The sequence below is a fragment of the Vidua macroura genome, chromosome 13 (assembly GCF_024509145.1).
Source record: "Vidua macroura isolate BioBank_ID:100142 chromosome 13, ASM2450914v1, whole genome shotgun sequence".
Lineage (NCBI taxonomy): Eukaryota > Metazoa > Chordata > Aves > Passeriformes > Viduidae > Vidua > Vidua macroura.
The window spans coordinates 20,551,689-20,617,280 of NC_071583.1; the positions used below are offsets into that span (position 1 = coordinate 20,551,689).

Genomic DNA, 65,592 nt, shown 5'->3' on the forward strand with positions numbered 1-65,592 from the left:
ATTTCTCCACCATAACTATGCTACAACACACCAATATGCTATATAAAAGAGGATACCAAACACTACATGCCACTTTCTCTAACCATCATATCTAACTCCTCACAACTCGTGACCCTGTTCTCCAGAGCCCAGACACAGGTGGATCCAATTGGCTGTCAGGCCCAAACAATCCACCATGATCCAACCAAGCGCTCACTCTGGGTAAACAATTCTCCAAACACATTCCACAAGAGAAAAACAAGGAGCAGAAATAGAAATTGTTTTCTCTTTCATTTCTCTCTGTGCATCTCAATAAAAAATCCTGAGAGAGAGAGAAATGTGCTTGCCACATATCACCGTTTTAGTATAAATTTAAAAATAATAAAATAAAAACTGTCTCTGCAATTCTTCTGCAGGGTCCTGCAAAAGAGAACAAACACATCTCAAGAAGTCCCCTCATCAATTTGCTAGTTATCAATCAAAAGCCAAATCAAATGCTGATGTGGAATGTTCAACGAGATCCTTTACCTGCAAACCATCTATCAAATCTCTAAAACAAAACTTACAACATAAAAACCCAAACAACAATTAAAAGAATGCTCAAATTTCAAGTCCAAACAACTGATTCTCGGGAGAAGGTGTCCATTGATTGGAAACGTTGATCTTGACATCCTCAAAAGTCCTTCTCAATGCTGAAACAGAGAACTGCTGAATCCTGAAACAAAACAACTGAAGGAAGTTCAAACAACAATTAAAAACCCATAAACAAAAACCAAATGTGACATCATATAATTATCTAATACCAAAACACTGAATGTCATCCCAGAGACTGCAACAACTGATAAAACCAACTCTGGGCTGATTGTCAACCATGCAAACATACCTTTCTTGTGCAAAAACCATCACCAAATTAAAAAAAACCTGAAAAAATCTCTGAAATGCCATGGCCAAAACTCTTAAATCAACCACTTTTTTTCTTGTTTTTTTGTCTTTGCAACCACCTCGATCTAATTAATCTTAAATCTAATTTTTTTTTTTTGTTTTTTGGGTTTTTTTTTTTTTTTTTTTTTTTAATCTCGGAATCAGAATGCCCAGCAAGTAGCAGGCTTTAAGACCCTGCGCAGCTGGCGGCCCCGGTCCATGCGGACGGAGCCAAGATCCCAAACCCGGCCGTGGGGCGCACGGGGCCCTCCGGCCGGGGGGCTGGACCAATCGGTCCCAGCCCGACCGGCGGGGCGGGATCTTCATCTTTACAGCCCGCCCCCACCACGCGGCCAGTGTCACGGCAAGTCTTCCGGCATTGTGTTCATCCCGCACCGCGCCTGGCCGTGGCCGCAGCCACAGCCTCTCAGGACGCGGTTGGCCCCGCTCCTCAAACGAGGGCATGGCACAAGAACTGCCCCAGGGCTCAGCAGAGAAGGTGTTTTTCCCAGAGAAATGTTGATTCTCAGGACCTGCGGCACGGTTGGGCCGGCACGCAGCTCTCTGACCCCTGGCCGCAGCACCCCCACGCTCTCCGGGCACAAGACCAGCGGCAGCATTCCCAGAACTCATCCCCCCCGCCCCCCAAACGTGAGCGGGAGGGGCGAGGGGCCTCGAGCTCCGGCGAGAAGCCCCCACCCAAGCAAGAATTGGACCAAGAAAAACACTGTTCCCCAGAAAGGCACTAAACTTCATAACTTTCACTTTCGCGGCAGCTGCTAGGAGCTGCCGAGGAGCGCCAGCAGCAGAGAACAGGCTGGGAGGGGACCCCGGGCTGATTGAAGACGGCGGGGTCCGCTCCAACGCGGCCCCAGGCTGCTGCTGCTCGCTGCTGTTGCTGTTGGCAGCGCCTGGCGACCCGGCGAAAGCCGCGGGAGGCGGCGGGGCAGCCGGGACCGGCGGGGCCGGCGCGGGGGCCGCTGCGGGCGGCGAGGCGCGCATCACAGCCGATGTCGGCGGCGGAGCCGGCGCGGGGAGGTCCTCGGCCGGCGCCGCAGGCTGGGGGTCTTCTATATCATCACAGCTCGCATCGGGAACAGGCTCCGAGCCGGCGAGCGGAACCACCGGCGCGGCGGAACCGACCGCTGTGGAGGGATCGGCCGCTGGCGCAGGGGGCGCAGCCGCCGCCGCGGGAGCGATGACGGGCAGTGCCGGAGGCGGGGCTGACAACTCCGAGGCAGGGGCCGGCGCGGGAGCCGGCGCAGGCGGCGTCTCCGCCCCTGCCGAGGTGGCTTCAGGCTGGCTCTCAGCGGCGGCTGTGTCTCCCAGCTCCGAATGGGCAGGAGGAGGAGGAGGAGGAGGAGGAGGCACGGCTGCAGGCGGGGAAACCGGCGGGCGCAGCGGCGTCTCCGCCTCCGCCGGGAGCGGCCCCGCACCCTCCGAAGGGACGTGGAGGCGGGGCTCACACGCTGCAGGAGGAGGAGGTGGAGGAGGCTCCCTCTGCGCAAAAGCAGAAGAAAACTTCTGAGCCACGGACAAAGGCACTGCCCCCCCCTTTTCGCGGGGGGGCACCTGCAGCAAAGACTGGATTATCGGAAAAGGGGTCCATTTCTGGACTATCGGAAGAAGCTCTAAATAAACTTTCATGTATCGAAACGCCCAGAGATCTCGCATGATGCTTTGCCTGATGAGGAAATACAGGGATCTCCAAGCCTCTGTATTCAGGGAAAAAGCCAGATCCCCGAAAAAAGCCACGACTGTCTGCATATTCAAGAAACTCCAAAAAATCATCATCAGGGATAGAAATTCCATTGACCCGAGCCAAATCTCTCCAGAGGGCAAGTATAGGGCCATGTACACAAGACAAACCAATGTCGAAATCTGCAGACATCTCTTCCCAAGGTTAAAGTCCACCCCAGATCAGGGTAGTACTATTATCAGAAAATCAGTACCTTTCAAAGGAAGGCAGAGGCGTCCAGTTACGGCAAACTGCTCGGGGCTGCATCTGGTCCTATAGAAAGGGTTCCCACGGCGTCTTACCTCCCCTATCCCTCCCAGGGACGTCGGACATGCCTTTTCAAGAGGTTTCACCTCCTTTCCTGTGTTAAATCACGGCTGTGGACCGATCCAGGTCCTGGTTCTTCATCCAACGTTCGGGGTCACCACTTGTTGTAGATGTCGGCGAACCCAATGGGAAGAACGATGATGTCCAACTCCACCTCAGAAGGCCGAACGATTTCTCCACCATAACTATGCTACAACACACCAATATGCTATATAAAAGAGGATACCAAACACTACATGCCACTTTCTCTAACCATCATATCTAACTCCTCACAACTCGTGACCCTGTTCTCCAGAGCCCAGACACAGGTGGATCCAATTGGCTGTCAGGCCCAAACAATCCACCATGATCCAACCAAGCGCTCACTCTGGGTAAACAATTCTCCAAACACATTCCACAAGAGAAAAACAAGGAGCAGAAATAGAAATTGTTTTCTCTTTCATTTCTCTCTGTGCACCTCAATAAAAAATCCTGAGAGAGAGAGAAATGTGCTTGCCACAGTTTACCAGTTCTCAAACACCCGAGAACATACCCTCCCTCATCAATCTGCCCGTGATCGAACCCCTGAACTCCCTGAGTTGCACGCTTTACGCGTAAAATGAGATTTCCCCATTCCGTTTGCTTCCCCCGCAACCGACCACTTTCCTCGTGGAAGAGTGGAACTGCGATCGTCTTGGGGCCTCTCTCACCCCGTGACAATGTCACATCTCACACACACGCTCGATCACCCCTCACTCAACCATGCGATACTTACGGTCCTTTTTCCCGCGTGGATTCTTCATGCACGTAGATTTTTATGAGTGAAAAAAATTAACCGTGGCCTCGGAGATTCTGCTCTGAGTTCCCAAGAGCTCTGGGCCCGTTTTATCCCCCTTTTTTGATAGTGGCTCTGGCTCCGAATTCAAAATCTGTTTGGTTCTACGGGACTCCCCAGTGCCCTCCGGCCGTCAAAATTGGCAGGGTGCCGCCCAGAAAAAAAAGGGTTTCCCCAGACCCCCAAATCAGATCACATCAAGGCTCACCAAGATTGTTATAAATGAATGCTCCAATTTATTAATTTTAAAAAATGTATTTATTGGACCAAATAAAAATTTAAAGAATAACAATGAAAAGCCACTATCCAAAAAAAGGCAGTGCTGAACCCGGGTATCAGCACTTCGGTGAGACACAGGTTTGACCGCTACAGCAGAGGGTCCCCTATGCTTCACGCCGACTGTCCTGCCTGAGCAATTTTTATACGGTTTTTCTTGCCCGAGGCAGAGTCCCTTTTCTTCCTTTTTGGACTGCACATATTCAGGTGGAGTTCTTTCTCTGTGGCAAGTTGAACAAAACACGTCCGGAGAGTGATGAGCACCCATGATCGCGTTCCCGGAATTCGGCATTGAGATGTATCTCCGCGATGGCTCCAGCTATCTCAATCTCAGATATTTATCGCGTATTCTTCGTCCCAGGTGTTCCTCAGACCGCCTTGATGGACGATCCATCTCTGGGCTGGCCAAGTTCATTTGATTGTAAATTAAGTTCTCCCTCCCTTGTCCAGGTGGTTTTGACATTGTGTTGCAATCTCTGTCACTGGCATGTGCGTTTTAAAACTTCTTATAAGAGTATATCTTAACAGTACATGACAATAAAATATATAACAATCTTCTTTGCACGGATTATCATATACATCTAGAACATCCTCATCTTTCCAAAATTCCTGTGCCTATTTAAGTCCAGCCTGGGATGGTGCCCCCATTTTTAGTTCAGTTCTGTAGCGATTTATCCCCAGCAATCCTGCTGACCACATCCATTTCAATGCTGCAAAAACCTAACTCTGGGCTGCAGTATGTGAATCATGCTCTGGTGTGTGAGGTGGCAGAGCACCAGAGGAGGCATTCTTCAGAAGGGACATTCGGTAGATTAGTGAAGTGACTGTCAGAACCCGGGCTCGTTCTTAGAACGCCTGCGCCACACCAGGAGTGCGGAACTGCCTCGGCAGGGGGATTTACCAGAGGCAGAACCTTTAGAGCCACTTGCTGGAAGGTGCCAGAAACAAGCCACAACAGGGACCAGGCAGAGGAGAGAGGAGGCAGCTCTCCGTCTTGAGGTTCCACAAGAAAGGGTTTATTTCAGGTGAAAAGAACAGAAACAAAGAGCCCCGGGCACTCCTGTGCAAGATACAAGTCAGGGGGCGCATACAAACAGCTAACCAACAGGGAATCCTCAAAGGAGGAGTGGGGGGATTACACCAAGTGTCTGGAGCCAGTTGGGGTAGGAGGGTGGAGAGGATGGGCCACATGGGCCAGTGGGGCTTCGAGGAATAGGGGAATTCCAAAGGGGTGTTGCAATCAGGGATTGGCCCCATGTGAAAGTGGCAGGGAAGGTTCGGGGACCAAGGGACTGGGTTGCTATGACAGGCAGGGAAAGAGCTGAACAAGAGGCGGGGAATGGCATGAGGGTCAGCTTTGAGGGAGGGTAAAACCCGGGGGTAAGCAAACTCAGGGTGAAAATTGGGGTACAACAGAACAAACCACCTAACAAGGAAACAATAAAATAAATTTGTACCGTAACAATCAAGAGTGTCTCCAGGCACACAGTCTGACCAGCAATGTCAGCAGGCAAAATAAAGGTTTTGCTGAGCAATGGCCCTTGGATGAAGCAAAACATTTACAATCAGAGCAGTCCATTTGTACAGATGGGGGTACACTCTGGGGGTACAGCCAATGCCATGAGGTCACAGCAGGCTCTGGGGTCACAGCAGGCTGAGGTCACAGCAGTCTCTGAGGTCACAGAGGTGCCAGAGCCCCGTGGCTGCACAGCACCACAAGGACCGAGCAGTCAGCCCTTGAGCACAACTGTTGCAGCAGCAGCGGCGGTGGCAGCAGTGGTGCTGACATTGGGACAGCGGTGTCAGGACAGCGGTGGCAGCAAGAGCTGCGGGACTGGCAGAGGGCGAGGCACCATGGCCCTTGCTCTACGCCTCTTCCTCCTGCTTCTCCTGGCCGTGGCCCTGCCTGCCAGGGCTGCCCAGGCTGCTCCGTTGCAAGCGCGGGGAGCAGGTGAGCCGGCAGCCTGGCTCCCCTTTCCCGGGAGAGCGCTCCCTGCTTGCCGGGAAGCGCTGGGGGATGGTTTTCCCCTGGGCTTTAGGGAGGGTTTCCGCTGTGGGAGGGAGAGAGTCCCAATGGGCCCTGGGCTGCTCCACCCTCCCTGCCAGGGATGTTGCACAGGGCCTGCAAGGAGGATGGAGAGTGACCAGGAGCCAGCACAGAGCTCCCCAGGCCCCTGTGCAGCTTTGGCCGTGTCCTTTCACATCTGGCTGCCACGGCCTTACCCAACTGCCTTGCAGTGCCCCGCTCCCAAAGACAGAAGGGGATCCCAGTACACCATGGAAATGGTTCTGATCTGTGCTCCCTTCTAGACTGGGATCATGACTTGGATTATTTGGAAGTCCTGATGAATGACGGCTTGAAGTTCTTGGAGGATGTTGGAGGCAAGTTTTCAGTGTGCCTTTCCTGAGAGAATAACCAGTGTCAATGTGACAAGAGCTCACTCATGAGCCATTTCCCTTAACATCATCTTAAGTTTGAAGGAAACTGGAAGCCTTGCCCTGCTCCGTTCTGGAGCCCAGAGCGATCCCACACGATCGCTGTCAGTGGGAGGAAGGAGCATTTGGCTGTCCATCTTCCTCCCATGTGCAATGCCAGTGTGTCCTTCCGTGTGCTCTGTGCAGCCACGGAGGAGAGCAGAGAGGGAAGGGGCCGGGCTCAGGGCTGCACCCCCGGGCTGAGCCTTGGGTGCAGCCTGAGGATCTCCTACAGCGCCACGGGAGCTGTTCTGTCCTGCCTTTCTTTGCAGCTGAACCTGTTGCTGAAGGTGATGCAGCTTCCCAACCCATACCCAGTACTGACCCTCTGGGAGATGCTGAGGGTAGGTCAAGGCCTTTCCCCCTGGGAGAGCTGCCAGCTCAGAGCCCAAAGCTCGGCCAGGGGGGCATTGCTGCAGGTGCCAGGACAGAACCATGCACGTGTGTGCCCTCGCCCTGCACCATCCCCTCAGCGCTTCTGCGGCTCAGTGCTGCTCGTGCAGATCTGCAGAGATGACAGAAGCTCCTGTGGCTGTTGAGTTACAGGTGTGTCGGCAGAGAGGACTTTCCCAGGACCTTTGGTGGAAGTTGCACACAAGCCCAGCTCCCATCACAAGGGTGAGTGGTGTGTCCCTGCTGACCCCACAGGCTGTGCACTGGTTTTGTGGCATCCAGTCCTGGGAAATGGAACTACTTTCTGTTAAGGTCCTCCGAGAGGGAAGAACAAACCTAGAGGAGAGAAGGAATCGCTTGAGTCAAACAACATCCTGAAACAAATAGTGGAGAAACTGCACAAAGAGCATGGTGAGAGCATTTCCCTCAGCCTTCCCCTGGGACTCAGCAGCTGGGGGCGTTCCTTCCACATCTGGACACGCCGTGCCTGGCACAACGGGAAGGGATCCATGGCAGCCTGGCTGCCCCGCTGCTGCTTTCACGGCCTGCAGGGCTGTTTCCCAGCCTGGCCTGGCTGCAGCTTCTCCCCAGCCGCTGCAGGAAGGCATTTGGCAGCAGCTGACAGGGAGCCCAAACTGCACCGTGGGCCGTGCACACCCTGAGATCCCCTGCAATTTCCCAGTCTTTGGGTAGATCAGGTTTAGGGGCTGTTTGGAGAAGGGACCAGCATCCGACTGTCCCAAAATCCTGAGTGTTTTCCGATCCTTACCCATGCCTTTCACAAGTATCGCCTCCTGAAGCTGTCACTTTCCCCATTCCCAAAAGGGAATGTTTCCATCTGATCCAGCTGTCTCTTTTCCATTCTCCAGAGATGGAAGGAGAGGCTGTGCAGAAGGAAGCATTTCCCAGAGGAAGCAGTGATTCTGTGCCAGCCTCTGCTGCAGGAAGGGAGGCGATGCCAGGCACAGTCACTGGAGGTAATTGCTGTGCCTCTGGGCCTGAGCCCTGCTGAGGCTTGAGCTGCCCTCTCTGCTGCTTGGCAGTGCGGGCACAGCCCAGACAAGATCGGCACAGCCAAGAGGAATTATCCTGAGCAGGCTCAGGGCACTCGGGTACTGAGCAGTCCTGCTGGGGTCCCTCTGTGGGAGACACATCCCGAAACCTGGGAGAGACTGCACAGGGTGACCATGGTGGGGAAAGGGCAGAGGGCGAGAGCAAGGCTCCAGTGTGTCCTGAGAGGGACTGGCTATGGGCCCTCGGGCTGGGGGAGGTGTCCTAGCAGAAGGAGGGCAGGAGGGACAGAGGGAGGGAGGGAGGGAGGGAGGGAGGGAGGGAGGGAGGGAGGGAGGGAGGGAGGGAGGGAGGGAGGGAGGGAGGGAGGGAGGGAGGGAGGGAGGGAGGGAGGGAGGGAGGGAGGGACAGTTGTGGCACTGCCTGCTGCAGTCTTCCCCTGGCCTTTAGGGAGGATTTCCTCTGCATGAGAGTGAGAGACTCCCATTGGGCCGTGGGCTGCTCCAGCTGCCCTTCCAGGGATGTTGCACAGGGCAGGGAAAGAGTGTGGAGAGTGACCAGGAGCCAGCCCAGAGTTCCCCAGGCCCCTGTGCAGCTTTGGCCATGTCCATTGACATCTGGCTGCCACGGCCTTACCCAACTGCCTTGCAGTGCCCATTTCTCAGAGGCAGAAGGGGATGCCAGCACACCCTGAAAAATGTTCTCATCTGTGCTCCGTTCTAGATGAGGTTGATGGGAAGGCTCCTCCATTAGCATGGCTGAATGAAGTTCTGAAGCCCTTGGAGCCTCCTGCAGGTATGTTCCCACTGTCCCACCAAGGAATAATTGCTGACAGCCTGCCAGGACAGGTGACAGAAGCTTCTCTGGCTGTTCAATTACAGCTGTGTCTGCAGGGAGGAATTTTCCTGCCCCTTTGCTGATTGCTCCACGCAAGCCTGGCTCCCTTCGCAGGGGTGAGTAGTGTGTCCCTGCTGACCCCACAAGCTGTGCACTGGTTTTGTGGCATCCAGTCCTGAGAAATGGAACTACTTTCTGTTAAGGTCCTCTGAGAGGGAAGAACAAACCTAGAGGAGAGAAGGAATCACTTGAGTCAAACAACATCCTGAAACAAATAGTGGAGAAACTGCACAAAGAGCATGGTGAGAGCATTTCCCTCAGCCTTCCCCTGGGACTCAGCAGCCGGGGGCTTTCCCTGCACATCTGAACACGCTGTGCGCGGAACAGTGGGAAGGAACCCATGGCAGCCTTGCGGCCCCACTGTTGCTTTCACACCTTTCAGGGCTGTTTCCCAGTCCCCAGCCTCTGCATTTGGCACCAGCTGACAGGGTGGCCAAACTGCATCACGGGCCATGCACATTTTGGGATCCCCTGCAATTTCCCAGTGTCTGAGCAGATCAGGAGGCGCAGCTGATTGCAAGGGTGTGCTACTGACAAGGGAGTGCTCTGGCCCAGTGACAAGAGCTTGGGACATTTCCTGATCCATATCAATGTCTTTGACAAGCCTTGCCTCCTGAAGATGCCCCCTCCCCAGTGAGGAACAGCCCCCCTGATCCAGCTGTGCCTCTTCCTTTCTCCAGAGATGGAAGGAGAGGCTGTGCTAAAGGCTGAGTTTCCCGGAGGAACCAGTAGCTCATTGGCAGCCTCTGCTGCAGGAAGGGAGGCGATGCCAGGCACAGTCACTGGAGGTAACTGCTGTGTCTCTGGGCCTGAGCCCTGCTGAGGATTGAGCTGCCCTCTCTGCTGCTTGGCAGTGCAGGCACAGCCCAGACAAGAGCGGCACAGCCCAGGGGAATTATCCTGAGCAGGCTCAGGGCACTCGGGTACTGAGCAGTCCTGTTGGGGTCCCTCTGTGGGAGACACATCCCGAAACCTGGGAGAGACTGCACAGGGTGACCATGGTGGGGAAAGGGCAGAGGGCAGGAGCAAGGCTCCAGTGTGTCCTGTGAGGACCTGGCTATGTCCCCGGGGCTCTGGGAAGTGTCCCAGCAGAAGGAGAGCAGGAGGGACAGAGGGAGGGAGGGACAGTTGTTGCACTGCCTGCCGCAGTCTACCCTTGGCCTTTAGGGAGGATTTCCTCTGTGGGAGGAAGAACGCCCCCAGCACCCTGGGCTGCTCCCGCTCCCCCTCCAGGGATGTTGCCAGGGCAGGGAAAGAGTGTGGAGAGGACCAGGAGCCAGCCCAGAGCTCCCCAGGCCCCTGTGCAGCTTTGGCCATATCCATTTGCATCTGGTTCCCACAGCCGTACACAACCCCCTTGCAGTACCCAGTTCCCTGAGGCAGAGGGGGACTCCAGCACACCATAGAAATGGTTCTGGTCTGTGCTCCCTTCTAGACTGGGATCATGACTTGGATTATTTGGAAGTCCTGATGAATGATGGTTTGAAGATCTTGGAGGATGTTGGAGGCAAGTTTTCAGTGTGCCTTTCCTGAGAGAATAACCTGAGTCAATGTGACAAGAGCTCACTCATGAGCCATTTCCCTTAACATCATCTTAAGTTTGAAGGAAACTGGAAGCCTTGCCCTGCTCCCTTCTGGAGCCCGGAGCGATCCCACAGGATCGCTATCAGTGGGAGGAAGGAGCATTTGGCTGTCCATCTTCCTCCCATGTGCAATGCCAGTGTGTCCTTCCGTGTGCTCTGTGCAGCCACAGAGGAGAGCAGAGAGGGAAGGGGCCGGGCTCAGGGCTGCGCCCCCGGGCTGAGCCTTGGGTGCAGCCTGAGGATCTCCTACAGCGCCACGGGAGCTGTTCTGTCCGGCCTTTCTTTGCAGCTGAACCTGTTGCTGAAGGTGGTGCAGCTTCCCAACCCATACCCAGTACTGACCCTCTGGGAGATGCTGAGGGTAGGTCAAGGCCTTTCCCCCTGGGAGAGCTGCCAGCTCAGAGCCCAAAGCTCGTCCAGGGGGGCATTGCTGCAGGTGCCAGGACAGAACCACGCATGTGTGTGCCCTCGCCCTGCACCATCCCCTCAGCGCTCCTGCGGCTCAGTGCTGCTCGTGCAGATCTGCAGAGATGACAGAAGCTCCTGTGGCTTTTGGGTTACAGGTTTGTCTGCAGGGAGGACTTCTCCAGCTCCTGGGCTGGATGCTGCGCACCAACAGACCTCCCGTCGCAGGGGTGAGTAGTGTGCCCCTGCTGACCCCACAGGCTGTGCACTGGTTTTGTGGGATCCATTCCTGGGAAATGGAACAACTCTCCCTCTTTCTCTTAAGGTCCTCCAAAAGGAAAGACCCAAGATACTGCAGCCACAAAGTCTCATGAGTCAAACGAATTCCTGAGACAATCACAGAAGGAAGCACAGGGAGGACAAGGTGGGTACATTCCCCTCAGCCTTCTCTGGGACTCAGCAGCTGGGGGATTTCCTTGCACATCTGGACACGCCGTGCCCGGCACAGCGGGAAGAGATCCATGGCAGCCTGGCTGTCCCGCTACTGCTTTCACGGCCTGCAGGGCTGTTTCCCAGCCTGGCCTGGCTGCAGCTTCTCCCCAGCCTCTGCAAGAAGGCATTTGGCAGCAGCTGACAGGGAGCCCAAACTGCACCACGAGTTATGCACACCCTGAGATCCCCTGCAATTTCCCAGTCTCTGAGCAGATGAGGAGATGCAGCTGTTTGCACAAGGGAGTTCTCTGGCCCCCACAGCCTGGGCATTCTCCTGATCTTTACCTGTGACTTTGACAAGCATTGCCTCCAGAAGATGCCACCTCTCCAATGGGGAATGTTTCCATCTGATCCAGCTGTGCCTCTTCCTTTTTCAAGTGATGGACCAAACATCCCTGCAGAAGGACGCACATCCCGGAGGAAGCAGTGGCTCAGTGGCAAGCTCTGCTGCAGGGAGGAAGGCGATGCCAGGCGCAGGCACAGGCACAGGAGGTAATTGCTGTGCCGGGCTCAGCCGGGCTCAGCCCTCAGCGGGGCTGTGTGGCAGCAGCTCTTCCCCCAGGCCCTGCCCTTGCACGGCCCGGCAGCAGCCAAAGCTGGAGGCGCCTCGGCTTCCAGGCCTCTGGAGCTCGTTCACAGCCCCGGGGAATCGGGACTCGCGCACCAACGCCCTTCCCGCTGCAGCTGCTTCCGGAGCTGGCCCTGAGTGCCCAGAGGCCCAAGGCACGGGAGCAGCCCCGAGAGGGAGCCCTGCTGCGAGCCCAGGGCCAGAGCCAGCCCTGGCTCCTGACTGGGCAGGGGCTGCACTGGCTCCTGACAGGGCCTGACTCTGTCCCCTGGGGCTGGGGGAGCTGTCCCAGGGCAGGGAGGGCCAGGGCTGGCAGGGGCTGCTCAGAGAAGGGTTTGGCCGTATGCACCGTGCTGCCAGCTCAGCAGTGCAGCACAGCGCGGGCTCACGCTCCCCGTTGCTCCCACAGATGCAGCCAGCACCACAGCACCTCTTCCAGATTCCCAGAAGGGCATCGGAAGGGGTTTCTGTCATGGAACAGGCTACTCGCTAGAGTTAATGGCAGGCATGCTTCTTTTGAAGCTTGTCTTCATGTTGTGCTGCTTTAGAATCTGGTATTCCTGGAAGAGAAAATGGTGAGTGCTTTGTTGCTTTTTCCCTCAAACAGCTTATTTTGAAGTCTCTTATAGACAGGAAAGGTTCCCAGAGAGTCTGCAGTGGAGTTGTGGCCAGTCTGTGGTTGTCCAAAAAACTCTGCTGAGGGTTCTGCTGCTGCTCAGTGCTTTCATTGGCCTCTTAATTGCTGGGCCTTGTCCTGGGGGGCCCGCTGGGGCTGCAGCCACTGCTGGCTCCCACTGAGGCTGCCTGGCCAAGAGCAGCCCCAGGGGCACAGGGCAGAGGTGAGGCAAGGTGGGGAGGAGAAAGAGCAGGGATGAGATTGCCCTTGCAAGGCAGTCGCGCTCTGGGGCCCGCTCCTGGCCAGGGAGCCTGCCCAGAGCCGTGCCCTGCTCGCCGGGGCCTTGGGGGGCAGCTGTCCAGCTGGGCCAAGGTGTGCCAGCAGCTCCAGCTGGGCTGGGGAGCCTTGCCAGCTCTGGGCCCTGCTGTGTAGGAGGGTCCCAGTGTGCCACTGGCAGGTGGTGGCCTCAGGCTCTCCTCTCTTTCCATAGTCGCAGCTCTGGACAGGAGATGAAAGCAGTGGCTTCCCCTCACACCCAGACTGCTTGTGGAGCACCTCCAGCAGTAATAAGGGCCTGGTCAGCCCTTTCTGGAGTTCTGAGAAGAGGACACCAGTAGATCTGTCTACGAGGAAATCTCCAAAGACCCTGTAGATCCCACTGCCACTTCCTCTCCCCATGGGTATCCCCAAGCTGCCTTCACCCGTTTTTGATCTCCCTCTGTCCCGTCCCAGCCCATTCCCCAGTTCTTCTAAAGACCCCGGTACCAGCCCAGCACCCTCCAGCCCCAACTGAGACCAACATGGTCCCTCCTCTGCCCCTAAGCTCCCTGGCCCTGCCCCCTAAACGCTATTGAAGGTAACCCCCCGCCCCTGCCAGGGTAGGTGATGGCCCCCACTTCGGTTGCAATAAAGAGATGGAGCTGTCACCCCCGTGTCCGGGTGGTACCACCAGCAAAGCCCAGCCAGCACCAGCACTGGCTGAGCTCCATGCCCAGGAGCAGCTGTGGATGCCCACGGTGAGGGCAGGCAGGAGCCAGGCAGGGGCTGCTGTGAGCAGCGGCGGGGCCCCGAGGGGCTGGGGGAGCCCATGCTGAGCGTCCCTGGGCTGAGGGCACATTTCCTTCTGTGGGATCATCTGGGCCTGGAGCTCCTCCAGTGGCATGCCCAGGAAAAGAGGGAAGCCATCAAAAACATCTCCAGGGACACAGCCTGACCTGCAATGCCAGCAGGCAAAACAAAGCTCCTCCCTAATTAACACACACTTGATAGGACCTAATTGATGGGCCATCAGCAATCCAGGGTGCTGCACAGGGTCTGCTCCTCTGGGCGGGGGCCAGAAGGGAAGGGAAGGGCTGTGTGGCCTCGGGGCCTGATGGGGCTGATGAACAGCCCCAGAGGCACAGCAAGCCAGCTGCAATCACACTTGATTTCCAGGTCAAAACACTTGGCCTAGCTGGCCTGGGCTTCCCCATAAGGCACGTGGGGGCTTTGGAGTCCCCCAAAGGGTGCACGAGGGACTAGGGTCCCTTGTGAGACACACAGGGATATTTTAGGTTCTCTCTGAGGCATGGAGGACTCTGGGGGTCCACTGTAAGTCATGCAAGGGATTTGGAATCCTGTGTGAGGCACGCAGGGGGCTTGGGATGTCTCCCACGGTGTGCAGGGTGCTGGGGGTCTCTGCTGAGGCCCGTGACGGGGTTTTGGGGTCTCATTTCAGATGTGGAGAGGGCTGCGGACTCTCATAAGCGTGCCGGTGCTTTGCGTCCCTCCTGCTGCAGGCAGTGGGGCTGGAGTCTCTTTTGAGGCACGCAGGGGCCGGAGCCCTCCCGGCTTCCCTGCTTGGCCCTCCCGGGCCCGTCCGGCTCGGGGCTGCCGCGGCCCAGGGGCAGCCGCCCTGCCGGGACGGCTGTGGCGAGGGGGCGAGGCGGAGCTGCCCCGCCGGGTCGCGCTGCACGGGCACGGCACGGGCGGTGCTGAGCTCCGGGCAGGCGGCACCCCGAGCCCAGGGGCCGCAGCCCCGGCCCTGCCTCCAGCGGAGCCGGGCACAGGCAGCCCCGCAGGCAGAGCGGCGGGACCGGGCACCGCTCAGCGCCCGAGGGGACGGAACCGATGCCACAGGAGCCTGGGGAGCCCTGAGCAGGGCCCTGGCGCTGCCCGCCCGGCTCTCCCGGGCCTGTGGCCATCCCGGGCACCAAGGGCTCGCTCTGTCTTGCGCTCTTCCCGCCCAGCGGGGCTCCGGCTGAGCGCCCGGCTCCTGCCACTGCCTTGGGAACGCTGAGGGGCATTCGGGGACGGAACTGAACTGGCCACGGAGAGAATTCATAGGAGACTTGTTTAGGCCTCTTGCAGACTTGTTTAGGCCCTCTTTAAGTTGACAAACAACTTAAAATCCCAGGCTGAATCGTGTGCTTTAACGTGTGGGTGTAATAAAAAGGTCTTTGTTCATCAAAACGAACATTGAAAGAAGATAAGAATTTAAACTGAATAGAGAATTTCAGACTGTGAGAAGAGAAAGAGGAGGAAAAAGGGGGGGGGCTTGATAAACAACAAGTATTCTGCTTAAGAATTGTGCAAATGCAGCTAGCACAGAAGACTGTGTAACTAACTATATACAAGCTAACTTTTAGGCCAAGGACAACCGGCAAAGAAGATAAGGAGCCTTCATCCCCATGACCACCAAGGGCAGAGAGAAAAAGGACCCCCTAGCAACCAATTGCACCGGCGCAGAGTACATCGAGAGAAAATACGTCAACCGAAAAAAAGGGGGGACTATAAAAACAAAAAGGTCAAAGGGGGAAGGTGCGCCGTGGCAGAGTGGAAACTCCCCGGCCGCCCAGCACTGTTTTTTGCTTAATACCGCTTGCTTAATAAATTCTTGTTAATTGATTTATCTATAATTAGCCTCCCCAATTGAATTTGTCCATAACATGGGGATTCCTTGAAGACGCTTTGTAACTCCCCGTGGTGCCGGGCCGGGCCGTGTCCCAGCGAGCACCAACAGCCAGGAGCTCCGATGCATGCAGCATGGCTGGCACCAGGGAAACGAGTCAACATCCCTACAGCTGCCCGCTCTGCCTGCAGGGCTGTCACGCAACAGCAATGTTCCAGCAAGAACAGGCATTTTTACATCCTCAGGACGATGTGCTCTTGTGGTCCTGGTGGTGGGTCAGAGAGAAAAGCCAAATGTGACAGACTGAACTTGACTGTAGGAGAGGGATGGCTCAGCAGAGGACCTGGGGACCTGCGGTGCCAGCCAGTGACCGGGCACTCGGACACAGCAGGAAGACCCCGACTATCCCACTTCAGCTGGGAGGGTATAAAAGCCCAGAGGTTCTTTGTTCAGGGTCCCCCAGAGGCACCAGCTCAAGCTGCCACTGTTCCAGCACGATAAAATTGTTCTAGGGATCCAGAGGTCTGACACTCTGCTATGGAGGACATTCCACATTTCCAATCTTTTGGGCATTTAGGAGCTTTTGATTTTGCTCTGCACCCAAGAAAAACAAACCCCCAAATGTGCACAAATAACTCCTTTAGCATTTCCTCCTTTTATTTTCAGCCGATTTTTACATTGCTCTCTGCTATCTTGTCCTTGCGATAAATTAATGCTCCAATTTCTTAATTAAAGAAAAAGTATTAATTGGTCCAAATAAAAATTTAGAGAATAACAATGAAAAGCCACTATCCAAAAAAAGGTCAGGGCCGAGCCCGGGTATCGGCGCTGGGTGAGACACAGGCTTGACCGCTCCAGCAGAGGGTCCCCTATGCTTCACGCCGACTGTCCTGCCCGAGCAATTTTTATACGGTTTTTCTTGCCCGAGGCAGAGTCCCTTTTCTTCCTTTTTGGACTGCACATATTCAGGTGGAGTTCTTTCACTGTGGCAAGTTGAACAAAACACGTCCGGAGAGTGATGAGCACCCATGATCGCGTTCCCGGAATTCGGCATTGAGACGTATCTCCGCGATGGCTCCGGCTATCTCAATCTCAGATATTTATCGCGTATTCTTCGTCCCAGGTGTTCCTCAGACCGCCTTGATGGACGATCCATCTCCGGGCTGGCCACGTTCATTTGATTGTAAATTAAGTTCTCCCTCCCTTGTCCAGGTGGTTTTGACATTGTGTTGCAATCCCTGTCACTGGCATGTGCGTTTTAAAACTTCTTATAAGAGTATATCTTAACAGTACATGGCAATAAAATATACAACAATTTTATTTGCACGAATTATCATATACACATAGAACAATCCCTCCCCTTCTATATAAACATATTAATACGTGCTTTCTCTACCTTCTACACAACTACGTTTACTGGTGCTTTATATTATCATCTTATTTCTCAAATCTTAGTTACCTCAAGGTTCATTATGCCAGTCTTCCCTCGGAATTCCCTGATACAGTCTGTAGACCTCCCCTTCCCCTTTTATCTGTTCTTCAAATCTGGCCAAAGCATCTGCTGCTCTACGGTGTACGTTTTCCTCTCCCAGTTTCATTATTTTTGATACTTGATTTGTTTTTCCCATCGCACATTCTGGGTCTGTGGGCATGGCTGCTGCTTGCGTGCCCTGTACTACGGAATGTATCAACCTAATAAAGCATGGTATCAGGCAGGGTAGGAGTATGATCCCGGCTATTGAACATAATATAAAGAGTATTACCTTCTTCCACCATGCTCCATCAAACAGATAATCCCACCAGGATGCTTGGAGTATGGAGTTCCATTTTTGTACTGGAACATGTGCTCCCCTTTTAATTTCTGTTGCCAGGCCTCTGATGCTTTCCCCATAGTCATCAATCTCTACACAACATTCCGATTCATTAAATTTTCCACAGACCCCTCCCTCTTCTGCTAATAAATAGTCGAGGGCTTATGCTGTTTTGATATACAAAGGCCCTCATCTGGGAGTGTTGTTTAGATAGCAGCTCAAGGGCGTCTGAGGTGTGGTTACAAACGACCTCCACCACTGCCTGCAGTCTTATCAGCCGGTTTAACAGATAAATCTGGGGCAAGCACATTTCTCTCTCTCTCTCAGGATTTTTCATGGGGGTACACTGAGAGAAAGAAAGAGAAAATAATTTCTGTTTCTGCTCCTTGTTTTTCTGATGTGGAATGTGCTTGGAGAATTGTTTACCTGGGGTGATTGCTTGATTGGATGCTGGTGAGGATTGTTTGGACCTGGTGGCCAATCGGATCCACCTGTGTCTGGACTCTGGCGAACAGGGTCACGAGTTGTTAGTTAGTTCGATATGGTAGTTAGAGAAAGTAGCGTGTAGTTTTTAGTAGCCTCCTTTATATAGTATATTAATGTATTATAGCATAAAGAATAAATAAAGAAATCATTCAGCCTTCTGAACTGAGTCGGACATCATCATTCTTCCCATTGGGTTCGCCTGCATTTTACAACAAAATCGGGCTCCTATACCCCCAGCTTCCATCCTGAGCCCATGTTGCAGGACCATAATATTCGATTATCCTTTCTGCGGGCCACTCCTCCTCACCCTAAGTCTGACCCCCACCGAAAACAGGGACCTTCTTTTTTACCTCCCTTCTCTTCCTGCTCAGTGTTTCGTATAAGGGGGGCCCAAGTGAGCTGCGTTCTGACCGAGGTAGGGTAAAGAAAGCAGGTCTGATTAATCCTATTATACGTGATCCTTTCCACTGCTGAGGCAACTCGCTGTATGCTTTCTTCCCACAGATCCAATACAAACCATTCGGGGCTTTCCACCTGACGTTTTTGATTTTGCGTTCGTTCGAGAACCCCCTCAACTCCTCCAAGGATTGGTAAGGGTTAGTTCCAGAGCTTTTGTTCCAGCAAAGTCCAATTTTTTCACTCCATTCACATTTGTCTCTTTTTCCTTGGCTCCAGTACCCTGTAGGGTTCTCAGGTTGCCACACTCTGCTTTCGTTAGAGGAGTTTATTGTCAGAGTGGACACACATGGAGCGTATCCTACCATTTCAATGTATTGCTTTGCCTCCCTGCTAACGCAGAACATCCCAATCACTCTTTTGCCCAAGACCCAACCCTCAGGTCTCTGAATTGTTTTTGAGGTTTTGGCATTATCCCATTTTAGGAGTTGCTCTGGGGCTAGGCTCTCACCTTTCCAAGGCCACTTTTCCGCTGATTTGAGCCCCCCGCAGATCCAGCAATTAGATAAGCCCAATTCCGTTGCGATTTCCTGCATCAGATCCACAAATAGGTTTTGATCTGAGGCAGGTAAACCCCAGCTGGTATACTGCTTTTCCAGCTGATCATACTGCTCGCTTAGGGTTCTCAGCCTTTCCTGCTCCATCCTTCTTTTCCTCATTTCTGCTTCCTGTTTTCTCAGCTCCTGTGATAGCTGTTTCATTTTGCTCCCTGGGTCCACTCCCTCTTTGTTCCTCGAAAAGCAGAACATTCGGTCATATTGCAAGCCAACTCAGTCATCCTGATCCTCTAAAAGGTCCAAGATAACCGGCTCACCTTTGAGGGACGTCTTAGTTTCATACTTTAAGTTCTTCCCCACCCAGTATGTTTTACCACCCATAACATACATTCCCAACTGGTTATTGTCATTGCATAACGGATTGGCCCGAAAGTATGCTACAAACACTGACTCCATTTTTCCCCCGGTCCATACTGTTCGGTTACATTTATCACAGATCGGGACAGGTACCTGTTCAGTATTTCTTTTATGTACCTTGCGCTCTGACCGCCCGTCCTTAGGGGTCACCTTTTGTGTATACCACCTTGTTCTTCCTTTTAGCCTGCTATTCCCCTGCTGAGTGCTGTTCCTGGGGCAGTGCCCCTTTATCTTACCCTTGCTGCAGTTCTTTGGGACTGGGGATGTCGGAGCCTCCGATTCCCCGTGTTCTTTCTGGGCAGTCTGTACGCAGTGCCCGCACCCGTTGCCGGGGCCTTGCACCTCTGTGCTGGGCAAGTTCCTCAAACGCGTACCGGTCTTGAGGCACATTACCAGATTCAGGTAGATCAGGACCCCCACGATTATTATTATTCCTCTGCCTCTGCCTGCGCCCACTGGGGTGCCACCAGTGGCGAAGTAAGCCATCTCCTCGGCAGCAAGAATAGTCTTCTGTGCTGTCATACCTGCACCGAGCTGCACACCTCCGTTTAAAGACACCCCACCTCGACAGTTTAACTGTGTCTGCACTGCAGCGTACTTTATTTAACCTTCAGCACTCGATAGCAAGAATTTGAGCCTTTGATTTCAATTTTTCCCTTATCCCGGTTTGGAACACACAAAACCAAATTTCAGAATCTACGTCGATTATCCCCAGTCTTGTGGCAAGCTCTAAGATACGGCTAGTCAGGCACAGTTCTTCTTCCAGGCACTTATCACACAAACCCCTTGGCCAATACCCCCTTCTACAGCGTATGACCCAAACCTCGTTACAGTAACTCACATTTGAAATGCACAAATGGGTAACATTCACAATCGGGCTTAGTGCACCTTATCGGCTCCCTACCAGTCATTTACTTGGTCGACGCAAAGTGAGCTTTAGGTCCCCAGGTGGAGAGGTGATTTTCCACTCTGCCGTCTCTTCCCGTGGCTCGACCTTCTTTACTCGGGATGCGTGGGTCCAACCCTTTTCTGCTGTTCGTATGGCTGTATCTGTGGTTAAGAGGACAAGAAAAGCGCCTTCCCAGTGAAGTGTTAATGGGACCTCTTCCCATGTTTTTATGAGCACCTTGTCCCCTGGTTGTATTCTGTGTATGGAGAAGCCTAAAGGGGTATTTTGTGTCAGGATTCCCTGTTTCCACAATTCCTGTAGATTTTTACTTATAGATATGAGGTGTGGTTGTATCTGTCCATCTTCTATCCTTGGATGCCCTACTGGCATACCATGTTCATATGGCATCCCATACAGCATTTCAAAAGGTGACAGCCCAGTCTCGGAGTGAGGCATGGTTCGAATATTTAATAAGGCTAAGGGGAGACACTTTAACCAAGACATTTTTGCTTCCAAAATTAATTTTGCCAGTTGAGCCTTTAATGTTTGGTTCATCCTTTCAACTTGTCCAGAGCTCTGGGGATGCCAAGGGGTGTGGTATTCCCGCCGGCTCCCTAGAGAGTCAGCTAGTTGTCTAACAATTTTTGAAGTGCGTGCCTTGATCCGAATCTATGCATTTTATTAACCCATATCGGGGAATGATTTCTTCCAGTAGAAATGTTGATACTGTTTGAGCCGTTGCCCGAGAGCTCGGGAGGGCTTCTACCCAGTGAGTTAGTTTGTCTACTATTACTAAGAAGAATTTGCATCTCCCCACCTTAGGCAGATCAGTAAAATCTACCTGAATCCTTTCAAAAGGTCTGTATGCCAGTGGGCGGCTTCCCAGTGCCACCTTTCGGGTCCTTGCCTGATTAATCCTTTGACAAACCATACATCCCTGTACCTCTTGTTTGGCTAATTCATAAATCCCTTTGCACCCAAAAAATCTCAGGAATTGCTCTGCCAGGGCCTGAGCACCCCAGTGTGTTTGTTGATGCGATCTCCTCAGGATCTTTCTGGTGTAGTCCTTAGACAATAACTCCCTTCCGTTTGGCAATTTCCACTTACCTCCTTCTAGCCGGCCTCCTAACTTCTCGTACCCCTCGATTTCCTTCGGGGAGGGGTGGGGAGGATACTCCTGAACCTCCCCTTCCTCGATTCCCGGGGTACTTGCCTCCATCAAAGCCGTGCTTTTGGCCTCTTTGTCTGCAAAATTGTTCCCTCTGGTGCGGAAGCGCATTCCCGTTTGGTGCCCCTTTACATGGACTACAGCAATTGCCTCTGGCCCCCTTATAGCCTTTAAGATCCGTCTGATTATTTCCTCATGCACCAGCCCTTTTCCCCAGGTATTGAGCAGCCCCCTTTCCTCCCAATTCCTCCAAAACGTGTGTACCACCCCAAATGCCTATTTTGAATCTGTACAAATTGTTCCTTTTCTCCCTTCTAATTTCCACAAGGCCCTCAATACCGCATATAACACACAAGCCTGTGCTGACCACCCAGCATTCAGGGGCCCAGATTCCACCACGTCCCCGGTCCTTCTATCCACCACCGCATAACCCAACTTCCTTTTCCTGACTATGACCCTTGCAGACCCATCCACAAACCATTTCTCACCTTCTTCCAATTCTTCCTCTTCCAAGTCTGGTCTTATTTTAGTTTGTAGTTCCACCACTTCGGCACAGTCGTGGAAAGGCACTCCTGCTGCCTCCCCAAATAGGAATTGTGAGGGGTCTTGGGCCGAGGTAGTCCACAACTCCAAATCCTGGGAGTGGATTAATATAGTATTCTAGGAGCCTGGCATCAGTCAGCCATGTATCAGCCTTTTGCTGCAGAATGCTCCGTATACTATGTGGGGTGTCAACTACCAGTGCTGCCCTGAAGGTTACCGTCTTAGCTTCTTCTACTAATATTGCTACTACTACAACTGCTTGTAAGCAGGTGGACCACCCTCTACGTACAGGGTCTAGAAGCTTTGATACGTATCCCACTGGCTTCCTGGCCCCTGCCCAGTCCTGGGTTAGAACCCCATGGGCAGTGTGATTGCTGACGTCCACAAACAGTTGAAAAGGTTTCCTTACATCAGGAAGGCTCAACACCGGGGCAGCCACAAGAGTGTCCTTTATTTCCTTAAAACCTTCCTCATCCTGCTTTGTTCACTTGAGCTTATCCATGGTAAGCTTTTCGTAAAGAAACCTTACCTTCTCGCTGTATCCCTCGATCCATTGCCGGCAGTATCCTAGAAGCCCCAGCAGCTGCCTGACCTCCCTCTTTGTCTGGGGAGGGGGTAAGGTGATAATACCAGTTATCCTGTCCGGACCCAGCTTCTTTTTACCCTTTGTTAACCAGTGTCCTAGGTACTTGACCTCGGGCTCTGTGAACTGTAATTTGGATTTTGAGACCTTCAACCCTTTCTCCCCCAGAAAGTTTAATAGTGCTATTGTACCTGCCTGTACCTCCTCCTCCCTGGGTCCGGCTACCAACAGATCATCCACCTATTGTAATAACTTGGTCCCTTTGACTGGCACAAACTCACTTAAGAGTTTCTCAAGGGCTTGCCCAAATAGGTTGGGCGAATCTACAAAGCCCTGAGGCAAGGATGTCCACCTTAATTGTTGCTTTCTATTTGTGTCCGGGTTCTCCCATTGAAATGCGAAATAGTCCTGACTTTCCCAGGCTAGCGGACAAGTCCCAAAGGCATCCTTTAAATCTATTGCACTGTACCAGGTATCTGCCGGGGATACGTTATTCAGTAGTGTGGACGGGTTCGAGACGGTAGGAAACAAGGTTTTTGTCCTTTGATTTACCGCCCGCAAATCTTGCACCAGCCTACAACTACCATCCACCTTTTGTACTGCCAGGATAGGAGTATTATGTCTTGACATACACAGCTCTAATGTGCCCTTCTTGATTAGATCCTCTATTACAGGTTTCAGTCCCCTCCTACCTTCCATGGGAATTGGGTACTCTTTGATCCTGATCGGATCCTCTGGCCTCTCAATCTCAATGTGAATAGGCTCCATATTTAACCTCCCCGCCTCTCCCTGTGTGTGCCACACTTTAGGGTTTATTTTATTCTCATCCTCCACGGTCAGTTTGTATAAAGTTACCGTTAGCTGGGAGTCCTGTGCTATCAGGCTTAGCCCCGGGACTACCATTAAATCCCTCCCCAGCAAGTTATAATCTGCTTCTTCTACCAGCAGTAAGTTCCCCAGGCAAAACTTATTTTCCAATTCCATTTCCACATTTTTCAAAACCGGTACCTTAAATGGTTCTCCTTTGGCCCCGATGACCACCATTGAGTCCTTACTTTTAGTACATCCCGGTGGCAGTCGCTGAACTGTGGTTCTTTCTGCGCCTGAATCCGCCAAAAATACCAATTCTTGTTTCTGGGGTCCAATTTTTAACTTGTATCAAGGGCTCTCCAGGTGTTCTGGACCCCAAATTATAGAGCCCCTGACACCGCTAATCCTCCTGAAAAATTTGTTCATCCTTTATTCTTTTCTTGCACTCCCTCTTGAAGTGCCCTCTCTGTTTACAGTGAAAGCACTCAGGGCCACTTACCTGTTTGTTTGTGCCCTTCTTTTGAGGGGGGTTCAGCTTGCCCCGGGGCCGTTGCGTTGGTGCCGGCTTTCCGGGATTCTGAAGCCGCTCCTGTTTTTGCGCTTCCCGTACCGCCGCCACCAACACCCTTGCTTGAGCCTTTTGTTTTTCGTCGTCCCGCCTCATGTAAACCTTCTGTGCCTCCCTTAGCAATTCTTGGAGGCTTTTCTCTTGCCATATCTCTATTCTTTCTAGCTTTTTCCACATGTCCTCCCACGTTTTAGCAATAAATTGTGTTTTTAACAAAATAGCCCCAAGCAGAAAATTAGGGTCAGTGCCTGAATACATCTGGAGACTTTTTCTTAACCGTTCCAGCCATTTGGTAGGTGTTTCAACCCTCCCCTGGCATTCCCCCAATGCTTTACTGATGTTCTGCCCCTTTGGTACCGCCCCCTCAATTCCCTGTATTACCATGTTCCTCAGCCCTATCATTTTGAGCCGATCCTCCTCTGACTGGGCATTCCATGATGGCCTCTGTTCAGGCCACCTCTCGGCCCCGCTCCCCCCGCCCGGGGATTCCTGTGTTCCCAATCCGTTATTGCAGCCTGCCGTATCATGTCCCCTTCCTCGGTGTCGAACAACGACCTCAGAATGGTGCAGATAGCATCATATGAATAGATACTGTTCCCCAAAAACTCATCCAGCCTCTCCGCTACCCCCAGAGGGTCATCCATTAATTTCCCCGTTTCCCTTCTGAAGGCTCTTACGTCTCCCATATTGATAGGCACATTTACATGCCCAATGTCTCCGGGAGCGGTTGGTACTTCCCTTAGGGGTAGAGACCGGGTCTGTCCCCTTCCCCCTCACTATCGCCATGGTTCTCCATCCGCATCTTGCGACGCATCCTGCTGGCTGGAGGAGAGGCAGTTTCGCCGGCAGGGAGTGTGTGCCCGGGGCCGTCCGCCTGCTGTGGCACAGGCGGGGGCTGAGAGGGACCCGGCGGGTCCGGCACCGCCAGAGCCGGGGGCTGTATATTACACGGCGGTGCCTGTGCCTGTGCGGGTTGAGGCGGGTGATCCACTGGAGCGGGCACTGGGGGCTGGACCTGGTTTAGGTATGGGGGTGGAAGGTTGTCCAAGGGCTCCCAGGTCTCACCCTGATCTATGTTAACACCCTGAGTTCGGACCGGGAATAGCCTGACACCAGCATATTCCCACAATCTGGCATAGTCCAGCTCCTCCCCTTCTGGCCCGCTTTCTTCATATATACCATCGTATAAGGCCTGACACATTCTTGTATCAAATGTGCCAAACATGGGCCAAAACTGCTATTTCCCAATTTCCATGTTCCCCCATACCTCCACACAGTAATGTATCATCTTTTCCTTAGATTTCCTCCGTCTCTGGGGGCAGTGCTCCCAATGCTCCAAAATCCACCCCAATGGGCTTCCCCTTGGGATTTCTGGCAAACAGTCCTGCTGCCCTTTACCAGGTATCCCCTGGGATTTTCCCTGAATTTTACTCTTTTTCTGCCCCATACCTCAACAAGCCTGCTTACCTCAATTCCTTTACCAAAGTCCTTGAATCCGTCCTGGATGATACTGAGGTTTTAGCCTGTCCCGATTGAATGTTACCAGCCTATCACTCACAGCAAACCGCTCTGTGGACCAGCAACTGGTGGTGAGCTCTCTTACCTTTTCCCCGGACTTCCAAAGTCCTGGACCAAAGAGGTTTACTGTTGTAGATGTCGGCGAACCCAATGGGAAGAACGATGATGTCCAACTCCACCTCAGAAGGCCGAACGATTTCTCCACCATAACTATGCTACAACACACCAATATGCTATATAAAAGAGGATACCAAACACTACATGCCACTTTCTCTGACCATCATATCTAACTCCTCACAATTCGTGACCCTGTTCTCCAGAGCCCAGACACAGGTGGATCCAATTGGCTGTCAGGCCCAAACAATCCACCATGATCCAACCAAGCGCTCACTCTGGGTAAACAATTCTCCAAACACATTCCACAAGAGAAAAACAAGGAGCAGAAATAGAAATTGTTTTCTCTTTCATTTCTCTCTGTGCACCTCAATAAAAAATCCTGAGAGAGAGAGAAATGTGCTTGCCACAGTTTACCAGTTCTCAAACACCCGAGAACATACCCTCCCTCATCAATCTGCCTGTGATCGAACCCCTGAACTCCCTGAGTTGCACGCTTTACGCGTAAAATGAGATTTCCCCATTCCGTTTGCTTCCCCCGCAACCGACCACTTTCCTCGTGGAAGAGTGGAACTGCGATCGTCTTGGGGCCTCTCTCACCCCGTGACAATGTCACATCTCACACACATGCTCGATCACCCCTCACTCAACCATGCGATACTTACGGTCCTTTTTCCCGCGTGGATTCTTCATGCATGTAGATTTTTATGAGTGAAAAAAATTAACCGCGGCCTCGGAGATTCTGCTCCGAGTTCCCAAGAGCTCTGGGCCCGTTTTATCCCCCTTTTTTGATAGTGGCTCTGGCTCCGAATTCAAAATCTGTTTGGTTCTACGGGACTCCCCAGTGCCCTCCAGCCGTTGAAATTGGCAGGGCGCCGCCTAGACAAAAAAGGGTTTCCCCAGACCCCCAAATCAGATCACATCAAGGCTCACCAAGATTGTTATAAATGAATGCTCCAATTTATTAATTTAAAAAAATGTATTTATTGGACCAAATAAAAATTTAGAGAATAACAATGAAAAGCCACTATCCAAAAAAAGGCAGTGCTCTGAACCCGGGTATCAGCACTTCGGTGAGACACAGGTTTGACCGCTACAGCAGAGGGTCCCCTATGCTTCACGCCGACTGTCCTGCCCGAGCAATTTTTATATGGTTTTTCTTGCCCGAGGCAGAGTCCCTTTTCTTCCTTTTTGGACTGCACATATTCAGGTGGAGTTCTTTCTCTGTGGCAAGTTGAACAAAACACGTCCGGAGAGTGATGAGCACCCATGATCACGTTCCCGGAATTCGGCATTGAGATGTATCTCCCCGATGGCTCCGGCTATCTCAATCTCAGATATTTATCACGTATTCTTCGTCCGGGTGTTCCTCAGACCGCCTTGATGGACGATCCATCTCCTGGCTGGCCAAGTTCATTTGATTGTAAATTAAGTTCTCCCTCCCTTGTCCAGGTGGTTTTGACATTGTGTTGCAATCCCTGTCACTGGCATGTGCATTTTAAAACTTCTTATAAGAGTATATCTTAACAGTACATGACAATAAAATATACAACAATCTTCTTTGCACAGATTATCATATACATCTAGAACATCCTCATCTTTCCAAAATTCCTGTGCCTATTTAAGTCCAGCCTGGGATGGTGCCCCCATTTTTAGTTCAGTTCTGTAGCGATTTATCCCCAGCAATCCTGCTGACCACATCCATTTCAATGCTGCAAAAACCTAACTCTGGGCTGCAGTATGTGAATCACGCTCTGGTGTGTGAGGTGGCAGAGCAGCAGAGGAGGCATTCTTCAGAAGGGACATTTGGTAGATTAGTGAAGTGACTGTCAGAACCCGGGCTCGTTCTTAGAACGCCTGCGCCACACCAGGAGTGCGGAACTGCCTCGGCAGGGGGATTTACCAGAGGCAGAACCTTTAGAGCCACTTGCTGGAAGGTGCCAGAAACAAGCCACAACAGGGACCAGGCAGAGGAGAGAGGAGGCAGCTCTCCGTCTTGAGGTTCCACAAGAAAGGGTTTATTTCAGGTGAAAAGAACAGAAACAAAGAGCCCCGGGCACTCCTGTGCAAGATACAAGTCAGGGGGCGCATACAAACAGCTAACCAACAGGGAATCCTCAGGGGAGGAGTGGGGGGATTACACCAAGTGTCTGGAGCCAGTTGGGGTAGGAGGGTGGAGGGGATGGGCCACATGGGCCAGTGGGGCTTCGAGGAATAGGGGAATTCCAAAGGGGTGTTGCAATCAGGGATTGGCCCCATGTGAAAGTGGCAGGGAAGGTTCGGGGACCAAGGGACTGGGTTGCTATGACAGGCAGGGAAAGAGCTGAACAAGAGGCGGGGAATGGCATGAGGGTCAGCTTTGAGGGAGGGTAAAACCCAGGGGCAAGCAAACTCAGGGTGAAAATTGGGGTACAACAGAACAAACCACCTAACAAGGAAACAATAAAATAAATTTGTACCGTAACAATCAAGAGTGTCTCCAGGCACACAGTCTGACCAGCAATGTCAGCAGGCAAAATAAAGGTTTTGCTGAGCAATGGCCCTTGGATGAAGCAAAACATTTACAATCAGAGCAGTCCATTTGTACAGATGGGGGTACACTCTGGGGGTACAGCCAATGCCATGAGGTCACAGCAGGCTCTGGGGTCACAGCAGGCTGAGGTCACAGCAGGCTCTGAGGTCACAGAGGTGCCAGAGCCCCGTGGCTGCACAGCACCACAAGGACCGAGCAGTCAGTCCTTGAGCACAACTGTTGCAGCAGCAGCGGCGGTGGCAGCAGTGGTGCTGACATTGGGACAGCGGTGTCAGGACAGCGGTGGCAGCAAGAGCTGAGGGACTGGCAGAGGGCGAGGCACCATGGCCCTTGCTCTACGCCTCTTCCTCCCGCTCCTCCTGGCCGTGGCCCTGCCTGCCAGGGCTGCCCAGGCTGCTCCGTTGCAAGCGCAGGGAACAGGTGAGCCGGCAGCCTGGCTCCCCTTTCCCGGGAGAGCGCTCCCTGCTTGCCGGGAAGCGCTGGGGGATGGTTTTCCCCTGGGCTTTAGGGAGGGTTTCCGCTGTGGGAGGGAGAGAGTCCCAATGGGCCCTGGGCTGCTCCACCCTCCCTGCCAGGGATGTTGCACAGGGCCTGCAAGGAGGATGGAGAGTGACCAGGAGCCAGCCCAGCGCTCCCCAGGCCCCTGTGCAGCTTTGGCCGTGTCCTTTCACATCTGGCTGCCACGGCCTTACCCAACTGCCTTGCAGTGCCCCGCTCCCAAAGACAGAAGGGGATCCCAGCACACCATTGAAATGGTTCTGATCTGTGCTCCCTTCTAGACTGGGATCATGACTTGGATTATTTGGAAGTCCTGATGAATGACGGCTTGAAGTTCTTGGAGGATGTTGAAGGCAAGTTTTCAGTGTGCCTTTCCTGAGAGAATAACCTGAGTCAATGTGACAAGAGCTCACTCATGAGCCATTTCCCTTAACATCATCTTAAGTTTGAAGGAAACTGGAAGCCTTGCCCTGCTCCCTTCTGGAGCCCAGAGCGATCCCACACGATCGCTGTCAGTGGGAGGAAGGAGCATTTGGCTGTCCATCTTCCTCCCATGTGCAATGCCAGTGTGTCCTTCCGTGTGCTCTGTGCAGCCACAGAGGAGAGCAGAGAGGGAAGGGGCCGGGCTCAGGGCTGCGCCCCCGGGCTGAGCCTTGGGTGCAGCCTGAGGATCTCCTACAGCGCCACGGGAGCTGTTCTGTCCTGCCTTTCTTTGCAGCTGAACCTGTTGCTGAAGGTGGTGCAGCTTCCCAACCCATACCCAGTACTGACCCTCTGGGAGATGCTGAGGGTAGGTCAAGGCCTTTCCCCCTGGGAGAGCTGCCAGCTCAGAGCCCAAAGCTCGGCCAGGGGGGCATTGCTGCAGGTGCCAGGACAGAGCCATGCACGTGTGTGCCCTCGCCCTGCACCATCCCCTCAGCACTTCTGCGGCTCAGTGGTGCCCGTGCAGATCTGCAGAGATGACAGAAGCTCCTGTGGCTGTTGAGTTACAGGTGTGTCGGCAGAGAGGACTTTCCCAGGACCTTTGGTGGAAGTTGCACACAAGCCCAGCTCCCATCACAAGGGTGAGTGGTGTGTCCCTGCTCACCCCACAGGCTGTGCACTGCCTTTGTGCCATCCAGTCCTGGGAAATGGAAATATTTTGCTCTAAGGTCCTCCAACAGAGAAGATCAAAGACACAGCAAACAAGATATCCCTGGAACCATCTGAACTCATGTGGCAAATGCTGAGGGAAATGCTGCAGGGAGGACAAGGTGGGAGCATTTCCCTCAGCCTTCCCCTGGGACTCAGCAGCTGGGGGCGTTCCTTCCACATCTGGACACACCGTGCCTGGCACGGCGGGAAGGGATCCATGGCAGCCTGGCTGCCCCGCTGCTGCTTTCACGGCCTGCAGGGCTGTTTCCCGGCCTGGCCTGGCTGCAGCTTCTCCCCAGCCGCTGCAGGAAGGCATTTGGCAGCAGCTGACAGGGAGCCCAAACTGCACCGTGGGCCGTGCACACCCTGAGATCCCCTGCAATTTCCCAGTCTTTGGGTAGATCAGGTTTAGGGGCTGTTTGGAGAAGGGACCAGCATCCAACAGTCCCAAAATCCTGAGTGTTTTTCGATCCTTACCCATGCCTTTCACAAGTATCGCCTCCTGAAGCTGTCACTTTCCCCATTCCCAAAAGGGAATGTTTCCATCTGATCCAGCTGTCTCTTTTCCATTCTCCAGAGATGGAAGGAGAGGCTGTGCAGAAGGAAGCATTTCCCAGAGGAAGCAGTGATTCTGTGCCAGCCTCTGCTGCAGGAAGGGAGGCGATGCCAGGCACAGTCACTGGAGGTAATTGCTGTGCCTCTGGGCCTGAGCCCTGCTGAGGCTTGAGCTGCCCTCTCTGCTGCTTGGCAGTGTGGGCACAGCCCGGAAAAGATCGGCACAGCCAAGAGGAATTATCCTGAGCAGGCTCAGGGCACTTGGGTACTGAGCAGTCCTGCTGGGGTCCCTCTGTGGGAGACACATCCCGAAACCTGGGATAGACTGCACAGGGTGACCATGGTGGGGAAAGGGCAGAGGGCGAGAGCAAGGCTCCAGTGTGTCCTGAGAGGGACTGGCTATGGGCCCTCGGGCTGGGGGAGGTGTCCTAGCAGAAGGAGGGCAGGAGGGACAGAGGGAGGGAGGGAGGGAGGGAGGGAGGGAGGGAGGGAGGGAGGGAGGGAGGGAGGGAGGGAGGGAGGGAGGGAGGGAGGGAGGGAGGGAGGGAGGGAGGGAGGGAGGGAGGGAGGGAGGGAGGGAGGGAGGGAGGGAGGGAGGGAGGGAGGGAGGGAGAGTTGTGGCACTGCCTGCTGCAGTCTTCCCCTGGCCTTTAGGGAGGATTTCCTCTGCATGAGAGTGAGAGACTCCCATTGGGCCGTGGGCTGCTCCAGCTGCCCCTCCAGGGATGTTGCACAGGGCAGGGAAAGAGTGTGGAGAGTGACCAGGAGCCAGCCCAGAGTTCCCCAGGCCCCTGTGCAGCTTTGGCCATGTCCATTGACATCTGGCTGCCACGGCCTTACCCAACTGCCTTGCAGTGCCCATTTCTCAGAGGCAGAAGGAGATGCCAGCACACCCTGAAAAATGTTCTCATCTGTGCTCCGTTCTAGATGAGGTTGATGGGAAGGCTCCTCCATTAGCTTGGCTGAATGAAGTTCTGAAGCCCTTGGAGCCTCCTGCAGGTATGTTCCCACTGTCCCACCAAGAAATAATTGCTGACAGCCTGCCAGGACAGGTGACAGAAGCTTCTCTGGCTGTTCAATTACAGCTGTGTCTGCAGGGAGGAATTTTCCTGCCCCTTTGCTGATTGCTCCACGCAAGCCCGGCTCCCTTCGCAGGGGTGAGTTGTGTGTCCTAGCTGACCCCACAGGCTGTGCGCTGGTTTTGTGGCATCCAGTCCTGAGAAATGGAACTACTTTCTGTTAAGGTCGTCTGAGAGGGAAGAACAAACCTAGAGGAGAGAAGGAATCGCTTGAGTCAAACAACATCCTGAAACAAATAGTGGAGAAACTGCACAAAGAGCATGGTGAGAGCATTTCCCTCAGCCTTCCCCTGGGACTCCGCAGCCGGGAGCGTTCCCTGCGCATCTGGACACATCGTGCCTGGCACAGCGGGAAGGGATCTATGGCAGCCTGGCTGCCCCGCTGCTGCTTTCACGGCCTGCAGGGCTGTTTCCCAGCCTGGCCTGGCTGCAGCTTCTCCCCAGCCGCTGCAGGAAGGCATTTGGCAGCAGCTGACAGGGAGCCCAAACTGCACCGTGGGCCGTGCACACCCTGAGATCCCCTGCAATTTCCCAGTCTTTGGGTAGATCAGGTTTAGGGGCTGTTTGGAGAAGGGACCAGCATCCGACTGTCCCAAAATCCTGAGTTTTTTTCGATCCTTACCCATGCCTTTCACAAGTATCGCCTCCTGAAGCTGTCACTTTCCCCATTCCCAAAAGGGAATGTTTCCATCTGATCCAGCTGTCTCTTTTCCATTCTCCAGAGATGGAAGGAGAGGCTGTGCAGAAGGAAGCATTTCCCAGAGGAAGCAGTGATTCTGTGCCAGCCTCTGCTGCAGGAAGGGAGGCGATGCCAGGCACAGTCACTGGAGGTAATTGCTGTGCCTCTGGGCCTGAGCCCTGCTGAGGCTTGAGCTGCCCTCTCTGCTGCTTGGCAGTGTGGGCACAGCCCGGAAAAGATCGGCACAGCCAAGAGGAATTATCCTGAGCAGGCTCAGGGCACTTGGGTACTGAGCAGTCCTGCTGGGGTCCCTCTGTGGGAGACACATCCCGAAACCTGGGATAGACTGCACAGGGTGACCATGGTGGGGAAAGGGCAGAGGGCGAGAGCAAGGCTCCAGTGTGTCCTGAGAGGGACTGGCTATGGGCCCTCGGGCTGGGGGAGGTGTCCTAGCAGAAGGAGGGCAGGAGGGACAGAGGGAGGGAGGGAGGGAGGGAGGGAGGGAGGGAGGGAGGGAGGGAGGGAGGGAGGGAGGGAGGGAGGGAGGGAGGGAGGGAGGGAGGGAGGGAGGGAGGGAGGGAGGGAGGGAGGGAGGGAGGGAGGGAGGGAGGGAGAGTTGTGGCACTGCCTGCTGCAGTCTTCCCCTGGCCTTTAGGGAGGATTTCCTCTGCATGGGAGTGAGAGACTCCCATTGGGCCGTGGGCTGCTCCAGCTGCCCCTCCAGGGATGTTGCACAGGGCAGGGAAAGAGTGTGGAGAGTGACCAGGAGCCAGCCCAGAGTTCCCCAGGCCCCTGTGCAGCTTTGGCCATGTCCATTGACATCTGGCTGCCACGGCCTTACCCAACTGCCTTGCAGTGCCCATTTCTCAGAGGCAGAAGGGGATGCCAGCACACCCTGAAATATGTTCTCATCTGTGCTCCGTTCTAGATGAGATTGATGAGAAGGCTTCTCCATTAGCATGGCTGAATGAAGTTCTGACGCCCTTGGAGCCTCCTGCAGGTATGTTCCCACTGTCCCACTAAGGAATAATTGCTGACAGCCTGCCAGGACAGGTGACAGAAGCTTCTCTGGCTGTTCAATTACAGCTGTGTCTGCAGGGAGGAATTTTCCTGCCCCTTTGCTGATTGCCTCACGCAAGCCCGGCTCCCTTCGCAGGGGTGAGTAGTGTGTCTCAGCTGACCCCACAGGCTGTGCACTGGTTTTGTGGCATCCAGTCCTGGGAAATGGAACTACTTTCTGTTAAGGTCCTCTGAGAGGGAAGAACAAACCTAGAGGAGAGAAGGAATCGCTTGAGTCAAACAACATCCTGAAACAAATAGTGGAGAAACTGCACAAAGAGCATGGTGAGAGCATTTCCCTCAGCCTTCCCCTGGGACTCAGCAGCCGGGGGCTTTCCCTGCACATCTGAACACGCTGTGCGCGGAACAGTGGGAAGGAACCCATGGCAGCCTTGCAGCCCCACTGTTGCTTTCACACCTTGCAGGGCTGTTTCCCAGTCCCCAGCCTCTGCATTTGGCACCAGCTGACAAGGTGGCCAAACTGCATCATGGGCCATGCACATTCTTGGATCCCCTGCAATTTCCCAGTGTCGGAGCAGATCAGGAGGCGCAGCTGATTGCAAGGGTGTGCTACTGACAAGGGAGTGCTCTGGCCCAGTGACAAGAGCTTGGGACGTTTCCTGATCAATATCAATGTCTTTGACAAGCCTTGCCTCCTGAAGATGCCCCATCCCCAATGGGGAACAGCCCCCCTGATCCAGCTGTGCCTCTTCCTTTCTCCAGAGATGGAAGGAGAGGCTGTGCTAAAGGCTGAGTTTCCCGGAGGAACCAGTAGCTCATTGGCAGCCTCCGCTGCAGGAAGGGAGGCGATGCCAGGCACAGTCACTGGAGGTAACTGCTGTGTCTCTGGGCCTGAGCCCTGCTGAGGCTTGAGCTGCCCTCTCTGCTGCTTGGCAGTGCAGGCACAGCCCAGACAAGAGCGGCACAGCCCAGGGGAATTATCCTGAGCAGGCTCAGGGCACTCGGGTACTGAGCAGTCCTGTTGGGGTCCCTCCGTGGGAGACATGTCCCGAAACCTGGGAGAGACTGCACAGGGTGACCATGGTGGGGAAAGGGCAGAGGGCAGGAGCAAGGCTCCAGTGTGTCCTGTGAGGACCTGGCTATGTCCCCTGGGGCTCTGGGAAGTGTCCTAGCAGAAGGAGAGCAGGAGGGACAGAGGGAGGGAGAGACAGTTGTGGCACTGCCTGCTGCAGTCTACCCTTGGGCTTTAGGGAGGATTTCCTCTGTGGGAGGAAGAAAGCCCCCAGCGCCCTGGGCTGCTCCAGCTGCCCCTCCAGGGATGTTGCACGGGCAGGGAAAGAGTGTGGAGAGTGACCAGGAGCCAGCCCAGAGCTCCCCAGGCCCCTGTGCAGCTTTGGTCATATCCATTTGCATCTGGATCCCACAGCCTTACCCAACCCCCTTGCAGTACTCAGTTCCCTGAGGCAGAGGGGGACTCCAGCATACCATAGAAATGGTTCTGGTCTGTGCTCCCTTCTAGACTGGGATCGCAAATTGGATTATTTGGAAGCCCTGCTGGAAAATGGCTTGAAGATCTTGGAGGATGTTGGAGGCAAGTTTTCAGTGTGCCTTTCCTGAGAGAATAACCTGAGTCAATGTGACAAGAGCTCACTCATGAGCCATTTCCCTTAACATCATCTTAAGTTTGAAGGAAACTGGAAGCTTTGCCCTGCTCCCTTCTGGAGCCCAGAGCGATCCCACAGGATCGCTGTCAGTGGGAGGAAGGAGCATTTGGCTGTCCATCTTCCTCCCATGTGCAATGCCAGTGTGTCCTTCCGTGTGCTCTGTGCAGCCACAGAGGAGAGCAGAGAGGGAAGGGGCGGGGCCCAGGGCTGTGCCCCCGGGCTGAGCCTTGGGTGCAGCCTGAGGATCTCCTACAGCGCCACGGGAGCTGTTCTGTCCTGCCTTTCTTTGCAGCTGAACCTGTTGCTGAAGGTGGTGCAGCTTCCCAACCCATACCCAGTACTGACCCTCTGGGAGATGCTGAGGGTAGGTCAAGGCCTTTCCCCCTGGGAGAGCTGCCAGCTCAGAGCCCAAAGCTCGGCCAGGGGGGCATCGCTGCAGGTGCCAGGACAGAACCACGCACGTGTGTGCCCTCGCCCTGCGCCATCCCCTCAGCGCTCCTGCAGCTCAGTGCTGCTCGTGCAGATCTGCAGAGATGACAGAAGCTCCTGTGGCTGTTCAGTTACAGGTTTGTCTGCAGGGAGGACTTCTCCAGCTCCTGGGCTGGATGCTGCGCACCAACAGACCTCCCGTCGCAGGGGTGAGTAGTGTGCCCCTGCTGACCCCACAGGCTGTGCACTGGTTTTGTGGGATCCATTCCTGGGAAATGGAACAACTTTCCCTCTTTCTCTTAAGGTCCTCCAAAAGGAAAGACCCAAGATACTGCAGCCACAAAGTCTCATGAGTCAAACGAATTCCTGAGACAAACACAGAAGGAAGCACAGGGAGGACAAGGTGGGTACATTCCCCTCAGCCTCCTCTGGGACTCAGCAGCCGGGGGATTTCCCTGCACATCTGGACACGCCGTGCCCAGTACAGCGGGAGGAGATCCATGGCAGCCTGGCTGCCCCGCTGCTGCTTTCACGGCCTGCAGGGCTGTTTCCCAGCCTGGCCTGGCTGCAGCTTCTCCCCAGCCACTGCAGGAAGGCATTTGACAGCAGCTGACAGGGAGCCCAAACTGCACCACGAGTTATGCACACCCTGAGATCCCCTGCAATTTCCCAGTCTCTGAGCAGATGAGGAGATGCAGCTGTTTGCACAAGGGAGTTCTCTGACCCCCACAGCCTGGGCATTCTCCTGATCTTTACCTGTGACTTTGACAAGCATTGCCTCCGGAAGATGCCACCTCTCCAATGGGGAATGTTTCCATCTGATCCAGCTGTGCCTCTTCCTTTTTCAAGTGACGGACCAAACATCTCTGCAAAAGGAGGTACATTCCGGAGGAAGCAGTGGCTCAGTGGCAAGCTCTGCTGCAGGAAGGAAGGCAATGCCAGGCACGGGCACAGGCACAGGAGGTAATTGCTGTGCCAGGCTCAGCAGGGCTCAGCCCTCGGCGGGGCTGTGTGGCAGCAGCTCTTCCCCCAGGCCCTGCCCTTGCACGGGCCGGCAGCAGCCAAAGCTGGAGGCGCCTCGGCTTCCAGGCCTCTGGAGCTCGTTCACAGCCCCGGGGAATCGGGACTCGCGCACCAACGCCCTTCCCGCTGCAGCTGCTCCCGGAGCTGGCCCTGAGTGCCCAGAGGCCCAAGGCACGGGAGCAGCCCCGAGAGGGAGCCCTGCTGCGAGCCCAGGGCCAGAGCCAGCCCTGGCTCCTGACTGGGCAGGGGCTGCACTGGCTCCTGACAGGGCCTGACTCTGTCCCCTGGGGCTGGGGGAGCCGTCCCAGGGCAGGGAGGGCCAGGGCTGGCAGGGGCTGCTCAGGGATGGGTTTGGCCCGTGTCCGTCAAAGCAGCGACTGCCCAAGCAGCTGCGCTGGCCCCGGGCTCTCCTCCCGGCCTGCTGGGCTTTGTTGGGTGGCACAGCCTGTGCCAAGGGTCAGCAAGGTGCCTGCAGGCCCCAGCTCTGGGGGAAACAGAGAGCGTCCTGGCCGTATGCACCGTGCTGCCAGCTCAGCAGTGCAGCACAGCGCGGGCTCACACTCCCCGTTGCTCCCACAGATGCAGCCAGCACCACAGCACCTCTTCCAGATTCCCAGAAGGGCATCGGAAGGGGTTTCTGTCATGGAACAGGCTACTGGCTAGGGTTAATGGCAGGCATGCTTCTTTTGGAGCTTGTCTTCATGTTGTGCTGCTTTAGAATCTGGTATTCCTGGAAGAGAAAACGGTGAGTGTTTTGTGGCTTTTCCCCTCAAACAGCTTATTTTGAAAGTCTCTTATAGACAGGAAAGGTTCCCAGAGAGGCTGCAGTGGAGTTGTGGCCAGTCTGTGGTTGTCCAAAGAACTCTGCTGAGGGTTCTGCTGCTGCTCAGTGCTTTCATTGGCCTCTTAATTGCTGGGCCTTGTCCTGGGGGGCCCGCTGGGGCTGCAGCCACTGCTGGCTCCCACTGAGGCTGCCTGGCCAAGAGCAGCCCCAGGGGCACAGGGCAGAGGTGAGGCAAGGTGGGGAGGAGAAAGAGCAGGGACGAGATTGCCCTTGCAAGGCAGTCGCACTCTGGGGCCCGCTCCTGGCCAGGGAGCCTGCCCAGAGCCGTGCCCTGCTCACCGGGGCCTTGAGGGGCAGCTGTCCAGCTGGGCCAAGGTGTGCCAGCAGCTCCAGCCGGGCTGGGGAGCCTTGCCAGCTCTGGGCCCTGCTGTGTAGCAGGGTCCCAGTGTGCCACTGGCAGCTGGTGGCCTCAGGCTCTCCTCTCTTTCCACAGTCGCAGCTCTGGACAGGAGATGAAAGGCGGGGGCTTCCCCTCACACCCAGACTGCTTGTGGAGCACCTCCAGCAGTAATAAGGGCCTGGTCAGCCCTTTCTGGAGTTCTGAGAAGAGGACACCAGTAGATCTGTCTACGAGGAAATCTCCAAAGACCCTGTAGATCCCACTGCCACTTCCTCTCCCCATGGGTATCCCCAAGCTGCCTTCACCCGTTTTTGATCTCCCTCTGTCCCGTCCCAGCCCATTCCCCAGTTCTTCTAAAGACCCTGGTACCAGCCCAGCACCCTCCAGCCCCAACTGAGACCAACATGGTCCCTCCTCTGCCCCTAAGCTCCCTGGCCCTGCCCCCTAAACGCTATTGAAGGTAACCCCCCGCCCCTGCCAGGGTAGGTGATGGCCCCCACTTCGGTTGCAATAAAGAGATGGAGCTGTCACCCCCGTGTCCGGGTGGTACCACCAGCAAAGCCCAGCCAGCACCAGCACTGGCTGAGCTCCATGCCCAGGAGCAGCCGTGGATGCCCACGGTGAGGGCAGGCAGGAGCCAGGCAGGGGCTGCTGTGAGCAGCGGCGGGGCCCCGAGGGGCTGGGGGAGCCCATGCTGAGCGTCCCTGGGCTGAGGGCACATTTCCTTCTGTGGGATCATCTGGGCCTGGAGCTCCTCCAGTGGCATGCCCAGGAAAAGAGGGAAGCCATCAAGAACATCTCCAGGGACACAGCCTGACCTGCAATGCCAGCAGGCAAAACAAAGCTCCTCCCTAATTAACACACACTTGATAGGACCTAATTGATGGGCCATCAGCAATCCAGGGTGCTGCACAGGGTCTGCTCCTCTGGGTGAGGGCCAGAAGGGAAGGGAAGGGCTGTGTGGCCTCGGGGCCTGATGGGGCTGATGAACAGCCCCAGAGGCACAACAAGCCAGCTGCAATCACACTTGATTTCCAGGTCAAAACACTTGGCCTAGCTGGCCTGGGCTTCCCCATAAGGCACGTGGGGGCTTTGGAGTCCCCCAAAGGGTGCACGAGGGACTAGGGTCCCTTGTGAGACACACAGGGATATTTTAGGTTCTCTCTGAGGCATGGAGGACTCTGGGGGTCCACTGTAAGTCATGCAAGGGATTTGGAATCCTGTGTGAGGCACGCAGGGGGCTTGGGATGTCTCCCACGGTGTGCAGGGTGCTGGGGGTCTCTGCTGAGGCCCGTGACGGGGTTTTGGGGTCTCATTTCAGATGTGGAGAGGGCTGCGGACTCTCATAAGCGTGCCGGTGCTTTGCGTCCCTCCTGCTGCCGGCAGTGGGGCTGGAGTCTCTTCTGAGGCACGCAGGGGCCGGAGCCCTCCCGGCTTCCCTGCTTGGCCCTCCCGGGCCCTGCCTCCAGCGGAGCCGGGCACAGGCAGCCCCGCAGGCAGAGCGGCGGGACCGGGCACCGCTCAGCGCCCGAGGGGACGGAACCGATGCCACAGGAGCCTGGGGAGCCCTGAGCAGGGCCCTGGCGCTGCCCGCCCGGCTCTCCTGGGCCTGTGGCCATCCCGGGCACCAAGGGCTCGCTCTGTGTCGCGCTCTTCCCGCCCAGCGGGGCTCCGGCTGAGCGCCCGGCTCCTGCCACTGCCTTGGGAACGCTGAGGGGCATTCGGGGACGGAACTGAACTTGCCACGGAGAGAATTCATAGGAGACTTGTTTAGGCCTCTTGCAGACTTGTTTAGGCCCTCTTTAAGTTGACAAACAACTTAAAATCCCAGGCTGAATCGTGTGCTTTAACGTGTGGGTGTAATAAAAAGGTCTTTGTTCATCAAAACGAACATTGAAAGAAGATAAGAATTTAAACTGAATAGAGAATTTCAGACTGTGAGAAGAGAAAGAGGAGAAAAAAGGCAGGGGGGGGCTTGATAAACAACAAGTATTCTGCTTAAGAATTGTGCAAATGCAGCTAGCACAGAAGACTGTGTAACTAACTATATACAAGCTAACTTTTAGGCCAAGGACAACCGGCAAAGAAGATAAGGAGCCTTCATCCCCATGACCACCAAGGGCAGAGAGAAAAAGGACCCCCTAGCAACCAATTGCACCGGCGCAGAGTACATCGAGAGAAAATACGTCAACCGAAAAAAAGGGGGGACTATAAAAACAAAAAGGTCAAAGGGGGAAGGTGCGCCGTGGCAGAGTGGAAACTCCCCGGCCGCCCAGCGCTGTTTCTTGCTTAATACCGCTTGCTTAATAAATTCTTGTTAATTGATTTATCTATAATTAGCCTCCCCAATTGAATTTGTCCATAACAAATTTGGTGCCGTGACTCGGATAAGGGCAACCGGGCAGGAATTCCTAATCAGGGAGGCGCCCCGCTGCCTTTTCAGCGGCCCTGGTGCAGGCTTTTCCTTCTCGGGCCCTTAGCGACGAACCTAAATTCGGTATTAAGCAAAAGGGATACTGGTAACCCCGTAATCTTTGTGCATGAAGCCCGGGCGAAGACGCAGGACAGCGTGAGTATAAAAGTGGGATCCGCTCGGTTGGGGTTGGGATCCCAGGACATAACGTACGAGACGTCCTTTTAGGACGAGGCAAGTGTGGACCTCTAAGTAGTGCGGTTTCCAGACCCCGAGAGGGGCTGGGCCACGAACAGGGGGCCGCGAGTGTGTGTGTGTGTGTGAAGGTGTCCTGGAAGATGGGACAGAGGAAAAGCAAGCCCTCTGATTCCATGGGGACGGGGACCCCGGTAAAGTTTCCCCAGATACCACCTGACAGTCCGTTAGGTTTAATAATAAAATCTTGGGATGAATACCCTTCAAGAAAAGGGAAGGATAGGGCAAAAATGATACATTATTGTATGGAAGTATGGGGAGGGAAACAAATCTGTGGTGATAATTTATTTTGGCCAGTGTTTGGAAGATTCGAGGACTGGATTTGCCAGGCATTAAACATTTATGTAAATTCTAAAGAACCTTTTGATATGGAAGAGAGCAAGTACGCTGCTCTCTGGATAGTGGGGGAAACAAGAGCAAAACTTTTTGCCTTAAGCACCCAGGGAGAAAAAAAAAAAAAGAAAAATAAAAAGCCTGAGGAGTTTCCAACTGCACCCCCTCTACCATACATACCTCCCCCTCCTCCACCTCCACCAGCACCACCAGTAGTCTACCCCAATTTAGATCAAGGGGGGGATTTTGAAAACCAGGAAGTAGAAATCCTGGAACCGGTCCCTGAGGAAAATCATCGTGTTACTCGTAGCCTAACAAGGGGGAAAAGCGAGAGGGAAAGGCAAGCTCTATATCCATTAAGGGAAGTAGCTTTGGGAATGATCCCTAATCCTAATGCTGGTCAGCAGGGACAACCAGCCCAAATTCCAGGAATAGGTTATGTGGAGGTACCTCTTAATTCAGGAGATGTGAGGGAGTTCAAGAAAGAAATGGGACATCTATTGGAAGACCCCCTCGGAGTTGCAGAGCGGGTGGATCAGTTTCTGGGGCCCAACGTGTATAAGTGGGACGAAATGCAGTCAATACTGGGGATTTTATTCACATCTGAGGAGCGAGGGATGATCAGGACAGCCGGTATGAGAATTTGGGATAGAGACCATCAGGCAGGACCCCAAGCAGATACTAAATGGCCTTTACAGCGTCCTAATTGGGATAAGCAGGATCCCCTGCATAGGACACATATGGCAGACTTAAGAACAATTCTTATCCAGAGAATCAGAGAATCAGTCCCTAAGGGGCAGAATGTGAATAAAGCTTTTTGTGAGAGTCAAAAGAAAGATGAGGACCCCACGGAATGGTTAGGACGGCTCCAGAGATCTTTTCAGCTGTACTCCGGAGTAAATCCTGACACTCCGGAAGGACAGATGTTGTTAAAGACCCAGTTCGTGGCCAGAGCCTGGCCTGATATTAGGAGAAAATTGGAAAAGATTGAGGATTGGCATGGTAGAGGCCTGGATGAATTGTTGCGGGAAGCTCAGAAAGTGTATGTACGGAGAGAGGAGGAAGGACATAGGAAACAAGCAAGAGTGATGATGGCTGTGGTACGTGAAGGGCAGAGGGGAACGCTTAGTCAGTTCCAGGGAAGTAAGCCGAAGGGCCAGAAGGTAGAAGAAGGGAGAAGAGAAAAGGAGAGTGGACAAGGAAGCTGCTTTTATTGTGGTAAGAGAGGGCATTTTCGGCGGGAATGCAGAAAAAGGTTGGCAGATGAAAAGCAATTCAAGGAAGATTGAGGGGGTCAGGGGCTCTATTTGCTGGGGACCCAGGAAAAAACAGAGCCCCTGGTAAAACTAAAAATTGGTCCCCAGCAGCAAGAATATGAGTTTCTTGTGGACTCAGGAGCTGAGAGATCAACGGTTCAAACCCTTCCCTCAGGGTGTAAATTATCAAGAGAAACAATACAGGTAGTCGGGGCAAAAGGGGAAGCCTTTAAAGTGCCTGTAATCAAAGCCATGATTTTTGAAACCAGCTCCAAAATAGGTATAGGGTCACTGTTGTTAGTTCCAGAGGCTGACTATAACTTACTGGAACGAGATTTGATGATTGAATTAGGAATTGGAATCAACATAAATGACAAGAAGCTAAATATTAAATTATGTCCTCTTCGGGTAGAGGACGAACAGAAAATTAACCCTGAAGTGTGGTATACCCCAGAAAAAGCAGGCCGATTGGACATAAAACCTTTTGAGATAATATTAAGAAATCCTGAAGTCCCAGTTAGAGTTAAGCAGTACCCAATTCCAAATGAAGGAAGGAAAGGGGTCAAACCTGAAATTGAAAGATTAAAAGCACAAGGGTTATTAGAACCCTGCATGTCCCCTTTTAATACTCCCATCCTTCCTGTTAAAAAAAACCCGATGGGAAATACCGTTTGGTACATGATTTACGAGAAATTAACAAAAGGACTGTAGAAAGATTCCCTGTAGTAACTAACCCTCATACTTTATTAAGTCAGTTAGGCCCCGAAAATCAGTGGTATAGTGTCATAGATTTAAAGGATGCATTTTGGGCATGTCCCCTTAAAGAAAGTTGTAGGGACTATTTTGCCTTTGAATGGGAAGACCCAGACACCCACAGGAAACAACAATTCTGTTGGACGGTACTTCCACAAGGGTTTACAGAGTCCCCTAATTTATTTGGCCAGGCACTGGAGCAGCTGCTTACAGATTTTCAGTTGAGAGAAGGGGCTGTCCTGATTCAGTATGTAGATGACTTGTTAGTAGCTGGGAAAGAAGAGGAAATTGTCAGGGAAGAGAGTATAAGATTACTCAATTTTCTAAGCCTGAAAGGACTCAAAGTGTCAAAATCCAAATTACAATTTGTGGGAAAAGAGGTGAAGTATCTCGGACATAGACTGAGTCAAGGAACGAAGAAACTAGACCCAGAAAGGGTTAAGGGAATCTTAGCTATGCCAGGGCCAAGGACAAAGCGGGAGGTTAGACAGCTGTTAGGATTGTTTGGGTACTGTAGACAATGGATAGAGGGATTTAGCGGGAAAGTAAAATTCCTATATGAGAAACTAACAAAAGAAGGCTTGCTTAAGTGGACTCGGGAAGATAGGAAAAACTACAGGACCTCAAGGCAGAATTAGTAAATGCACCGGTTCTCAGTCTTCCTGATTTAAAAAGGCCCTTTTATAATATAAAACCAGGTGATAAGGTGTTAATAAAAAACCTGGAAAGAAACCTTACTAATCCCAAACTGGGAAGGCCCCTATGTTGTTTTACTTACTACAGAAACTGCAGTCAGAACCGCCGAGAAGGGATGGACACATGCGAGCCGAATAAAGGGACCGATTACTGCTGCTGCTGCCGAAGACCCCTGGAGAATAACCAGCCAACCCGGAGATCTTAAGGTCACATTTAAACGGACTTAATGGACTCAGTAAAAATTGTACAAACCAGCTGGTATAGTGAGATATTGGACTATTGATATCCTATAACTGATGATTTTAGAGTCTATTGTACAAATAAGGATTGTGATTGTTACCCTTTTGTATGCTATATTTGTAAAATCTGCCAGGAACGGTGGTGGGTCCATAGTTATAGAGGCACCCCTCCTAGGGGTATTTGTAAAGGGTGTTAGCAATTAGAAAGAGAACTGACAAAGTCAGTCCTAGAGATTAGAGAAGAGAACGGGAGCCTACCAAGGGAATCCCAAGAGTGGTGGGAGGTGTTTACTAAGGGGGCTAGGCCTGAAAATTGTTGTTACCACTCTAATGAATCAATTCTCCTAATTGTTCAAATTATAAAAGGGAATTGCCAGAAGACTTTACCTGGAATTCAGTGTAATTCACCGCAAGTGAAGGATAAGAATTGGGAATCATTCAAAAAGAGGCAGCAAAAACAGAGTAAGGGTCCTCCTGAAGAATATCCTTGCTGCCGAGAAGATGGTACACCTCGCGGCTCGAAGCAACCGGGTCGGCGAGCGAGGCAGAGGGATAAGAAGCAGTGGAGGAAAAAGCCCTCAAACTGGGACAATTCAAAGGTATTTCAAGAACTGCTTCAAGGATACTGATCTCCCAAGGGTAAAGGTGAGCCTGGCAATAACATGTCAAACCAAACAGTGGGAAGGGGGAAATAATGATAATCAAGTTCTGGGGAAGTTTGGACTCCACCCTTGCTGGCAAATTCTGTACATATTAGTTATATGTTGTACCTGGCCTGTACAAGGGGACTATGCACACCAGCCATTTAACTGGACTCTGACCAAAATAGACCAAGGGAAAGATGTTAAGCAAAATGCCACCACTGTAGCTCCTACTTTTTTAGTTACTAATGAGGACTTGGTGAACTCTGTGTGGGGATGGAGTAAACCTGACTTCCACGCTATCTATTGGTGTCCTAGTTCCAATCCTGGGAGGGGATATTGTAATTACCCTGGGGAATATCTGTGTGGATATTGGGGCTGTGAAACCATAGCAACTGCCTGGGCTGTTACCCATCCAGATAAATTTTTACAGGTCTCATGGTATCCTAAAGGATGCAAAGTTCCATGGTATGGCACTCAAGGAGAAATTCTGTATATGGGGAATTGCAGGTCCTGTGATATTGTTGTTACTAGGTTTGACTTTTGGACCTTGCATTTTTAATAAAATCATAGACATTGTAAAAGGAAGACTAGAGGCAGCTCATCTAATGCTTATTAGGGAGAGGTATGAAGCATTGCCCAGGGACTCAGAAGTAGATGAAACCCTGGTCTTAAGCCACCAAGAGTTAAAGCGTTTTAATGAACAAATTGGTAAAGAGAAAGAGGAGGGATTGTAATAAAAAGGTCTTTGTTCATCAAAACGAACATTGAAAGAAGATAAGAATTTAAACTGAATAGAGAATTTCAGACTGTGAGAAGAGAAAGAGGAGAAAAAAGGCGGGGGGGGGCTTGATAAACAACAAGTATTCTGCTTAAGAATTGTGCAAATGCAGCTAGCACAGAAGACTGTGTAACTAACTATATACAAGCTAACTTTTAGGCCAAGGACAACCGGCAAAGAAGATAAGGAGCCTTCATCCCCATGACCACCAAGGGCAGAGAGAAAAAGGACCCCCTAGCAACCAATTGCACCGGCGCAGAGTACATCGAGAGAAAATACGTCAACCGGAAAAAAGGGGGGACTATAAAAACAAAAAGGTCAAAGGGGGAAGGTGCGCCGTGGCAGAGTGGAAACACCCCGGCCACCCAGCGCTGTTTTTTGCTTAATACCGCTTGCTTAATAAATTCTTGTTAATTGATTTATCTATAATTAGCCTCCCCAATTGAATTTGTCCATAACATGGGGATTCCTTGAAGACGCTTTGTAACTCCCCGTGGTGCCGGGCCGGGCCGTGTCCCAGCGAGCACCAACAGCCAGGAGCTCCGATGCATGCAGCATGGCTGGCACCAGGGAAACGAGTCAACATCCCTACAGCTGCCCGCTCTGCCTGCAGGGCTGTCACGCAACAGCAATGTTCCAGCAAGAACAGGCATTTTTACATCCTCAGGACGATGTGCTCTTGTGGTCCTGGTGGTGGGTCAGAGAGAAAAGCCAAATGTGACAGACTGAACTTGACTGTAGGAGAGGGATGGCTCAGCAGAGGACCTGGGGATCTGCGGTGCCAGCCAGTGACCGGGCACTCGGACACAGCAGGAAGACCCCGACTATCCCACTTCAGCTGGGAGGGTATAAAAGCCCAGAGGTTCTTTGTTCAGGGTCCCCCAGAGGCACCAGCTCAAGCTGCCACTGTTCCACCACGATAAAATTGTTCTAGGGATCCAGAGGTCTGACACTCTGCTATGGAGGACATTCCACATTTCCAATCTTTTGGGCATTTAGGAGCTTTTGATTTTGCTCTGCACCCAAGAAAAACAAACCCCCAAATGTGCACAAATAACTCCTTTAGCATTTCCTCCTTTTATTTTCAGCCGATTTTTACATTGCTCTCTGCTATCTTGTCCTTGTGATAAATTAATGCTCCAATTTCTTAATTAAAGAAAAAGTATTAATTGGTCCAAATAAAAATTTAGAGAATAACAATGAAAAGCCACTATCCAAAAAAAGGTCAGGGCCGAGCCCGGGTATCGGCGCTGGGTGAGACACAGGCTTGACCGCTACAGCAGAGGGTCCCCTATGCTTCACGCCGACTGTCCTGCCTGAGCAATTTTTATACGGTTTTTCTTGCCCGAGGCAGAGTCCCTTTTCTTCCTTTTTGGACTGCACATATTCAGGTGGAGTTCTTTCTCTGTGGCAAGTTGAACAAAACACGTCCGGAGAGTGATGAGCACCCATGATCGCGTTCCCGGAATTCGGCATTGAGACGTATCTCCCCGATGGCTCCGGCTATCTCAATCTCAGATATTTATCGCGTATTCTTCGTCCCGGGTGTTCCTCAGACCGCCTTGATGGACGATCCATCTCCGGGCTGGCCACGTTCATTTGATTGTAAATTAAGTTCTCCCTCCCTTGTCCAGGTGGTTTTGACATTGTGTTGCAATCCCTGTCACTGGCATGTGCGTTTTAAAACTTCTTATAAGAGTATATCTTAACAGTACATGGCAATAAAATATACAACAATTTTATTTGCACGAATTATCATATACACATAGAACAATCCCTCCCCTTCTATATAAACATATTAATACGTGCTTTCTCTACCTTCTACACAACTACGTTTACTGGTGCTTTATCTTATCATCTTATTTCTCAAATCTTAGTTACCTCAAGGTTCATTATGCCAGTCTTCCCTCGGAATTCCCTGATACAGTCTGTAGACCTCCCCTTCCCCTTTTATCTGTTCTTCAAATCTGGCCAAAGCATCTGCTGCTCTACGGTGTACGTTTTCCTCTCCCAGTTTCATTATTTTTGATACTTGATTTGTTTTTCCCATCGCACATTCTGGGTCTGTGGGCATGGCTGCTGCTTGCGTGCCCTGTACTACGGAATGTATCAACCTAATAAAGCATGGTATCAGGCAGGGTAGGAGTATGATCCCGGCTATTGAACATAATATAAAGAGTATTACCTTCTTCCACCATGCTCCATCAAACAGATAATCCCACCAGGATGCTTGGAGTATGGAGTTCCATTTTTGTACTGGAACATGTGCTCCCCTTTTAATTTCTGTTGCCAGGCCTCTGATGCTTTCCCCATAGTCATCAATCTCTACACAACATTCCGATTCATTAAATTTTCCACAGACCCCTCCCTCTTCTGCTAATAAATAGTCGAGGGCTTATGCTGTTTTGATATACAAAGGCCCTCATCTGGGAGTGTTGTTTAGATAGCAGCTCGAGGGCGTCTGAGGTGTGGTTACAAACGACCTCCACCACTGCCTGCAGTCTTATCAGCCGGTTTAACAGATAAATCTGGGGCAAGCACATTTCTCTCTCTCTCTCAGGATTTTTCATGGGGGTACACTGAGAGAAAGAAAGAGAAAATAATTTCTGTTTCTGCTCCTTGTTTTTCTGATGTGGAATGTGCTTGGAGAATTGTTTACCTGGGGTGATTGCTTGATTGGATGCTGGTGAGGATTGTTTGGACCTGGTGGCCAATCGGATCCACCTGTGTCTGGACTCTGGCGAACAGGGTCACGAGTTGTTAGTTAGTTCGATATGGTAGTTAGAGAAAGTAGCGTGTAGTTTTTAGTAGCCTCCTTTATATAGTATATTAATGTATTATAGCATAAAGAATAAATAAAGAAATCATTCAGCCTTCTGAACTGAGTCGGACATCATCATTCTTCCCATTGGGTTCGCCTGCATTTTACAACAAAATCGGGCTCCTATACCCCCAGCTTCCATCCTGAGCCCATGTTGCAGGACCATAATATTCGATTATCCTTTCTGCGGGCCACTCCTCCTCACCCCAAGTCTGACCCCCACCAAAAACAGGGACCTTCTTTTTTACCTCCCTTCTCTTCCTGCTCAGTGTTTCGTATAAGGGGGGCCCAAGTGAGCTGCGTTCTGACCGAGGTAGGGTAAAGAAAGCAGGTCTGATTAATCCTATTATACGTGATCCTTTCCACCGCTGAGGCAACTCGCTGTATGCTTTCTTCCCACAGATCCAATACAAACCATTCGGGGCTTTCCACCTGACGTTTTTGATTTTGCGTTCGTTCGAGAACCCCCTCAACTCCTCCAAGGATTGGTAAGGGTTAGTTCCAGAGCTTTTGTTCCAGCAAAGTCCAATTTTTTCACTCCATTCACATTTGTCTCTTTTTCCTTGGCTCCAGTACCCTGTAGGGTTCTCAGGTTGCCACACTCTGCTTTCGTTAGAGGAGTTTATTGTCAGAGTGGACACACATGGAGCGTATCCTACCATTTCAATGTATTGCTTTGCCTCCCTGCTAACGCAGAACATCCCAATCACTCTTTTGCCCAAGACCCAACCCTCAGGTCTCTGAATTGTTTTTGAGGTTTTGGCATTATCCCATTTTAGGAGTTGCTCTGGGGCTAGGCTCTCACCTTTCCAAGGCCACTTTTCCGCTGATTTGAGCCCCCCGCAGATCCAGCAATTAGATAAGCCCAATTCCGTTGCGATTTCCTGCATCAGATCCACAAATAGGTTTTGATCTGAGGCAGGTAAACCCCAGCTGGTATACTGCTTTTCCAGCTGATCATACTGCTCGCTTAGGGTTCTCAGCCTTTCCTGCTCCATCCTTCTTTTCCTCATTTCTGCTTCCTGTTTTCTCAGCTCCTGTGATAGCTGTTTCATTTTGCTCCCTGGGTCCACTCCCTCTTTGTTCCTCGAAAAGCAGAACATTCGGTCATATTGCAAGCCAACTCAGTCATCCTGATCCTCTAAAAGGTCCAAGATAACCGGCTCACCTTTGAGGGACGTCTTAGTTTCATACTTTAAGTTCTTCCCCACCCAGTATGTTTTACCACCCATAACATACATTCCCAACTGGTTATTGTCATTGCATAACGGATTGGCCCGAAAGTATGCTACAAACACTGACTCCATTTTTCCCCCGGTCCATACTGTTCGGTTACATTTATCACAGATCGGGACAGGTACCTGTTCAGTATTTCTTTTATGTACCTTGCGCTCTGACCGCCCGTCCTTAGGGGTCACCTTTTGTGTATACCACCTTGTTCTTCCTTTTAGCCTGCTATTCCCCTGCTGAGTGCTGTTCCTGGGGCAGTGCCCCTTTATCTTACCCTTGCTGCAGTTCTTTGGGACTGGGGATGTCGGAGCCTCCGATTCCCCGTGTTCTTTCTGGGCAGTCTGTACGCAGTGCCCGCACCCGTTGCCGGGGCCTTGCACCTCTGTGCTGGGCAAGTTCCTCAAACGCGTACCGGTCTTGAGGCACATTACCAGATTCAGGTAGATCAGGACCCCCACGATTATTATTATTCCTCTGCCTCTGCCTGCGCCCACTGGGGTGCCACCAGTGGCGAAGTAAGCCATCTCCTCGGCAGCAAGAATAGTCTTCTGTGCTGTCATACCTGCACCGAGCTGCACACCTCCGTTTAAAGACACCCCACCTCGACAGTTTAACTGTGTCTGCACTGCAGCGTACTTTATTTAACCTTCAGCACTCGATAGCAAGAATTTGAGCCTTTGATTTCAATTTTTCCCTTATCCCGGTTTGGAACACACAAAACCAAATTTCAGAATCTACGTCGATTATCCCCAGTCTTGTGGCAAGCTCTAAGATACGGCTAGTCAGGCACAGTTCTTCTTCCAGGCACTTATCACACAAACCCCTTGGCCAATACCCCCTTCTACAGCGTATGACCCAAACCTCGTTACAGTAACTCACATTTGAAATGCACAAATGGGTAACATTCACAATCGGGCTTAGTGCACCTTATCGGCTCCCTACCAGTCATTTACTTGGTCGACGCAAAGTGAGCTTTAGGTCCCCAGGTGGAGAGGTGATTTTCCACTCTGCCGTCTCTTCCCGTGGCTCGACCTTCTTTACTCGGGATGCGTGGGTCCAACCCTTTTCTGCTGTTCGTATGGCTGTATCTGTGGTTAAGAGGACAAGAAAAGCGCCTTCCCAGTGAAGTGTTAATGGGACCTCTTCCCATGTTTTTATGAGCACCTTGTCCCCTGGTTGTATTCTGTGTATGGAGAAGCCTAAAGGGGTATTTTGTGTCAGGATTCCCTGTTTCCACAATTCCTGTAGATTTTTACTTATAGATATGAGGTGTGGTTGTATCTGTCCATCTTCTATCCTTGGATGCCCTACTGGCATACCATGTTCATATGGCATCCCATACAGCATTTCAAAAGGTGACAGCCCAGTCTCGGAGTGAGGCATGGTTCGAATATTTAATAAGGCTAAGGGGAGACACTTTAACCAAGACATTTTTGCTTCCAAAATTAATTTTGCCAGTTGAGCCTTTAATGTTTGGTTCATCCTTTCAACTTGTCCAGAGCTCTGGGGATGCCAAGGGGTGTGGTATTCCCGCCGGCTCCCTAGAGAGTCAGCTAGTTGTCTAACAATTTTTGAAGTGCGTGCCTTGATCCGAATCTATGCATTTTATTAACCCATATCGGGGAATGATTTCTTCCAGTAGAAATGTTGATACTGTTTGAGCCGTTGCCCGAGAGCTCGGGAGGGCTTCTACCCAGTGAGTTAGTTTGTCTACTATTACTAAGAAGAATTTGCATCTCCCCACCTTAGGCAGATCAGTAAAATCTACCTGAATCCTTTCAAAAGGTCTGTATGCCAGTGGGCGGCTTCCCAGTGCCACCTTTCGGGTCCTTGCCTGATTAATCCTTTGACAAACCATACATCCCTGTACCTCTTGTTTGGCTAATTCATAAATCCCTTTGCACCCAAAAAATCTCAGGAATTGCTCTGCCAGGGCCTGAGCACCCCAGTGTGTTTGTTGATGCGATCTCCTCAGGATCTTTCTGGTGTAGTCCTTAGACAGTAACTCCCTTCCGTCTGGCAATTTCCACTTACCTCCTTCTAGCCGGCCTCCTATCTTCTCGTACCCCTCGATTTCCTTCGGGGAGGGGTGGGGAGGATACTCCTGAACCTCCCCTTCCTCGATTCCCGGGGTACTTGCCTCCATCAAAGCCGCGCTTTTGACCTCTTTGTCTGCAAAATTGTTCCCTCTGGTGCGGAAGCGCATTCCCGTTTGGTGCCCCTTTACATGGACTACAGCAATTGCCTCTGGCCCCCTTATAGCCTTTAAGATCCGTCTGATTATTTCCTCATGCACCAGCCCTTTTCCCCAGGTATTGAGCAGCCCCCTTTCCTCCCAATTCCTCCAAAACGTGTGTACCACCCCAAATGCCTATTTTGAATCTGTACAAATTGTTCCTTTTCTCCCTTCTAATTTCCACAAGGCCCTCAATACCGCATATAACACACAAGCCTGTGCTGACCACCCAGCATTCAGGGGCCCAGATTCCACCACGTCCCCGGTCCTTCTATCCACCACCGCATAACCCAACTTCCTTTTCCTGACTATGACCCTTGCAGACCCATCCACAAACCATTTCTCACCTTCTTCCAATTCTTCCTCTTCCAAGTCTGGTCTTATTTTAGTTTGTAGTTCCACCACTTCGGCACAGTCGTGGAAAGGCACTCCTGCTGCCTCCCCAAATAGGAATTGTGAGGGGTCTTGGGCCGAGGTAGTCCACAACTCCAAATCCTGGGAGTGGATTAATACAGTATTCTAGGAGCCTGGCATCAGTCAGCCATGTATCAGCCTTTTGCTGCAGAATGCTCCGTATACTATGTGGGGTGTCAACTACCAGTGCTGCCCTGAAGGTTACCGTCTTAGCTTCTTCTACTAATATTGCTACTACTACAACTGCTTGTAAGCAGGTGGACCACCCTCTACGTACAGGGTCTAGAAGCTTTGATACGTATCCCACTGGCTTCCTGGCCCCTGCCCAGTCCTGGGTTAGAACCCCATGGGCAGTGTGATTGCTGACGTCCACAAACAGTTGAAAAGGTTTCCTTACATCAGGAAGGCTCAACACCGGGGCAGCCACAAGAGCGTCCTTTATTTCCTTAAAACCTTCCTCATCCTGCTTTGTCCACTTGAGCTTATCCATGGTAAGCTTTTCATAAAGAAACCTTACCTTCTCGCTGTATCCCTCGATCCATTGCCGGCAGTATCCTAGAAGCCCCAGCAGCTGCCTGACCTCCCTCTTTGTCTGGGGAGGGGGTAAGGTGATAATACCAGTTATCCTGTCCGGACCCAGCTTCTTTTTACCCTTTGTTAACCAGTGTCCTAGGTACTTGACCTCGGGCTCTGTGAACTGTAATTTGGATTTTGAGACCTTCAACCCTTTCTCCCCCAGAAAGTTTAATAGTGCTATTGTACCTGCCTGTACCTCCTCCTCCCTGGGTCCGGCTACCAACAGATCATCCACCTATTGTAATAACTTGGTCCCTTTGACTGGCACAAACTCACTTAAGAGTTTCTCAAGGACTTGCCCAAATAGGTTGGGCGAATCTACAAAGCCCTGAGGCAAGGATGTCCACCTTAATTGTTGCTTTCTAGTTGTGTCCAGGTTCTCCCATTGAAATGCGAAATAGTCCTGACTTTCCCAGGCTAGCGGACAAGTCCCAAAGGCATCCTTTAAATCTATTGCACTGTACCAGGTATCTGCCGGGGATACGTTATTCAGTAGTGCGGACGGGTTCGAGACGGTAGGAAACAAGGTTTTTGTCCTTTGATTTACCGCCCGCAAATCTTGCACCAGCCTACAACTACCATCCACCTTTTGTATTGCCAGGATAGGAGTATTATGTCTTGACATACACAGCTCTAATGTGCCCTTCTTGATTAGATCCTCTATTACAGGTTTCAATCCCCTCCTACCTTCCATGGGAATTGGGTACTCTTTGATCCTGATCGGATCCTCTGGCCTCTCAATCTCAATGTGAATAGGCTCCATATTTAACCTCCCCGCCTCTCCCTGTGTGTGCCACACTTTAGGGTTTATTTTATTCTCATCCTCCACGGTCAGTTTGTATAAAGTTACCGTTAGCTGGGAGTCCTGTGCTATCAGGCTTAGCCCCGGGACTACCATTAAATCCCTCCCCAGCAAGTTATAATCTGCTTCTTCTACCAGCAGTAAGTTCCCCAGGCAAAACTTATTTTCCAATTCCATTTCCACATTTTTCAAAACCGGTACCTTAAATGGTTCTCCTTTGGCCCCGATGACCACCATTGAGTCCTTACTTTTAGTACATCCCGGTGGCAGTCGCTGAACTGTGGTTCTTTCTGCGCCTGAATCCGCCAAAAATACCAATTCTTGTTTCTGGGGTCCAATTTTTAACTTGTATCAAGGGCTCTCCAGGTGTTCTGGACCCCAAATTATAGAGCCCCTGACACCGCTAATCCTCCTGAAAAATTTGTTCATCCTTTATTCTTTTCTTGCACTCCCTCTTGAAGTGCCCTCTCTGTTTACAGTGAAAGCACTCAGGGCCACTTACCTGTTTGTTTGTGCCCTTCTTCTGAGGGGGGTTCAGCTTGCCCCGGGGCCGTTGCGTTGGTGCCGGCTTTCCGGGATCCTGAAGCCGCTCCTGTTTTTGCGCTTCCCGTACCGCCGCCACCAACACCCTTGCTTGAGCCTTTTGTTTGTCGTCGTCCCGCCTCATGTAAACCTTCTGTGCCTCCCTTAGCAATTCTTGGAGGCTTTTCTCTTGCCATATCTCTATTCTTTCTAGCTTTTTCCACATGTCCTCCCACGTTTTAGCAATAAATTGTGTTTTTAACAAAATAGCCCCAAGCAGAAAATTAGGGTCAGTGCCTGAATACATCTGGAGACTTTTTCTTAACCGTTCCAGCCATTTGGTAGGTGTTTCAACCCTCCCCTGGCATTCCCCCAATGCTTTACTGATGTTCTGCCCCTTTGGTACCGCCCCCTCAATTCCCTGTGTTACCATGTTCCTCAGCCCTATCATTTTGAGCCGATCCTCCTCCGACTGGGCATTCCATGATGGCCTCTGTTCAGGCCACCTCTCGGCCCCGCTCCCCCCACCCGGGGATTCCTGTGTTCCCAATCCGTTATTGCAGCCTGCCGTATCATGTCCCCTTCCTCGGTGTTGAACAACGACCTCAGAATGGTGCAGATAGCATCATATGAATAGATACCGTTCCCCAAAAACTCATCCAGCCTCTCCGCCACCCCCAGAGGGTCATCCATTAATTTCCCCGTTTCCCTTCTGAAGGCTCTTACGTCTCCCATATTGATAGGCACATTTACATGCCCAATGTCTCCGGGAGCGGTTGGTACTTCCCTTAGGGGTAGAGACCGGGTCTGTCCCCTTCCCCCTCACTATCACCATGGTTCTCCCTCCGCGTCTTGCGACGCGTCCTGCTGGCTGGAGGAGAGGCAGTTTCGCCGGCAGGGAGTGTGTGCCCGGGGCCGTCCGCCTGCTGTGGCACAGGCGGGGGCTGAGAGGGACCCGGCGGGTCCGGCACCGCCAGAGCCGGGGGCTGTATATTACACGGCGGTGCCTGTGCCTGTGCGGGTTGAGGCGGGTGATCCACTGGAGCGGGCACTGGGGGCTGGACCTGGTTTAGGTATGGGGGTGGAAGGTTGTCCAAGGGCTCCCAGGTCTCACGCTGATCTATGTTAACACCCTGAGTTCGGACCGGGAATAGCCTGACACCAGCATATTCCCACAATCTGGCATAGTCCAGCTCCTCCCCTTCTGGCCCGCTTTCTTCATATATACCATCGTATAAGGCCTGACACATTCTTGTATCAAATGTGCCAAACATGGGCCAAAACTGCTATTTCCCAATTTCCATGTTCCCCCATACCTCCACACAGTAATGTATCATCTTTTCCTTAGATTTCCTCCGTCTCTGGGGGCAGTGCTCCCAATGCTCCAAAATCCACCCCAATGGGCTTCCCCTTGGGATTTCTGGCAAACAGTCCTGCTGCCCTTTACCAGGTTTCCCCTGGGATTTTCCCTGAATTTTACTCTTTTTCTGCCCCATACCTCAACAAGCCTGCTTACCTTAATTCCTTTACCAAAGTCCTTGAATCCGTCCTGGATGATACTGAGGTTTTAGCCTGTCCCGATTGAATGTTACCAGCCTATCACTCACAGCAAACCGCTCTGTGGACCAGCAACTGGTGGTGAGCTCTCTTACCTTTTCCCCGGACTTCCAAAGTCCTGGACCAAAGAGGTTTACTGTTGTAGATGTCGGCGAACCCAATGGGAAGAACGATGATGTCCAACTCCACCTCAGAAGGCCGAACGATTTCTCCACCATAACTATGCTACAACACACCAATATGCTATATAAAAGAGGATACCAAACACTACATGCCACTTTCTCTAACCATCATATCTAACTCCTCACAACTCGTGACCCTGTTCTCCAGAGCCCAGACACAGGTGGATCCAATTGGCTGTCAGGCCCAAACAATCCACCATGATCCAACCAAGCGCTCACTCTGGGTAAACAATTCTCCAAACACATTCCACAAGAGAAAAACAAGGAGCAGAAATAGAAATTGTTTTCTCTTTCATTTCTCTCTGTGCATCTCAATAAAAAATCCTGAGAGAGAGAGAAATGTGCTTGCCACATATCACCGTTTTAGTATAAATTTAAAAATAATAAAATAAAAACTGTCTCTGCAATTCTTCTGCAGGGTCCTGCAAAAGAGAACAAACACATCTCAAGAAGTCCCCTCATCAATTTGCTAGTTATCAATCAAAAGCCAAATCAAATGCTGATGTGGAATGTTCAACGAGATCCTTTACCTGCAAACCATCTATCAAATCTCTAAAACAAAACTTACAACATAAAAACCCAAACAACAATTAAAAGAATGCTCAAATTTCAAGTCCAAACAACTGATTCTCGGGAGAAGGTGTCCATTGATTGGAAACGTTGATCTTGACATCCTCAAAAGTCCTTCTCAATGCTGAAACAGAGAACTGCTGAATCCTGAAACAAAACAACTGAAGGAAGTTCAAACAACAATTAAAAACCCATAAACAAAAACCAAATGTGACATCATATAATTATCTAATACCAAAACACTGAATGTCATCCCAGAGACTGCAACAACTGATAAAACCAACTCTGGGCTGATTGTCAACCATGCAAACATACCTTTCTTGTGCAAAAACCATCACCAAATTAAAAAAAACCTGAAAAAATCTCTGAAATGCCATGGCCAAAACTCTTAAATCAACCACTTTTTTTCTTGTTTTTTTGTCTTTGCAACCACCTCGATCTAATTAATCTTAAATCTAATTTTTTTTTTTGTTTTTTGGGTTTTTTTTTTTTTTTTTTTTAATCTCGGAATCAGAATGCCCAGCAAGTAGCAGGCTTTAAGACCCTGCGCAGCTGGCGGCCCCGGTCCATGCGGACGGAGCCAAGATCCCAAACCCGGCCGTGGGGCGCACGGGGCCCTCCGGCCGGGGGGCTGGACCAATCGGTCCCAGCCCGACCGGCGGGGCGGGATCTTCATCTTTACAGCCCGCCCCCACCACGCGGCCAGTGTCACGGCAAGTCTTCCGGCATTGTGTTCATCCCGCACCGCGCCTGGCCGTGGCCGCAGCCACAGCCTCTCAGGACGCGGTTGGCCCCGCTCCTCAAACGAGGGCATGGCACAAGAACTGCCCCAGGGCTCAGCAGAGAAGGTGTTTTTCCCAGAGAAATGTTGATTCTCAGGACCTGCGGCACGGTTGGGCCGGCACGCAGCTCTCTGACCCCTGGCCGCAGCACCCCCACGCTCTCCGGGCACAAGACCAGCGGCAGCATTCCCAGAACTCATCCCCCCCGCCCCCCAAACGTGAGCGGGAGGGGCGAGGGGCCTCGAGCTCCGGCGAGAAGCCCCCACCCAAGCAAGAATTGGACCAAGAAAAACACTGTTCCCCAGAAAGGCACTAAACTTCATAACTTTCACTTTCGCGGCAGCTGCTAGGAGCTGCCGAGGAGCGCCAGCAGCAGAGAACAGGCTGGGAGGGGACCCCGGGCTGATTGGAGACGGCGGGGTCCGCTCCAACGCGGCCCCAGGCTGCTGCTGCTCGCTGCTGTTGCTGTTGGCAGCGCCTGGCGACCCGGCGAAAGCCGCGGGAGGCGGCGGGGCAGCCGGGACCGGCGGGGCCGGCGCGGGGGCCGCTGCGGGCGGCGAGGCGCGCATCACAGCCGATGTCGGCGGCGGAGCCGGCGCGGGGAGGTCCTCGGCCGGCGCCGCAGGCTGGGGGTCTTCTATATCATCACAGCTCGCATCGGGAACAGGCTCCGAGCCGGCGAGCGGAACCACCGGCGCGGCGGAACCGACCGCTGTGGAGGGATCGGCCGCTGGCGCAGGGGGCGCAGCCGCCGCCGCGGGAGCGATGACGGGCAGTGCCGGAGGCGGGGCTGACAACTCCGAGGCAGGGGCCGGCGCGGGAGCCGGCGCAGGCGGCGTCTCCGCCCCTGCCGAGGTGGCTTCAGGCTGGCTCTCAGCGGCGGCTGTGTCTCCCAGCTCCGAATGGGCAGGAGGAGGAGGAGGAGGAGGAGGAGGAGGCACGGCTGCAGGCGGGGAAACCGGCGGGCGCAGCGGCGTCTCCGCCTCCGCCGGGAGCGGCCCCGCACCCTCCGAAGGGACGTGGAGGCGGGGCTCACACGCTGCAGGAGGAGGAGGTGGAGGAGGCTCCCTCTGCGCAAAAGCAGAAGAAAACTTCTGAGCCACGGACAAAGGCACTGCCCCCCCCTTTTCGCGGGGGGGCACCTGCAGCAAAGGCTGGATTATCGGAAAAGGGGTCCATTTCTGGACTATCGGAAGAAGCTCTAAATAAACTTTCATGTATCGAAACGCCCAGAGATCTCGCATGATGCTTTGCCTGATGAGGAAATACAGGGATCTCCAAGCCTCTGTATTCAGGGAAAAAGCCAGATCCCCGAAAAAAAACACGACTGTCTGCATATTCAAGAAACTCCAAAAAATCATCATCAGGGATAGAAATTCCATTGACCCGAGCCAAATCTCTCCAGAGGGCAAGTATAGGGCCATGTACACAAGACAAACCAATGTCGAAATCTGCAGACATCTCTTCCCAAGGTTAAAGTCCACCCCAGATCAGGGTAGTACTATTATCAGAAAATCAGTACCTTTCAAAGGAAGGCAGAGGCGTCCAGTTACGGCAAACTGCTCGGGGCTGCACCTGGTCCTATAGAAAGGGTTCCCACGGCGTCTTACCTCCCCTATCCCTCCCAGGGACGTCGGACATGCCTTTTCAAGAGGTTTCACCTCCTTTCCTGTGTTAAATCACGGCTGTGGACCGATCCAGGTCCTGGTTCTTCATCCAACGTTCGGGGTCACCACTTGTAGATGTCGGCGAACCCAATGGGAAGAACGATGATGTCCAACTCCACCTCAGAAGGCCGAACGATTTCTCCACCATAACTATGCTACAACACACCAATATGCTATATAAAAGAGGATACCAAACACTACATGCCACTTTCTCTAACCATCATATCTAACTCCTCACAACTCGTGACCCTGTTCTCCAGAGCCCAGACACAGGTGGATCCGATTGGCTGTCAGGCCCAAACAATCCACCATGATCCAACCAAGCGCTCACTCTGGGTAAACAATTCTCCAAACACATTCCACAAGAGAAAAACAAGGAGCAGAAATAGAAATTGTTTTCTCTTTCATTTCTCTCTGTGCACCTCAATAAAAAATCCTGAGAGAGAGAGAAATGTGCTTGCCACAGTTTACCAGTTCTCAAACACCCGAGAACATACCCTCCCTCATCAATCTGCCCGTGATCGAACCCCTGAACTCCCTGAGTTGCACGCTTTACGTGTAAAATGAGATTTCCCCATTCCGTTTGCTTCCCCCGCAACCGACCACTTTCCTCGTGGAAGAGTGGAACTGCGATCGTCTTGGGGCCTCTCTCACCCCGTGACAATGTCACATCTCACACACACGCTCGATCACCCCTCACTCAACCATGCGATACTTACGGTCCTTTTTCCCGTGTGGATTCTTCATGCACGTAGATTTTTATGAGTGAAAAAAATTAACCGTGGCCTCGGAGATTCTGCTCTGAGTTCCCAAGAGCTCTGGGCCCGTTTTATCCCCCTTTTTTGATAGTGGCTCTGGCTCCGAATTCAAAATCTGTTTGGTTCTACGGGACTCCCCAGTGCCCTCCGGCCGTCAAAATTGGCAGGGTGCCGCCCAGAAAAAAAAGGGTTTCCCCAGACCCCCAAATCAGATCACATCAAGGCTCACCAAGATTGTTATAAATGAATGCTCCAATTTATTAATTTTAAAAAATGTATTTATTGGACCAAATAAAAATTTAAAGAATAACAATGAAAAGCCACTATCCAAAAAAAGGCAGTGCTGAACCCGGGTATCAGCACTTCGGTGAGACACAGGTTTGACCGCTACAGCAGAGGGTCCCCTATGCTTCACGCCGACTGTCCTGCCCGAGCAATTTTTATACGGTTTTTCTTGCCCGAGGCAGAGTCCCTTTTCTTCCTTTTTGGACTGCACATATTCAGGTGGAGTTCTTTCTCTGTGGCAAGTTGAACAAAACACGTCCGGAGAGTGATGAGCACCCATGATCGCATTCCCGGAATTCGGCATTGAGATGTATCTCCGCGATGGCTCCAGCTATCTCAATCTCAGATATTTATCGCGTATTCTTCGTCCCAGGTGTTCCTCAGACCGCCTTGATGGACGATCCATCTCTGGGCTGGCCAAGTTCATTTGATTGTAAATTAAGTTCTCCCTCCCTTGTCCAGGTGGTTTTGACATTGTGTTGCAATCTCTGTCACTGGCATGTGCGTTTTAAAACTTCTTATAAGAGTATATCTTAACAGTACATGACAATAAAATATACAACAATCTTCTTTGCACGGATTATCATATACATCTAGAACATCCTCATCTTTCCAAAATTCCTGTGCCTATTTAAGTCCAGCCTGGGATGGTGCCCCCATTTTTAGTTCAGTTCTGTAGCGATTTATCCCCAGCAATCCTGCTGACCACATCCATTTCAATGCTGCAAAAACCTAACTCTGGGCTGCAGTATGTGAATCATGCTCTGGTGTGTGAGGTGGCAGAGCACCAGAGGAGGCATTCTTCAGAAGGGACATTTGGTAGATTAGTGAAGTGACTGTCAGAACCCGGGCTCGTTCTTAGAACGCCTGCGCCACACCAGGAGTGCGGAACTGCCTCGGCAGGGGGATTTACCAGAGGCAGAACCTTTAGAGCCACTTGCTGGAAGGTGCCAGAAACAAGCCACAACAGGGACCAGGCAGAGGAGAGAGGAGGCAGCTCTCCGTCTTGAGGTTCCACAAGAAAGGGTTTATTTCAGGTGAAAAGAACAGAAACAAAGAGCCCCGGGCACTCCTGTGCAAGATACAAGTCAGGGGGCGCATACAAACAGCTAACCAACAGGGAATCCTCAAAGGAGGAGTGGGGGGATTACACCAAGTGTCTGGAGCCAGTTGGGGTAGGAGGGTGGAGAGGATGGGCCACATGGGCCAGTGGGGCTTCGAGGAATAGGGGAATTCCAAAGGGGTGTTGCAATCAGGGATTGGCCCCATGTGAAAGTGGCAGGGAAGGTTCGGGGACCAAGGGACTGGGTTGCTATGACAGGCAGGGAAAGAGCTGAACAAGAGGTGGGGAATGGCATGAGGGTCAGCTTTGAGGGAGGGTAAAACCCAGGGGCAAGCAAACTCAGGGTGAAAATTGGGGTACAACAGAACGAACCACCTAACAAGGAAACAATAAAATAAATTTGTACCGTAACAATCAAGAGCGTCTCCAGGCACACAGTCTGACCAGCCATGTCAGCAGGCAAAATAAAGGTTTTGCTGAGCAATGGCCCTTGGATGAAGCAAAACATTTACAATCAGAGCAGTCCATTTGTACAGATGGGGGTACACTCTGGGGGTACAGCCAATGCCATGAGGTCACAGCAGGCTCTGGGGTCACAGCAGGCTGAGGTCACAGCAGGCTCTGAGGTCACAGAGGTGCCAGAGCCCCGTGGCTGCACAGCACCACAAGGACCGAGCAGTCAGTCCTTGAGCACAACTGTTGCAGCAGCAGCGGCAGTGGCAGCAGTGGTGCTGACATTGGGACAGCGGTGTCAGGACAGCGGTGGCAGCAAGAGCTGCGGGACTGGCAGAGGGCGAGGCACCATGGCCCTTGCTCTACGCCTCTTCCTCCTGCTTCTCCTGGCCGTGGCCCTGCCTGCCAGGGCTGCCCAGGCTGCTCCGTTGCAAGCGCGGGGAGCAGGTGAGCCGGCAGCCTGGCTCCCCTTTCCCGGGAGAGCGCTCCCTGCTTGCCGGGAAGCGCTGGGGGATGGTTTTCCCCTGGGCTTTAGGGAGGGTTTCCGCTGTGGAAGGGAGAGAGTCCCAATGGGCCCTGGGCTGCTCCACCCTCCCTGCCAGGGATGTTGCACAGGGCCTGCAAGGAGGATGGAGAGTGACCAGGAGCCAGCACAGAGCTCCCCAGGCCCCTGTGCAGCTTTGGCCGTGTCCTTTCACATCTGGCTGCCACGGCCTTACCCAACTGCCTTGCAGTGCCCCGCTCCCAAAGACAGAAGGGGATCCCAGTACACCATGGAAATGGTTCTGATCTGTGCTCCCTTCTAGACTGGGATCATGACTTGGATTATTTGGAAGTCCTGATGAATGACGGCTTGAAGTTCTTGGAGGATGTTGGAGGCAAGTTTTCAGTGTGCCTTTCCTGAGAGAATAACCAGTGTCAATGTGACAAGAGCTCACTCATGAGCCATTTCCCTTAACATCATCTTAAGTTTGAAGGAAACTGGAAGCCTTGCCCTGCTCCCTTCTGGAGCCCAGAGCGATCCCACAGGATCGCTGTCAGTGGGAGGAAGGAGCATTTGGCTGTCCATCTTCCTCCCATGTGCAATGCCAGTGTGTCCTTCCGTGTGCTCTGTGCAGCCACGGAGGAGAGCAGAGAGGGAAGGGGCCGGGCTCAGGGCTGCGCCCCCGGGCTGAGCCTTGGGTGCAGCCTGAGGATCTCCTACAGCGCCACGGGAGCTGTTCTGTCCTGCCTTTCTTTGCAGCTGAACCTGTTGCTGAAGGTGATGCAGCTTCCCAACCCATACCCAGTACTGACCCTCTGGGAGATGCTGAGGGTAGGTCAAGGCCTTTCCCCCTGGGAGAGCTGCCAGCTCAGAGCCCAAAGCTCGGCCAGGGGAGCATTGCTGCAGGTGCCAGGACAGAACCATGCACGTGTGTGCCCTCGCCCTGTACCATCCCCTCAGCGCTTCTGCGGCTCAGTGCTGCTCGTGCAGATCTGCAGAGATGACAGAAGCTCCTGTGGCTGTTGAGTTACAGGTGTGTCGGCAGAGAGGACTTTCCCAGGACCTTTGATGGAAGTTGCACACAAGCCCAGCTCCCATCACAAGGGTGAGTGGTGTGTCCCTGCTGACCCCACAGGCTGTGCACTGGTTTTGTGGCATCCAGTCCTGGGAAATGGAACTACTTTCTGTTAAGGTCCTCCGAGAGGGAAGAACAAACCTAGAGGAGAGAAGGAATCGCTTGAGTCAAACAACATCCTGAAACAAATAGTGGAGAAACTGCACAAAGAGCATGGTGAGAGCATTTCCCTCAGCCTTCCCCTGGGACTCAGCAGCTGGGGGTGTTCCTTCCACATCTGGACACGCCGTGCCTGGCACAGCGGGAAGGGATCCATGGCAGCCTGGCTGCCCCGCTGCTGCTTTCACGGCCTGCAGGGCTGTTTCCCAGCCTGGCCTGGCTGCAGCTTCTCCCCAGCCGCTGCAGGAAGGCATTTGGCAGCAGCTGACAGGGAGCCCAAACTGCACCGTGGGCCGTGCACACCCTGAGATCCCCTGCAATTTCCCAGTCTTTGGGTAGATCAGGTTTAGGGGCTGTTTGGAGAAGGGACCAGCATCCGACTGTCCCAAAATCCTGAGTGTTTTCCGATCCTTACCCATGCCTTTCACAAGTATCGCCTCCTGAAGCTGTCACTTTCCCCATTCCCAAAAGGGAATGTTTCCATCTGATCCAGCTGTCTCTTTTCCATTCTCCAGAGATGGAAGGAGAGGCTGTGCAGAAGGAAGCATTTCCCAGAGGAAGCAGTGATTCTGTGCCAGCCTCTGCTGCAGGAAGGGAGGCGATGCCAGGCACAGTCACTGGAGGTAATTGCTGTGCCTCTGGGCCTGAGCCCTGCTGAGGCTTGAGCTGCCCTCTCTGCTGCTTGGCAGTGCGGGCACAGCCCAGACAAGATCGGCACAGCCAAGAGGAATTATCCTGAGCAGGCTCAGGGCACTCGGGTACTGAGCAGTCCTGCTGGGGTCCCTCTGTGGGAGACACATCCCGAAACCTGGGAGAGACTGCACAGGGTGACCATGGTGGGGAAAGGGCAGAGGGCGAGAGCAAGGCTCCAGTGTGTCCTGAGAGGGACTGGCTATGGGCCCGTGGGCTGGGGGAGGTGTCCTAGCAGAAGGAGGGCAGGAGGGACAGAGGGAGGGAGGGAGGGAGGGAGGGAGGGAGGGAGGGAGGGAGGGAGGGAGGGAGGGAGGGAGGGAGGGAGGGAGGGAGGGAGGGAGGGAGGGAGGGAGGGAGGGAGGGAGGGAGGGAGGGAGGGAGGGAGGGAGGGAGGGAGGGACAGTTGTGGCACTGCCTGCTGCAGTCTTCCCCTGGCCTTTAGGGAGGATTTCCTCTGCATGAGAGTGAGAGACTCCCATTGGGCCGTGGGCTGCTCCAGCTGCCCTTCCAGGGATGTTGCACAGGGCAGGGAAAGAGTGTGGAGAGTGACCAGGAGCCAGCCCAGAGTTCCCCAGGCCCCTGTGCAGCTTTGGCCATGTCCATTGACATCTGGCTGCCACGGCCTTACCCAACTGCCTTGCAGTGCCCATTTCTCAGAGGCAGAAGGGGATGCCAGCACACCCTGAAAAATGTTCTCATCTGTGCTCCGTTCTAGATGAGGTTGATGGGAAGGCTCCTCCATTAGCTTGGCTGAATGAAGTTCTGAAGCCCTTGGAGCCTCCTGCAGGTATGTTCCCACTGTCCCACCAAGGAATAATTGCTGACAGCCTGCCAGGACAGGTGACAGAAGCTTCTCTGGCTGTTCAATTACAGCTGTGTCTGCAGGGAGGAATTTTCCTGCCCCTTTGCTGATTGCTCCACGCAAGCCTGGCTCCCTTCGCAGGGGTGAGTAGTGTGTCCCTGCTGACCCCACAAGCTGTGCACTGGTTTTGTGGCATCCAGTCCTGAGAAATGGAACTACTTTCTGTTAAGGTCCTCTGAGAGGGAAGAACAAACCTAGAGGAGAGAAGGAATCACTTGAGTCAAACAACATCCTGAAACAAATAGTGGAGAAACTGCACAAAGAGCATGGTGAGAGCATTTCCCTCAGCCTTCCCCTGGGACTCAGCAGCTGGGGGCTTTCCCTGCACATCTGAACATGCTGTGCGCGGAACAGTGGGAAGGAACCCATGGCAGCCTTGCGGCCCCACTGTTGCTTTCACACCTTGCAGGGCTGTTTCCCAGTCCCCAGCCTCTGCATTTGGCACCAGCTGACAGGGTGGCCAAACTGCATCACGGGCCATGCACATTTTGGGATCCCCTGCAATTTCCCAGTGTCTGAGCAGATCAGGAGGCGCAGCTGATTGCAAGGGTGTGCTACTGACAAGGGAGTGCTCTGGCCCAGTGACAAGAGCTTGGGACATTTCCTGATCCATATCAATGTCTTTGACAAGCCTTGCCTCCTGAAGATGCCCCCTCCCCAGTGAGGAACAGCCCCCCTGATCCAGCTGTGCCTCTTCCTTTCTCCAGAGATGGAAGGAGAGGCTGTGCTAAAGGCTGAGTTTCCCGGAGGAACCAGTAGCTCATTGGCAGCCTCTGCTGCAGGAAGGGAGGCGATGCCAGGCACAGTCACTGGAGGTAACTGCTGTGTCTCTGGGCCTGAGCCCTGCTGAGGCTTGAGCTGCCCTCTCTGCTGCTTGGCAGTGCAGGCACAGCCCAGACAAGAGCGGCACAGCCCAGGGGAATTATCCTGAGCAGGCTCAGGGCACTCGGGTACTGAGCAGTCCTGTTGGGGTCCCTCTGTGGGAGACACATCCCGAAACCTGGGAGAGACTGCACAGGGTGACCATGGTGGGGAAAGGGCAGAGGGCAGGAGCAAGGCTCCAGTGTGTCCTGTGAGGACCTGGCTATGTCCCCGGGGCTCTGGGAAGTGTCCCAGCAGAAGGAGAGCAGGAGGGACAGAGGGAGGGAGGGACAGTTGTTGCACTGCCTGCCGCAGTCTACCCTTGGCCTTTAGGGAGGATTTCCTCTGTGGGAGGAAGAACGCCCCCAGCACCCTGGGCTGCTCCCGCTCCCCCTCCAGGGATGTTGCCAGGGCAGGGAAAGAGTGTGGAGAGGACCAGGAGCCAGCCCAGAGCTCCCCAGGCCCCTGTGCAGCTTTGGCCATATCCATTTGCATCTGGTTCCCACAGCCGTACACAACCCCCTTGCAGTACCCAGTTCCCTGAGGCAGAGGGGGACTCCAGCACACCATAGAAATGGTTCTGGTCTGTGCTCCCTTCTAGACTGGGATCATGACTTGGATTATTTGGAAGTCCTGATGAATGATGGTTTGAAGATCTTGGAGGATGTTGGAGGCAAGTTTTCAGTGTGCCTTTCCTGAGAGAATAACCTGAGTCAATGTGACAAGAGCTCACTCATGAGCCATTTCCCTTAACATCATCTTAAGTTTGAAGGAAACTGGAAGCCTTGCCCTGCTCCCTTCTGGAGCCCGGAGCGATCCCACAGGATCGCTATCAGTGGGAGGAAGGAGCATTTGGCTGTCCATCTTCCTCCCATGTGCAATGCCAGTGTGTCCTTCCGTGTGCTCTGTGCAGCCAGGGAGAAGAGCAGAGAGGGAAGGGGCCGGGCTCAGGGCTGCGCCCCCGGGCTGAGCCTTGGGTGCAGCCTGAGGATCTCCTACAGCGCCACGGGAGCTGTTCTGTCCTGCCTTTCTTTGCAGCTGAACCTGTTGCTGAAGGTGGTGCAGCTTCCCAACCCATACCCAGTACTGACCCTCTGGGAGATGCTGAGGGTAGGTCAAGGCCTTTCCCC

At 52.8% G+C, this 65,592-nt stretch overlaps 5 long non-coding RNA genes across 5 annotated transcripts; all 5 read left to right on the plus strand.

Moving 5' to 3' along the window:
* Window positions 1–11,785: 11,785 nt before the first annotated feature.
* On the plus strand, window positions 11,786–13,421 carry LOC128813737 (uncharacterized). Its single transcript, XR_008439152.1, has 3 exons — window positions 11,786–11,803; window positions 12,289–12,454; window positions 12,986–13,421. It is a non-coding gene; the product is annotated as an uncharacterized LOC128813737 (long non-coding RNA).
* Window positions 13,422–34,976: 21,555 nt separating this feature from the next.
* LOC128813727 (uncharacterized) lies at window positions 34,977–36,461 on the plus strand. Its single transcript, XR_008439143.1, has 4 exons — window positions 34,977–35,045; window positions 35,141–35,239; window positions 35,686–35,799; window positions 36,439–36,461. It is a non-coding gene; the product is annotated as an uncharacterized LOC128813727 (long non-coding RNA).
* A 10-nt stretch (window positions 36,462–36,471) lies between these two features.
* Window positions 36,472–37,573, plus strand: LOC128813732 (uncharacterized). Its single transcript, XR_008439148.1, has 2 exons — window positions 36,472–36,604; window positions 37,137–37,573. It is a non-coding gene; the product is annotated as an uncharacterized LOC128813732 (long non-coding RNA).
* A 2,001-nt stretch (window positions 37,574–39,574) lies between these two features.
* On the plus strand, window positions 39,575–43,003 carry LOC128813735 (uncharacterized). Its single transcript, XR_008439150.1, has 2 exons — window positions 39,575–39,612; window positions 42,837–43,003. It is a non-coding gene; the product is annotated as an uncharacterized LOC128813735 (long non-coding RNA).
* Window positions 43,004–62,565: 19,562 nt separating this feature from the next.
* LOC128813730 (uncharacterized) lies at window positions 62,566–63,671 on the plus strand. The gene is made up of 3 exons (XR_008439146.1): window positions 62,566–62,669; window positions 63,455–63,526; window positions 63,613–63,671. It is a non-coding gene; the product is annotated as an uncharacterized LOC128813730 (long non-coding RNA).
* Window positions 63,672–65,592: the final 1,921 nt, after the last annotated feature.